General features: G+C 44.1%; 5 protein-coding genes and 2 pseudogenes across 7 annotated transcripts in view; 4 read left to right on the plus strand and 3 right to left on the minus strand.

Moving 5' to 3' along the window:
* LOC121169241 (NFKB activating protein) overlaps window positions 1-9,071 on the plus strand; it is an 18,797-nt gene extending 9,726 nt beyond the window's left edge. Inside the window, exons 5-9 of the mRNA XM_040999768.1 lie at window positions 1,096-1,159; window positions 3,997-4,109; window positions 4,206-4,281; window positions 4,972-5,121; window positions 7,715-9,071. Coding sequence (XP_040855702.1) covers window positions 1,096-1,159; window positions 3,997-4,109; window positions 4,206-4,281; window positions 4,972-5,121; window positions 7,715-7,889 — 578 coding nt within the window. The 3' untranslated portion in view covers window positions 7,890-9,071. The remainder of the gene's footprint in view (window positions 1-1,095; window positions 1,160-3,996; window positions 4,110-4,205; window positions 4,282-4,971; window positions 5,122-7,714) is intronic.
* A 3,692-nt stretch (window positions 9,072-12,763) lies between these two features.
* AKAP14 (A-kinase anchoring protein 14) lies at window positions 12,764-18,906 on the minus strand. Its single transcript, XM_041000073.1, has 5 exons — window positions 18,750-18,906; window positions 17,984-18,075; window positions 16,351-16,530; window positions 13,370-13,422; window positions 12,764-12,908 (listed from the first exon to the last, which is right to left on the minus strand). Exons 1-5 carry the CDS (start codon window positions 18,904-18,906, stop codon window positions 12,821-12,823), a joined length of 570 nt encoding a protein of 189 aa, XP_040856007.1. The 3' UTR covers window positions 12,764-12,820.
* A 1,202-nt stretch (window positions 18,907-20,108) lies between these two features.
* On the plus strand, window positions 20,109-25,172 carry LOC121169488 (annotated as a pseudogene).
* Window positions 25,173-26,998: 1,826 nt separating this feature from the next.
* On the minus strand, window positions 26,999-30,051 carry NDUFA1 (NADH:ubiquinone oxidoreductase subunit A1). The gene is made up of 3 exons (XM_040999668.1): window positions 29,794-30,051; window positions 28,108-28,197; window positions 26,999-27,043 (listed from the first exon to the last, which is right to left on the minus strand). Exons 1-3 carry the CDS (start codon window positions 29,893-29,895, stop codon window positions 27,023-27,025), a joined length of 213 nt encoding a protein of 70 aa, XP_040855602.1. The 5' UTR covers window positions 29,896-30,051; the 3' UTR covers window positions 26,999-27,022.
* A 93-nt stretch (window positions 30,052-30,144) lies between these two features.
* RNF113A (ring finger protein 113A) lies at window positions 30,145-31,260 on the plus strand. Its single transcript, XM_040999494.1, has one exon. It carries the CDS (start codon window positions 30,182-30,184, stop codon window positions 31,211-31,213), a length of 1,032 nt encoding a protein of 343 aa, XP_040855428.1. The 5' UTR covers window positions 30,145-30,181; the 3' UTR covers window positions 31,214-31,260.
* A 12,778-nt stretch (window positions 31,261-44,038) lies between these two features.
* On the minus strand, window positions 44,039-45,631 carry LOC121169402 (annotated as a pseudogene).
* Window positions 45,632-47,217: 1,586 nt separating this feature from the next.
* UPF3B (UPF3B regulator of nonsense mediated mRNA decay) lies at window positions 47,218-65,539 on the plus strand. 3 transcript variants are annotated; one of them, XM_040999666.1, is made up of 11 exons: window positions 47,218-47,486; window positions 48,353-48,459; window positions 48,622-48,728; window positions 50,325-50,423; window positions 54,140-54,250; window positions 55,284-55,327; window positions 55,735-55,917; window positions 56,332-56,370; window positions 58,599-58,759; window positions 59,079-59,373; window positions 64,556-65,539. In XM_040999666.1, exons 1-11 carry the CDS (start codon window positions 47,331-47,333, stop codon window positions 64,703-64,705), a joined length of 1,452 nt encoding a protein of 483 aa, XP_040855600.1. In that variant the 5' UTR covers window positions 47,218-47,330; the 3' UTR covers window positions 64,706-65,539. The 3 variants fall into 3 exon arrangements, with proteins under 3 accessions (XP_040855600.1, XP_040855599.1, XP_040855601.1); XM_040999665.1 differs by lacking the exon at window positions 56,332-56,370 and adding an exon at window positions 58,120-58,170; XM_040999667.1 differs by lacking the exon at window positions 56,332-56,370.
* The last annotated feature ends 4,279 nt before the right edge of the window (window positions 65,540-69,818 follow it).

Genomic DNA, 69,818 nt, shown 5'->3' on the forward strand with positions numbered 1-69,818 from the left:
CATGGCAGAGTTCCAGATACTTGAGCCATCATCTGCTGCCTCCCAGGATGTGCATTTTCAGGAAGTTGAATCAAACAGAGGAGCCAGGACTGGAACCGGGCACACCAGTAGGGGATGCAGTCATCCCAAACAGCATTTTAATTGCTGTGCCAAATGCCTACTACTTTGCATTGTCAGTCCCCTGCTCAAAATCTTTTCAGTGACTCTCAATAGGCTCCATGTTAAGGTTCAGACCCTCTAATGACAGTATACCCTGCCACTCCCTTACACCTTCCTCTGTAGACTAAAAACTGCTGTGTACCTCCTGGATATTCTGTGCTGTTTCTCTGCGCCCTGTTACGTGGTACAGAGAGTCCCTGTACCTGTAATGTTAATCTCCTTCCACCCAGCTCGGTTTGGTCACTGTAACATTGGACATGCATTGCTTTTGCAATAAACTGATTTTTTTAAAAATAAATAGCTTAAGATTCACCTTTTCCTGGTCAAGCATTATTCAATCTCTCCCTCCCTGAGTCTGTTTTTGTGCAGCCCCTGCTTCCCTACCGTCCTGGTTGTCATCACTGCACTGTCTCCTCTGGTAGACTTAACTCCTAGAAAGCATTCTTTCTCCCCCCTCAAGAACATAATTTTCCCCCTTTTTGTCATGAAAATCTTTAAATACTAACAAAAGCAAAGGGAGTGATATAATTAGTGTCATGGTTAAAGCCATGTATTTATCACCGAGATCTGATAGTAATATGTGTTTTAACATACTTTTGATTCAAGCACAGATTTTTTTGCTAATATAGTCAATTACAAGCCTCATCATACTTCCACCCTGAATATTTCAGTTTGCATCTATAAACCATTTTTCTATTTACCACCAGTGGTGTTACCTCATTGAATAAATTACTAATACCCAGTATTATGTAATATCTAGTGTGATGTTAAACGTTTTATGTCCTCAGTGCCTAGTCTGGTTCTTGACAGGTAGCAATAAATATTGGAATGAATTAATTTCTCTGTAACAACAAGTAAGTCAGCAATAGAATGTTTACTCAAACATTAGGGTTTTGGAGAGACTTTTTTATAATTATAATATGTTTGACTTTGCAGATGAAGATACAAAAAGGAAAGCAAAGAAAAACAAGAAAAAAGAAAAGAAGAAGAAACACAGATCGTCAGTTTTTTTTCTTTAATTTTTATTATGGAAAGTCCCAATGTATATAAAATTACAAAAAATAGTATAATGATCCCCATTTTCCCACCAGCCAGGGATTTTTTTGTTCTTTTATTTAAATGCTTATTGTTTCAAGCACCATTGAAAGTGCTGAGATATAAAATGGAACAAAGACAAAAGTTCCTGCGCTTGCGGTATTGGAAGCTAAGGGGAGACAAACAGTGTATATAGTTTCATGTTATTTATTTAGTTCTTCAGTTTATTTAGAAGAGGTATGGAAAAGTAATGTAAAATAAAGGATAATAAGTGAGGTGAGGAGGGGGCAGACAGCAACTTCAAATATAGTGGTTACTTTATGTTTTACCAAGAAGATGACATAAGCAAGGATGAACATGGTAAAACTAGAAATTCTATCACCATTTGTTTAATATATGTTCAGATTCTACAACTATATCCACTGGTAGGATCTAAATTTCAGATCCCAAAGGAAATTTCAGGTGACACCAAGCTAGGCCAGTACCAGTAACTATTGCAGTTTTACCTGGACCTACCTTTTTAGCCACATTTTTACGAAAAATATATTTATTTTTTATTAAGTTTATAGAGAGAAAGAGAGACAGAGAGAAAGATCTTCCATCCGCTGGTTCACTCCCCAAATGGCCATAATGGCCAGAGTTGAGCCGATCAGGAGCCAGGAGCTTTTTGTGTGTGTCCCACATGGGCACAGGGTTCCAGGGGTTTGGGCTGTCCTCAACTGGTTTCCCAGGCCACAAGCAGGGAGCTGGATGGGAAGCAGAGCATCCGGGACATGAACCAGGGTCCATATGGGATTCCAATGCCTACAACGCAGAGGATTTAGTCACTGAATCATTGCACTGGGCCCTTAGCTACAAGGTTAAACCTTGGTGACTTGGTAAAGGAAACTTTTAAAATGGTTCTTAAAGGGGGCCAGTGCTGTGCTGTAGTAAACTAAGTATCCACCTTTGGCACCAACATCCCATATGGTAACAGTTCAAGACCTGGCTGTTCCATTTACAGTCCAGCTTGCTGATTATTGTGTGGGAAAGCAACAGAGGATGGCCCAAATCCTTGGGCCCCAGTGCCCATGTGGAAGACCCAGAGGAAGTTTTTGGCTCCTGGATTTGCATCAGCTCAGCTCCAGCCATTGTGGTTATTTAGAGAATAAACCAGCAAATTTAAGATCTGGGTCTGGTACAGTAGCCTAGGAGCTAAAATCCTTGCCTTGTATGTGCCAGAATCTCATTTGGGCTCCAGTTCATATCCTGGCTGCTCCACTGCCCCTCCAGCTTCCTGCTTGTGACCTAGTTGTGACCGAGGAAAGTAGCAGAGGATGGCCCAAAGCCTTGGGACCCTGTACCTGTGTGGGAGACCTGGAAGCTCCTGGCTCCTGGCTTCAGATCAGCTCATGGCCGTTGCAGCCACTTGGGGAGTGAATCAGCAGATGGAACATCTTGTCCTGGCCTGCTTGTCTCTGTAAATCTAACTTTCAAATTAAAAAATTAAGATTTTATTTTCAAAAATAGTACTTAACTAATACATGTGTTTTTCAAAATAGTTCAGATATTTTTATGCCATCATAAATCTAAAGACATAGAAACTTTATTAAAGCTCAAACTGACAAGTTATTTTAGGCTGTTATTTCTGTTGTCTTCCTACAGTATGAAAACTGTTTATTAGGTTTTTTTTTTAAAGATTTATTTTTATTTTTATTATAAAGTCAGATATACAGAGAGGAGGAGGAGAGACAGAGAGGAAGATCTTCCGTCCAATGGTTCACTCCCCAAGTGAGCGTAATGGCCGGTGCTGCGCTGATCTGAAGCCAAGAACCAGGAACTTCCTCCAGGTCTCCCACGTGGGTGCAGGGTCCCAAGGCGTTGGGCTGTCCTCCACTGCTTTCCCAGGCCACAAACAGGGAGCTGGATGGGAAGTGGAGCTGCCAGGATTAGAATCATCACTCATATGGGATCCTGGCGCTTTCAAGGCGAGGACTTTAGCTGCTAGGCCAGCGCGCCGGGCCTGTTAGTTGTTTTTTGTTTGTTTGTTTTTATTACATTGCATTATGTGACACAGTTTTTTAGGCACTGGGATTCTCCCTACCTCTCCTATTAGTTGTTTGTGTTTTTTTTTTTTTTAAAGATTTACTTAATTTATTGGAAAGGCAGATTTACAGAGAGAAGGAGGGAAAAGAGAAAGATCCTCTGTTAACTAGTTCACTCCCCAAATGGCCACAATGGCTGGAGCAAAACTGATCAGGAGCCATGAGCTTCTTATGGGCCTCCCACATTTGTGCAGAGTCCCGAGGCTTTGGGCTGTCCTGTACTGCTTTCCTAGGCCACAGACAGGGAGCTGGATGGGGAGTAGAGCAGTCAGGACACAAACGGGTGCCCATATGGGATCCCAGTGCTTGCAAGGGGAGGATTAGCCAATTGAGTCATCATGTTTCACTCTCATTCTTTTTAGTCACTTTTATTTATTAATTTGAAAATTTGGGTTCCCATCCATTGGTTTAATCCCTAAATGCCCACATCAGCTGTGGTTGGACCAAATGGAAGCCTAGAGCATGCCAATGTGAAACAGGGATACTGACATTTTAACCAGCATATTAACTAGTAGGTGAAACACCCGTCTCTGGGGATCTCTTATAATGAAAAATGACTTTAAAAGGTACAAATCTTTTAACTAAAATTCTTCTCTAGCAAGCTTCCTCGGCCAAGAATTCAAATAATTTTAATCAGTCTTTTGTTGCCTTGAAAAATTAAGATGCCCTTTAACATGGGACTGTTAAGTGAATATGTATCAAATTATAATCCCTACAGGAAGAAATATAAGAAAAAGAAATCTAAAAAGAACAGAAAGGAGGAGTCCAGTGATTCAAGCTCTAAAGAGTCCCAAGAAGAGTTTCTGGAGAATCCCTGGAAGGATCGATCAAGTAGGTTGTTGTGATAGGCTAGAACTCAAAACAGTGGAGACATCAAAGCAATCAGTTAGTCAAAATGTCCCTGTGTTTTGAATACCTTTCATACAGAGGCTGAAGAACCGTCGGATTTGATTGGCCCCGAGGCTCCAAAAACACTTGCTTCTCAAGATGATAAACCCCTAAAGTAAGTAGCAGTGTGTTTATATTATTTAAGTACTTCCAAAAAGCATGGCTCTACCTTGCCAAGCTTATCTCCCGTTAGTTCTGTATTTATATCCCCTCTGGTAGCAACTGAGCTGGTCTACTAAAAGTTTTCTGAGCTTACTCCTTTTTTTCTCACTTTGGTCTTCATTTAGCTTCTTTCTTCCCCCAGTATGCCTTCTCTTCTTTTCCCTGCCCCATATCCTCTTCCCTACCCACCCCCAATTTCTCCGTGTTGATACACTTCCCATCCATGAAAGCTCTTTTTGGAAAGTGGGAGTACATATTGATTCGTAATACTTCTCCTACACGAGTAGATTGGCTAGCCATCCTCTTTCATTGTCACAGAATTTTCTTTCTTTTATACTGTGTATTAGATATTTTCCTTGTACTGCAGTTAGAGCCTCAGTAACCAAGTAAATTCTACAAGGACATGGGGAGTGGAACAACTGGAACTCAGAGCAGTGCTTATTTCCAATGTATCTGCATTTCTGTTAGTTATATAGGACATGGTGCAATGTTCGTTGATTAAAGTCATTCACATTGAGCTTTCCAGTGTATTATTTGCTCAATGCTCCCATTCCCCCTGTTTTCTAAGAGAAACAAATTTTGTGCTGTCTTCAGAGATGAGGTTTTTGTACTGAGATCATTTACTGGAGCTTTTCTGTTTTAGCTATGGTCATGCTCTGTTACCTGGTGAAGGTGCAGCTATGGCTGAATATGTAAAAGCTGGAAAACGTATTCCACGAAGAGGGGAAATCGGCTTGACAAGTGAAGAAATCGCATCATTTGAATGTTCAGGTTATGTAATGAGTGGTAGCAGGTATGTTGACATTAAAATTTCCACAATTATCTTTTTTTTTTCATACTACTAGGATCAAGTTTTGGTAATTGATTTTTATTAAGTGACTATTCCTGATATAAAGTAAAATATAAACATTGTTATATTAGCTTTATTATTTTTTAAACATGGTTGTCTAAAATTCCAGATACATATGTGCAACTCAACTATCTCTCCAACAGTAAAGAATCAGGTTTTCCAATATTCTTTCCTAATTCACATTTTACTGCAGATATCTACTAGAGGCCGTACTTAAATTCAACTATTTATCACAGCCACATGAGGAATGTGGCATTCTGATAATTATTAGGAAGGTATTTTCCCAAGGCAGTAGTTTCCTGGGTCTTAAGTTGGCCTGCAGTTCTCTGTGCACCCAGGTTTCTGAGAATGAATAGCAGAGAAGGCTTATGAAAAACATCAGGTTCAGCATGGAGAAATGAATGTAAAGATAGGGAAGAAAAAGCAAAATAGCAGGAATAAACAGGTGAGCGAGTTGAGAGATTAACTGTACAAAAATCAGATTGCATTTTGGATTCTTGTTATAAGATTTTTTTTTTTGGAAAAGCAGATTTATAGAGACAAGGAGACACAGAAAAATCTTCCTTCCATTGGTTCACTCCTCAAGTAGCCACAATAACCGGAGCTGAGCTGATCTGAAGCCAAGAGCCAGGAGCCTCTTCTGGGTCTCTCTCTCTCCTATAAGTTCAGAACTTCCTAGTGGTCTCTGGGCTGGCCTCTCCCCAACTTCAAGGGTCCAGAACAGTCCCTGCTGCCACTCTTCTGCCTATAGCCTTAGGGAAAATGGATGGCCTGCAGCCAAGGGGGCCTCACCAGAGTGGTGGTCTGGGCCCAATGTCAGATTCTTTAACTTAACTTTCTAACGTGGATGAATGAGAGGCAAACTCAGGAATGTGAAATGTCAGTATGAAGGTTTATTTTGAAGCTTACAGCACTTTAGAAGCATTAAACAGCAACCAAATTATCCAATGAAGTAAAATACAGAGTCCCAAGAACAGAGCTATACATGGTATGGAAAGTTTGCTTATGAAAGAGATGGCTTCTCAGATGAGGATGGGAAAAAGGAACCATTCAGTAAATGGAACTCGTACAGATCCATTTGGTAAAACCTGAAAGTAGAACCCTATATCGCCATATATAAAAACAAGTGAAGCCAAAGAAAGGACATTAAGAGCAGTTATCTTTTAGACTTCAGGGTAGAGAAGCAGTTTTTAAGGAAGACAAAAAATGTACTATCATAAAATAAAATATTGGTAAGTTTTCCTAGGTTAAAAATAAGAAATGTTACTCTTCAGAAGACACCTTAAAGTAGGTTAAAAAAAAAAGACAAGTTCCAAGCTGAGATAAAATCTTGATATATAATACAACTGATATAGTTGATATTGATAATATTAAAGAATATGTATAAACAACACAATGGGAAAATGACAACAGTTACTTGTCTGAAGAAATACATGTGCTCCACACATACACAAAAAGATGCTCATTGTCATTGAAAATGATGATCAAGAACTTAGTAAAATGTCACCTTACACCTATTTAATAGAAGTTCAAAGTTCTGACAATACACTTGATAGGATGTGGATCTACAGGATTCCCTAAACACTGCTAGTGGGTGTAAACATTTTGCAGAACAGCTTGGTATTATCTTGAAGAGTTGAGCTTTCATACACTTTATAAGCCAGCAACTTCATACCTGGGTGACTGAGAGAAAACGATTCCCAAGTCCTGGGAAACATGTACAGGGATGTTTTATAAAGCATCATTTGCGGAGCACTTCCACCCTATACTATCTTGATTCTCCCCTCTCGCTAGTGCCCTGCTTCACGCTAACCTGAAATTATTCTCTGCTCTCCTCCTTATGTAGTTTTTCTCCAGTTTTCTAGATAGCTCAACCTTCTTAAACTGATTGTATAGGATCGGATACATACATATCATAGAGCAGGCAGGTTTTCATGAAGTTTTCCCTGTGAACAAAAGGACCTTTTGAAAGCTGATGGCATAATTTCCCCCTGCCTCTGCCCCTGTTCTTCGCTGATTGGGCTCTAAAACTGAATCCTATCTTTTCTTTGGGCCATTGCTAGAGTATAACAAAATTAAATCGAACTCCTCTTCAATTACAGATTTTACTTGGTTCCTTTGGTTGTATTTCAAATTACAGCATTAAAGTTCCACCTTAGGACAACTAAAATCTGTCTTGCTATCAGTTGCCCTAAGATAAATATAAATATATATTTATATGCGTAAATATAAATATATATGTATATATCACCTAGAAATTTAATTATTTGCACCTTTCTGGTTGTTTCACTGAAAACAACTAGAATAAATGTAAGCCCTTAGTATTTGAAGTTAATGATTCTCAGTGTGCTGACAGAGCATCAGAAATCCTTAAATGAGTACTAGAGATGAATCAAAGGACATGCCAGGAAGATAAAATGATGTTTTTTTTTTTAAAAAAAAAAAACTTTAACCCATTTCACAAAGTTTTTATTCTGTATTGACATTAATGAGGACATGTTATGAGAAATTAAGCCAAAACTACAATTCTCTGCAGGCATCGCCGAATGGAGGCTGTGCGACTCCGGAAAGAGAACCAGATCTATAGTGCTGATGAGAAGAGAGCCCTTGCCTCCTTTAACCAAGAAGAGAGACGGAAGAGGGAGAACAAAATTCTGGCCAGTTTTCGAGAGATGGTATATAGAAAGACCAAAGGGAAGGATGATAAATAAAGGCTTTCTGATTATTCAGGAGACTTCTGAAACAAAAATGAAAATCTGGATATCACCCATACACACACAAAGATACTTATGCTCTGAAAAAGCTTTACAGTGCTACTGTGCCTTCTATTGAATTCTTTCAATCCTTCAATAAAAAGCCGTTCATTGATACAACTTAAGCAAGTACTTTTGGATTGACCATAATTTCTCTCTGGTCTAAAAATCCAAATTAGGAATGAAATCCTGCCGTACTGGGAGAGGTGGCATGGAGAGAAAGTATGTGATGCCATTGCACGGTGTTACCTCTAACTCTACGGGATGCCTGCCCTCCCCGCCCCATCTGAACTTGCCAGAAATGATCACTCCTCTGTGTTGAATGTGTTGTAAATAGTTGGTAGAAACAGCGGAGGACACTTTTGTGTAGACAAGATGAAGGCATTGGTGAATAAAAGCAAATCTAGAGTTTGAACTCACGTAATATGATATAATTCACCCTGGAAATAAAGTGTTTTGGTTTAAATCCCTACCTCCACCACAAAGCCAAAAGCAAAGCAAAAACACAACTAACCCACAGGCTTATTGAATTGGAAATGTGGACAATAGGTTTTTAAATTTTTTAACGAATTACTTTAAAAATTGTACTAAGTTACTTTAAAATGATTCAAATATACAAAAATAGGACATACGGTCATGCTAGTTTTTCAATCTAAGCTATACTTTCATGCTAAGATAACATCTAAAAGAATGGAAATCAAATATGGCCAAGAGTTGTGATAGGGAAAAATAATGAATCAGTATTTTAGTTGTTTCATAGGATAAAGTCTGTATTATATAATGAACAGATTTTACTTTAAACATTGTTAAAACTTTCAGTTATAAACTGTCATTTAGTATGTTAACCTTGTACAGAATGCCTTCATTATTTTTTATGTTGTTATTTATTTCTAAGTTTGGTAAAAATGGAACATTGTAGGATTGTGAGACCACAGTCCTTCCCTTATTTTGTTCAGTTTTTATTATTAAGTTTGAAGAGTAAAGTGGGAGGGGACAGTGGAAATTTTGACTGTTTTTATTAAAGTTATTTTATCTGCATTATTATTATATGCCTAAGATAAATTACCTGAGTAATAGGAAAATGTGACTATGCTGTTATAAAATGTCCTCTCCTTATAATAAACGTGTTTTTTTAAAGTCTTTAAGTCCAACATATTTCAAAGTACGGAGCAAAAGTTTTACTATTTAACATAAGGTCTAAGAAAATGTCTAATTTTTATTGTTGTTAAAGAAGCAGACAGAAACAGAGTTCCGACATGTTAGTTCACTCCTCAAATACAAGCAACAGCACGAGTTTAGGCATGGTTAAAGCCAGAAACCAGGAACTCAATCTGGGTCTCCCACGTGGGTGACAGGAACCCATCAGCTGCTGCCTCCCAAGGTCTACATAGGCAGGAAACTTGAACCAGGAATCAGAACTGGGTACTCTAATCTGGGGTACAGATATCTTAACCAATATTTTAATTGCTAAACCAAATCCATACCCCTATGTAGCTTTTGTTTGTTTTTAAGATTTATTTATGGGTTCCTAGCACTACGGCTCACTGGCTTAATCCTCACCTTGCAAGTGCTGGTTTGTGTCACAGCTGCTCTGCTTCCCACCCAGCTCCCTGCTTGTGGTCTGGGAAAGCAATTGAGGATGGCCCAAAGCCTTGGGATCCTATACCAGCATGGGAGACCTGGAAGTGGCTTCCTGACTTCGGATCAGCTCAGCCCCAGCCATTGTGACCACTTGAAAAGTGAAACAGTGGACAGATCTTTTTCTCTGTCTCTCCTTCTCTCTATAAGTCTGCTTTTTCAAAATACAAATAAAGAGTCAGAGATTTTGATCTTTCCTCCTCTGGTTTACTGCCTGAGTGGCCCATGATAGCCTGGACTGGGGCCAGGCCAAAGCCAGGATCCTGCACTTCATCCATATTTTCCATGTGAATGGTAGGAGCCCAAGCACTTGGACTATGTAGCCTTCCCAGGCACACTAGCAGGAAGCTGGATCAGAAGCTGAGACTCAAAATTGGCATTCATGTTGGGTGCTGGTGTCACAGGTGGCAGCTTAACGTTGAGCCACAGTGCTGGCCCTTTCCTTATCTGCTTTTTTTTTCCTTTTATTATTTTCATTTATTTATTTTGACTTACAGAAAGAGAGCTTCCATCTGCTGCTTCACCCTTCAAATGGCCAAAACAGCCAGTACAGGGCCAAGCCAAATCCAAGAACTGGGAGTTTCTTCCAGGGCTCCCTTAGGGGTTGTAGGTGCAGACCCAAACAGTAGGACCATCCTCTGCTGCTTTCCCCAGGTCAATAGCAAGGAGCTGGATTGGAAGTGGAACAGCTGGAATACACACCAGCACCCATACAAAGATGCAAGTGGTATAGGCGGATGTGTCGGCCACTACATCACAACGCTGACTTCCCCCATCTGCTTTTAACCTACAACTTCTGAACTGAACAATGTCTAACAACATTTGTGACCCCTGAATTTGAAGTGATTCCTATACCTACTCGTAGTTCTAAATCTAGTCGTAGTTTTTGTGTAGCCTAATAAATCTCCAATAATGAGAAGGAAACTATTTCCCAGGCTTCTAAATCATTTTTAAATTATATATTTGAAAGAATCACAGACAGATCTTCCATCTGCTGGTTCACTTCTCAAATGGTCACGAAACTAGAAATGGGCCAGGCGTAAGCCAGGAGCCAAGGATTTCATCCTGGCCTCCAACATGGGTGGCAGGATCTGAAACACATGGGTCTGCTGCTGCTTTCCCAAGCATGTTAGCTGGCTTGGAAGAGGAGCAGCCGTCACTCAAATTGACAACAGTTACAAGCAGCAGCCTAATTCTCCCCCAGGACAGCACTACCACCTCGCCCCCTGCCAACTTCCCTGTATAATAGAACCTGAGTTTCCTCATCTAAAATTCCACCCCCCTTGGGGCTGGCAACAGTAACTCAACAGGCTAATCCTCCCCCTCCAAGCACCAGGATCCCATAAAGACACCTGTTCATGTCCCACATGCTCCACTTCCCATCCAGCTCCCTGCTTATGTCCTGGGAAAGCAGCGGAGGACAGCCCAAGTCCTTAGGCCCCTGTACCCCTGTGGAAAGCCTTTAAGAAACTCCCGATTCCTGGCTTTTTAATTCGGCTCACTCTGGCCATTGCAGCCATTTGGGGCGTGAACCAACAGGTAGAAGATCTTTCTCTCTGTTTCTCCTCTCTAAATCTTCCTTTCTGATAAAAATAAATATTTTACTTTTTTTCTCCTTAAGCATTTTGTTACGGTTCTAAGAGACTGGTGAGTTATGTTCTCTTATTTTTTCAGTAGGGAAGGTAGTTTAAATATGGTAATTTTGTGACGTGAATATTACAATGTTTCATTTCTCTCTCCTCCCCATAGTAGGTATTGAGTAAATGAAACAAAAGATATTAGTTTATTTCAGAACCTTACCACTTCTTTCATAAAGGTCTGTTGGGAAAAAATGTGCCAGACAGCTTCATGAGCATATATTTTTGGGCAAACCAAGGTAAGAATAAAAGAACTGAGAGTGCTTTATTTTTCAGCTTATGAGGATTAGTGCTTCAAACTGTGTTTGGTTACTTTACCCACATGTCAAGTAATAGAACTACTAGATTTTAAATATATTTTGTATTCTCTGAGGAGACCTACCTACTTCTCACTTCTTGCCTGTTGCTCTGATAGGACTTCCTCTCTTATTTGTTGCAGAAATAGATACATTTTTTTTAAAAAAGAATGAAGAAAGAAAAATTGCAGTATACCACTTCAGTCGTCTTTAGTATTATGTTCCTTTCCGGTGCTTGTCCATGTAGATGCATAGTCTGACATACTTTTAGGCAGTCACCCAGAGTATAATATAATTTTATCTTTGGTGTTTTAAAATTGTGCACCCAGGCAAGGGAAGTCTCCCAGGAAAGGTAGGAACAAGGGCTGGCCTGGTATAAGGATTAAAAGACCAGAAATAAGGAAGGGTGGCAACAGACCCAAACCCAGATGATTATGTGTTGTGAAGGCAGCATGGCAATTTCAGAAAATCAAATGTGCTGTTTGACAGCAATGCCTGATTCACAGGAAATGAAGGGAGTCCATGAGTATGGGAAGTGTTCATGCCAGTTAAAAGCTGTTAGAACTGTTGTCATTTTGTTCTTCCCCCAGTTGTGCCCATAAAGAGACACTTTATGGGGTTGGAGACACTTAGGCTCTCATGAAGGGAATAAACAGCTAAATATTAATTTTATCTTAGTCTGACAGATGAATTTTGGCAACTCTCTAAACTTGCCTCTCTACCTGCAAGAATCTGAAGTGCTGCATAGAAATGGGGAAAATATATCAGAAAATGGAAAACAACTGGGATGAGCATTTGGTATGACAGTTAAAGATGCTGCTTAGAATGCTGGCATCCCATATCAGAGTGCATAGGTTCAAATCCTTTTCTGATCCAGTTTCCTTCTAGTGTGGGCACCCTGAGAGACAGCAACTGATGGCCAAAGTCCTTGCATCCTTACTACCTGCATGAGAGAACCAAACTGAATCCTAGGCAACTGGCTTCAGCATGGCCCAGCCCTGGCTCTTTCAGGAAATTCAACTAGCAGGTGGGAGAAGTTTGTCTCCCTCCCTCCTTCTTCCTTTCACCCATCCCTCTCCCCCCAAATAAATAACATTTTATACAACCAAATAGAAAACAACTTACTTGTCACTCAGCTAATATGATAAAAGTTGCAAAATGGAAAATGAATGAATGGCAAAAAACCACAGCTGGGTTGTACACCACAAGTTTATTAGTCAATCCGTATTCTGTGGTTCAATCTACGGTACTGCATCTTTAATATAGTCGATTGCGGAGACAGTCCTAAAACATTCTTTAGTAATCAGATGCAACTGCGTTACAATGTGGTGATCGACTTCAGTAAAGAATATTTGGCGTCAATGATATGATGCAGCCATTGTTCTCGAAATCGACTCATTCCTGGTCTATAGAGGAAATGAAAACAAAAACAAAAAAAAAGTTTATAAAATCAAACAAGCCCCTGAGCCATGAATTCCCTGTTTATTCTGCCATACTCCTGGTAAACAAAAAGTCTCCTAGAGTGGTGGCAGGGGGCACTACACCAAAGGGGATTCTCTTTTACCGCTATACAAATTAAAAAGGAACATTTGTGAATTAATTCTATGCAATTTTGAAGTTTTCGCAGAGACGATGAGCATGACCCACTTTGTCTCCATACTCTCACAACTGAAGAACCAGATGCTAAGAAAAAACAATTTTCCAAAGCAACGGCAGAATCCTGCTTTTTTGCCCATTCTAATAGGGCAGATGTTCCAAAAAGGAAATTGCTATTTGAATTGTCTGCGATTGTGAGCCTGCTGGATTCCTGGCATGGGGTGACCTCCCCCTTACCCTCACCCCTAAGAAAATCTCCCAATATTATTACCTATGAATCAGTTTACTCTCCTCGAAGTAATACAAGACATCAACAGGCATATGCTGAGAGAGAGAAGGAAAACAATCAGCCAGACCGACTCTTCATTTCCCATCCCCACATGTGTCCATATGTGCATTTTTTAATTTCCAGAGTTCATCTTCCTAATGAATTGGGGATTTGTGCGTGATGATTCTTTGTCACTTGAAACCTCTGTTCCTCAAAAGATTCTTTAGGCAGCAAATAAGAACCTCCACAAAACATGAAGCAGGTCACAAGAGCCTAACCCTCCTTTAGAGGAGCATGCATAAGACATTTACTTCTCTTACATGGTGCAGGTTGCTCAACTGACAATTAGAAGTGGCATAGGCATTAAATGGATAAACGAGGCTTGAAAATATTTTAAAGCAGGTTCAATGTCGTTGCATAGTAGGTGAAGCCACTGCCTGTGACACTGGCAACCAATATGAGTGCTGATTCATTTGCTAGCTGCTCTATCTTTTTGATGCAGCTCCCTGCCAATATCCTGGAAAAGCTGCAGAAGATGGCCCAAGTGTTTGCACCACTACCACACATGTGAGTGACCCAGATAAAGCTCCTGGCTTCAGCCTGTCCCAGCCCTAGCCATTGTGGCCACCTGGGAAATGAACCAATGGATAAAAGATTCTCTGACTTTCAAATAAATTAATTAAATTTTTTTAAATAGCATAAAGTATAATCCATAATACTGTCTCAGTGGTCCCCAGACATACTTACTTCCAAAATCATGGTCAAGGGCTCTTCTAAGTTCTCTGTATATATTGTCTCTGGTATGCTCTTGTTTATCTCCACCAGCCTTAGTTCCTGGTATCTCTAACCTTGCCAGTTAGTAAGATAGCTGGCGGAGGGATATATAATCACAAGTGAGATTGTACCTGGCTTATCTGAGGAATACCAAGATCAGTGTCTGGGGGCTGACTTTGTAGCGCAGCAGGTTAGGCTGGAGCACTGGTTCCTGTCTCAGCTTCTATGCTTCTGAACCAGCTCCCTGCTAATGCACGAGGGAAAGCAGTGGAGAGGGCTTGGTCCCCTCTCACCCACGGGGGAAACCCCAATGGAGTTCTAGGCTGCTAGCTTTGATCTGAATAGCCCTACTTGTTTGAGCTATTTGGGGAGTGATCCAGCAGATGAAGGACTCCTTTCTTGCTCTTGCGCTCTCTCGCTCTCTCTCCATATATATCTCTCTCTCCCTCTTTCTCACTCTCTCTCCCTTACCCTTTCTTCCCACATAGAAAACAGAGAGGGAGAAGAGACAGAAACCTTCCTGCTTTCCCTGGTGCATTAGCAGGGAACTAGATCAGAAGTTGAGCAGCTGGGGCACAAACCAGTACCTATTTGGGATGTCAGAGTCACAGGTTATAGCTTAACCCACTATGCCATAGCACAGGCCTATCAATCTTGTTTTTAAAATGTTTTTAAAGGGGCTGGCATGTTAGCTGAACTGACTGATCAATCCTGCACCTCCAAGTGCAGCATTTCATACTGGCACTAGTTCGTGTCCGGCTGTTCTGCTTCCCATCCAGCTCCCTGCTTGTGACCTGGGAAAGCAGTAGAGGATGGCCCAAAGCCTTAGGACACTACACTAGAGAAGAAGCTCCTGGCTCCTGGCTTTGGATTGGCTCAGCTCTGGCCACTGCAGCCATTTGGGGAGTGAACCAGCAGTTGAAGGATGTTTCTTTATGTCTCTCCTCTCTGTAAATCTGCCTTTCCAATAAAAGCCAATGATGAATTTTTACCCCCCCCCCCCAAAAAAAATGTTTTTGAAGATCGGAATGTAGAATTTCTCTAACTCTGCCTTTCAAATACATCTTGTTAAGAAATCAGAGTGTCTGGAGCAGAGTAAGAAGGAGAAGGATGATGGGAAAGTAGACATAGCAAGGGACACCAGATCACACAAGGTCTTCCAAGACCCTTGCAATTCAGATGTGGTCTGGCCCAGCAGTGTTAGCACTGACTGAGAACTTGTTAGCAATGCAGAATCCTGAGCCACAGTCCAGACCTGCTGAATCAAAACCTTCATTTTACCAAGATCCCTAAGTAATTTATGTATACTTCAAAGTTTGAGAAGCACTTCTAGAAAGTTTTAAACCAAGGAGTAATAGAAATTCATTTTACAGGTCTCACTCTGGCTGCTATATTGAGAAAGGACATGATATTGCAGGGTGGGAGATGGGTTTGGGTCGACAGTATGGCCTTTATCTTATAAAATAAAGCCCTGAGTTTCCTCTTTAAAAGAGAGAGAGAGAAAGGATATGATGAGGGCAAGGCAAGGAAGCAAATAAGCCAATTCATAAGCTGTGGAGGTAATCTTGGTGAAGAGAGGATGGTGTCTTGATCTAAGGTGGTCGAAGGGGAATGACAGAAACTTGATTCTGAACATATTTTAGAGCCAACAGGATTTCCTAAGGGATTGGATAAAGAATGTGAGTGAGAAGTGAAAAAGGAAGGAAGACGCCATGAATTTGGCCTTCTACTGAGGTAAAGGAACTGAATGTGTCAGGTTTGGAAATGTCAGGTCAAAATATTTAGATACTGTCAGTGAGATCTTTATTAAGCATCCAAATGGGAATGATAGGAATGTAGGGTAGGCAGCAAGTGACATTTCAAGCTATGGGACTGGACAAAATAACCAACCAAAGAAGTGAGTATAGAGAAAAGGTGCAAGGTCTGAATTTCAGAACATTTTCATACAGAGAGGCTGATATGGGGGCAGAAAAAAAGTAGACCCAATCCAAAAGGAGGGTGAGTGGGAAAGGTGGAAAACCAGAAAATCATGTAGTTCTAGAAGCCAAATGGAAACTCTGATAGAAGAGGGATTAGCAGTGGCAAGTGCTACAGAAAGGCCAAGGAGAAATATGACCACTACATTTTACAGTCAGTCATGCACTTGGCAAGAAATCTCCATTCTCATTGAAGCTTCACTTTAGAGAGCAGCAAAGATGGGCATAGCTTACCGGAGGTTTGCTTTTGTTGAACTTGATGATGAAGTAGGCAAGAGCACTGAATTTTGCCAGAGGTCTAGGAGGAGTTGTAAAACTCCAGTATACGTGGTAGATATAGTGGAAGGAGTGGATTAAATCTTTCTTCTCTGCAAATTCTGTGGCATGCACCCAGCTTCCTTCATGCTCCCAAGTCTGTTTTCATAGGAAAAAAGTACACAGAGTAAAGAAGGCTTATGTTTACATTCTGTAAATAAAGGCAGCATGCAACAGTGATATGGCTCTTTTGTACTCTACTCCTAACATTTTTATTTTAAAAATTTCTTTTTGGGTTCAGTGTGGTATCCCAATGGCTAATGGGCACCGGTTCATGCCCCAGCAGCCCCGCTTCCCATCCAGCTCCCTGCTTGTGGCCTGGGAAAGCAATCGAGAATGGCACAAGGCCTTGGGACCCTGCACCTTATGGGAGACCTGGGAGAAGCTCCTGGCTTCAGATCGGTGCAGCCCTGGCCATTGTGGCCACTTTGGGAGTGAATCAGTGGATGGAAGATCTTTCTGTCCCTCCTCTTCTCTGTATATCTGATTGTCCAATAAAAATAAATCTTTTTGGGCCTGGCATGGTAGCCTAGTGGCTAAAGTCCTTGCCTTGAATGCGCTGGGATCCCATATGGGCACCGGCTCTAATCCCGGCAGCCCCGCTTCCCATCCTGCTCCCTGCCTGTGGCCTGGGAAAGCAGTCAAGGATGGCCCAAAGCTTTGGGACCCTGCACCTGCATGAGAGACCTGGAAGAGGCTCCTGGCTCCTGGCTCCTGGCTTCAGATTGGCGCAGCACCAGCCGTTGCGGTCATTTGGGGAGTGAGTCAGCTGTTGCAGTCATTTGGGGAGTGAGTCAGTGGATGGAAGACCTTCCTCTGTATATCTGACTTTGCAATAAAAATTAAATAAATATTTACAAAAATAAATAAAATCTTTTTAAAAAGGATTTATTTTTATTGGAAAGGCAAATCGCATTTACAGAGAGAAGGAGAGACAGAGAAAAATTTTCCATCTGCTTGTTCACTCCCCAGTGGCTTCAACAACAACAACAAAGCAATCCAAAGCCAGGAGCCAGGAGCCTCTTCTAGCTCTCGCATACAGGTGCAGAGTCCCAAGGCTTTGGGCCGTCCTCTACTGCTTTCCCAGGCCACAGAAAGGGAGCTGAACAGAAGTTGAACAGCTGAGACATGAACTAGCACCCATATGGGATCCTGGCACTCGCAAGTGAGGATTTAGCTACTGAGCCATCATGATGGGTAGCACACTCAACACTTTTTAATCTGAATCCAAACTGCAGTCAGTTCCTCAATTACCCCCACATGTGGAAGAGAGAAAAGTGGAACTGAAACACAAACATCACTTGAGATTGAGACTTAGACTGGAAGGGCATGCCCTCAAATGTGTATGTCCACGGCACACCATGTTCTGCATCCTTACTTGGGAGGCAAATTGGTTAATTAGAAAATAATTAGAAAGGATTTAGAACATGGGTCCTAGTCACCCCATCTTAGGAGACCTAAATATGTGATTGCACTTCAAAGTTTTGATCAAACAGCCTTTTTACTGTTCCTTACCTTTGTGTACCAAAGTTGCAGTGGTCAACTAACTTACCGCTATGAATTGGTCAATTTGTTCACGGCCTTTTTCCACTGTGAATTCACCATGAGTGATCCAGTCGATGTTTTTATAGGGGTTTGTAGCCTCTGAAATCAAGATGTAAATGTATTAGCTATCCAGCTGAGACATGATGTGAGATGGTAACGGGTCCTGGCACAGTTAGGGTTTCTGATGAGATAACCTTTAAATGTTAATTGTGTTCCTCTGGTAAAATCTTTTAAAATGTAAAAGAACAGGGCTTCCTCCTATCCTAAATCCTTCTGAAAGCACTTTCTCCCACTGGAGAGGGAACAAAGGCACAGAAGCAACATATCAACCCCTTAGAAAAAGCGGACTGTCCCACTTTGGTCAATGTCAAAGAAGTGGCACCTCAGTTTATCAGCATGGAGGAAGGAAGCTACCAGTCTCACTTTTTGTTTTTGGGGCAAGGTGGTAGAAAATTTTGCCAATCGGAGTAAGTTTTTTGTTTTTCTTTCTGCCCTTGGGGTGATCCTTGTGCATGAAAGACCCCATCTCCACCATTCCTGGGATCTTTCCTCCCTTGGAGCCCCCTCCTGCCACTAGGACAGGAGTCTCTTTCTCTCTTCCCTTTAAATAAATCTTGCTTTGCCAACTAGAGTTTGTCCACATGAAAATTCTTCTTTTGTGTGAGATAAGAAACGAGGTTGCTGCCATGTTTTCGCACCGATCAGCCAACAGTCTCCCTGCAACAACATCCTACAACAAGACCATTGTCTGGGCACCCACACAGGACTGCTACCTTCCACATGCTGAACGGCATTTCTGATGGCACTGTCAACTACAGGTATGGCTGCTTCAGTCATAATGTGGTGGGCTTCATTCGCTTTCTTCTCCCTTGCAGGATCCACATTTACAGTCACCACCTTTCGACCTTTGCCCTTTTTAATCATATCCATGTTCTTTTGTCTGAAAAGAGAAACTCAATCGATTGCTCTTTGTATAAATATATAAATGCAAGTGGGCACACTCACACAACTACAGACTATCCTGTGAAGAATCACAATACACAAGAAACAACTGATTCGGGGGGCGGCATGGCCTAGCGGTGAAAGTCCTCACCTTCAACATGCCAGGATCCCATATGGGCGCCAGTTCTAATCCCGGCAGCTCCACTTCCCATCCAGCTCCCTGCTTGTGGCCTGGGAAAGCAGTCAAGGACGGCCCAAAGCTTTGGGACCCTGCACCAGCGTGGGAGACCTGGAAGAAGTTCCTGGCTCCTGGCTTCGGATCGGCACAGCACCGGCCGTTGCGGCTCACTTGGGGAGTGAATCATTGGACGGAGAATCTTCCTCTCTGTCTCTCCTCCTCTCTGTATATCTGACTTTGTAATAAAAATAAATAAATCTTTAAAAAAAAAACCTGATTTTAGAGAAAGACTATGGAGCTGGGGTGCACAGCATTGAGCCATCATGCCTGTGTGCCTAGGTGCTGAGGGTTACCTTTCCTGAAAATCAAGTGCTTTTCAGGTTTAAAACCATGAGGTCTTAAATCAAATGCAGTAGAATCATTCTTAGTTTTTTGGGAGTTCTAAAAATGCTGATTTCTAATTGAGCCTTTAGTGGAATCCAAGTCTCTGCTTTGAGAAGCTAAGGTTGTATGACTCTTAAAAGAGAGTGAGTTAGGGGGACTGATGTGGCGGCACAAAAGGTAGCCCTCTGACTTGCAGCACTGACATCCCCTACGGGTGCCAGTTTGTGTCCCACATGCTCCACTTCCCATCCAGCTCCCTGCGTGTGGCCTGGGAAAGCAGTTGAGGACAGCCCAAAGCCTTGGGATCCTGCACCCATGTGGGAGACCAGAAGAAGCTCCTGGCTCCTGGCTTCAGATCAACTCAGCTCCAGCCATTGTGGCCACTTGAGGAATGAACCAGCAGATGGAAGATCTTTCTGTCTCTCCTCTCTGTAAAAATCTGCCTTTCCAAATAAATAAATAAACAAACCATTACAGTTGGTTAGTACCACAACTTCTGCGAAACTTCCTCCTTCAGAGACCTGCCCATTGGGTGACTTGCTCATTCAGTGACTTGGCTTTCAGCACACTGCCTATTGCTGCACTGACCAGAAACCAAGCCTGTGGCCTTCAATAAAGTGGCGGCATCATGTATGAAGAACTGCCGAAGGCATTCCCTGGTGAACCCCGTGTCCCAGTATGAAGGGGAGATGGGGGGGCTGTGCCCAAAGTGAAGCTCAGCTTTCATCCTCACACATCTAAGACACACATTCTGAAGCCTCCCTCCCTCCTGCTGGCCTCTCCTGATTCTTTTTCTTCCCTTGTTAAAAAAGAAGCCAGATGGTTGATTCGATGGGAAGAGATCGCGGCAGGGTCGAGTTTAGGGAGTGGGCAATAACAGGGAAAACCACTGCAGGTCCTTTTTGTGAACTCCCCCAGCCCCTAGCAAACCCTGATACCTGAGAGAACAGATCCTTTTTTAAAGCAGTCTCTGCGGAGCTCTCAGTCTGAGAGCTCAGTAGGAGCTCTCAACTACCCAGCCCAGAATTCCCAGCTGGAATGTTTACAAGTGCTGCCAGGGCAACACAAGCTTCAACCAATCAGAAGCGAAGCCCACAAGGAGGAATGGAGGGGGAGAGGCAGACACAGAAACTGTCTGATCTCAATAGTAGGAACAGACTGAGAGCCATAAGCAGCTCCAGCCCAGCAGGAAATGAGCTTACAGGGTTTGGCCAGGAAGAACAGTTTTGACCAGTGCTTCAGCTGGCATTTACGGATCCCCTTGGCATGTGCCAGTCTCTATGCCTGGCACATGTTCAGTCATGTACACCGTGCAACAGCCCAGGGGGGAAACACTACTCTTTTCATATGACACTTGAAATACTGACTGCCAGCAGCACTCAGTAATCTGCCCAGAACTCAGAGCTGTTAAAGCTTCACTGAATTTTCGTTTCTTTTTTTCTGAAATTCCGAGATTAGGACCTCTCTGATGTGCCCAACAATTTTTTTCATCTATTTTCTTTTTTTCTTTAATCTATTCTCAAGGATGTCTTTTATGAATCAAGAATGAGAGTATAATATTATGGTGATAAGTGTATATGCAGGAATAACAATACTTTTCTTAGTTTATGCAATAAGGCCTTAGTATAGAGTAGAGCTTTTGGGGAAGACCAAACCAGATGATTCATGTGAAGGCTGAGAAGACTGTCTGGTAGCTCATAAACTCTGTGGTGGATAGATCCCATTCCTGATACCATTATTTCAGTATTTGCATCTACTTGATAGAGAGAGAGCTAGAGAGAGAAACTCCCATCATCTGGTTTATTCCCGCAAATGTCCACAACAGTTAGGGTTGCCCTATTTCACGTCAAATTCCCTGCAAAATTAATGCCAGCTCCCTACTACTATAATTAATAGTACTGTCATTAGAAATGATGTGATTTTTTAAAAGGTAGCTTTTTTAAGATTCATTTATTTTTATTGCAAAGTCAGATATAAAGAGAGGAGGAGAGACAGAGAGGAAGATCTTCCATCCGATGGTTCACTCCCCAAGTGACTGCAATGGCCGGTGCTGCGCCAATCTGAAGCCAGGAGCCAGGAATCTCCTCCAGGTCTCCCACGTGGGTGCAGGGTCCCAAGGCTTTGGGCCATCCTCGACTGTTTTCCCAGGCCACAAGCAGGGAGCTGGATGGGAAGTGGAGCTGCCGGGATTAGAACCGGTGCCCATATGGGATCCTGGCACGTGCAAGGTGAGGACTTCAGTTGCTAGGCCATGGCGCCAAGCCCAAATGATGTGATTTTTTTTAAGATTTTTTTTTTTTTTGTATTGAAAAGTCAGATATACAAAAAGGAAAAGAGACAGAGAGCAAGATCGTCCATCTGCTGATTCACTCCCCAAGTGGCCAAAATGGCTGCAGCTGTGCTGATCTGAAGCCAGGAGCCAGGAGCTAGGAGACCTAGCCAGGAGCTAGGTCTCGCTCATGGGTGCAGGGTCCCAAGGCTTTGGGCCGTCCTCAACTACTTTCCCAGGCCACAAGCAGGGAGCTGGAAGGGAAGCAGGGCCGCTGGCATTAGAACTGACATCCATATGGGATCCCAGCACTTGCAAGGTAAGGATTTAACAATTGAGCCATCACACGGGGCCCTCTAATTTATCTTCTTCAATTTTTTTCCTTTCTCCTTGCTCCTTCCTCCTCTCCCATATATGCCTAGCAAAGCTAATGGCACTCAACCATGAAGCCCGGGCCAGCTGCCGACATTCTCTTCATGTCAAGTGGACCCAGTAGCTGGCACACATGTTGTAAGTACCTATAAAGTACAAAGTGGCAAGAATTATGGAGAAAGCAAACCGCTAAGGTTTCCACCTTCCAGTCTAGTTGGGAAGATGCAGTGTGTTCCATGAGTAAATACTTAAGCAAGTCAAAGCAGCAGACAGCTAAATGCTTCTTGAATCAAAACAGAAAGCACGTTAAATGTGGGCAACCGTATAGCTGAGCAACACTGTTTCCAATCTAAAAGATCAAAGCACTATGCAAAGCTCTTCCTGGATGGCCACGTTTCTGATCAGGAGACCTTGACATCAAATCCAAAGTCACAAGTACACAGGACACATTGACAGATACTAGACAAAAAATTCAGGGCTACCCAGTGGACCTGAGCACTCCACCTCAAATACTAACTTCTCAGCTGTAAGAGAGAACAAAAAGCTTGTGGACGCTGGACTGTTCTAAGCGAATAACAATAATAATAATGAAAATTGAGCCCAGCACATTAACCTAGTGACTAATTCTCCCCTTGCAATTCCCGGGAATCCATATAGGCACTGGTTCATGTATCAGCTGCTCCACTTCCCATCCAGCTCCCTGCTTGTGGCCTGGGAAAGCAGTAGAGGATGGCCCAAAGCCTTGGGACCCTGCAGCCGTGTGGGAGACCTGGAGGAAGTTCCTGGTTCCTGGCTCCTGGCTTTGGATTGCCCAGGCTCTGGCCGTTGCAGACACTTGGGGAGTGAATCAGTGAACAGAAGATCTTCCTCTCTGTCTCTCCTTCTCTCTGTATATATCTGTCTTTCCAATAAAAATAAATAAATCTTTAAGAAATAACAAAAATGTATATAGGAGAGGGTGATAGGGGAAAACGCTGATGGTTCACTTCCCAAATGATAGCACAGGCCAGAGCTGAGCCAATCCAAAGTCAGGAGCCAGGAGCTTCTTGCAGCTCTCTTACATGGGTGCAGGGTCCCCAAGCTTAGGACCATTCTCTAATGCTTCCCAGGCCACAGTCAGGGAGCTGGAAGTGATGTAGAACAGCTGGGACACAAACCAGCACCCATACGGGATTCCAGTGCTTGCAATGTTATGATTTTTAAAAAATATTTACTTATTTTTTATTGGAAAGTCAGATATACAGAGAAGAGGAGAGTCAGAGAGGAAGATCTTTCATCTGTTGATTCACTCCCCAAGTGACTACAGTGGCTGGTGCTGTGCCAATCCAAAGCCAGGAGCCAGGAGCCAGGAGCTTCTTCCAGGTCTCCCACATGGGTGCAGGGTCCCAAGACTTTGGGCCATCCTTGGCTGCTTTCCCAGGTCACCAGCAGGGAGCTGTATGGGAAACGAGGCTGCAGGGATTAGAACCAGTGTCCAAATGGGATTGCAGTTCATACAAGGAGAGGACTTTAGCCACTAGGCTACCGTGCTGGTCCCAAAAATAAATAAATCATAACCCAAAAAACTCACCTTATTGTGTTCCTTTAGGATATCCTTTATCCTGTTTTCAGGGTTTCTCAACTTCAGCAATATTGTTCAGCTACCAGAAATTTTGTCATGGGGAGCTCTCTTATGCGTGTTTGCAAGCAGTACTGGCTTCTATCCACTAGGTGGCAGCAACAGTCTCCTCTCCCCTCCCCTCCTCTCCCCTCTCCTCTCCTCTCCTCCCCTGCCCTCCCTCCAGGGTGACAGGAAAAATAACCTTGACATTTTGATGTGCCCTGGAGTGGGGTTGAGGGCTGGCAGACGGGCACCACTGAGAAAAACACTGCTTAAAATGCACCCTGTGCAGCCCGGTGCTGTAGTCTAGTGGCTAAATTCTTGTCGTGCACCTGCTGGGATCCCATATGGATTTTGGTTCTAATCCCGGTGGCCCTGCTTCCCATCCAGCTCTCTGCTTGTGGCCTGGGAAGGCAGTGAAGGAAGGCCCAAAGTCTTGGGACCCTGCACCCGTGTGGGAGACCCGGAAGAGGTTTCTGGCTCCTGGCTTCAGATAGGCGCAGTTCCGGCCATTCAGTCATTGTGAATCAGGGAAGAGAAGCTCTTTCTCTCTGTCTCTCCTCTCTTTAAATCCAACTTTCCAATAAAAATATAAAAATCTTTCAATTTTTTAAAATTTAATATAAAGAGAGCAAATTTCATGTATGTCTGTCTTTGCAATGGAAACAATTTTTTTAAAGGGTGATTTTTCCCTTAACAATGGAGATATATGGCTCTGAGGCCAGTGGCCTGAGCACATCTATCGAAATAGGTGTAAAAAAACACTTCTAAAGGCAAGTGTTGGACTTAGCAGACAAGCCAGCATTGGGACATACACATCCCGCACTGAAGTGCCTGGCATTCCCCTGGCTGCTGCTGGCCCTGGCCCAGGCAACCGGTGCAGGACCTCCAGTGGGCAGGAGCCTCCACAGAGGTGCGGAGGCTGCTACCTACCGGTACGTGAACATGCACGAGCCCGAGATGGACGTGAAGTTGGTGACCCACCGGGCGCCACGCATCCTCATGTGGACTGAGCTCATCTGCAGGCTGGACATGACCTTCAGCTGCCTGTTCCACAAGCCCGCCACCATCAACTACGGGTGTGAGAAGCGCCTGCTGAGCCCACACTTCAGCAGGGAGCACATCCTGCACCACTACCTACCCAGGGAGCAGCGCTGCATTTCCTGCAAGCTCTGCGAGGCCCTGTGTCTGGCCTAGGCCAGCCCCATCTAGGCAGAGCCCAGGACCAATGGCAGCCACTGGACCATGCGCTACAACATCGACAACCAAACGCATTTACTGCAGCTCTTGCCACGAGGCCTGCACTGTGGACATCATTGTGGAGGGCCCCAACTTTTGAGTTGCCCAAGGAGACACACGAGGAGCTGCTGTAGAAGAAGCTGCTCAACAACGGTGACAAGTGAGAGGCAGAGATTGCAGCCAACATCCAGACCAACTACCTGTACAGGTGACCCTGCTGGCCTGAACTCTCGTGCAGAAAAAAAAATATCATTTGGCACGAAGGCTCAATTGGCTAAAATCCTCTCAAGTGCTGATGTCCAGTGCTCCACTTCCCACCCAGCTCCCTGCTTGTGGCTTGGGAAAACAGTCAAGGACAGCCCAAAGCCTTGGGACCCTACACCCACATAGGAGACCAGGAAGAAGCTCCAGGCTCCTGGCTTCAGATCAACTCAGCTCTGGCCATTGTGGCCACTTGTGGAGTAAACCAGCAGATGGAAGATCTCTCCTCCTTGTAAATTTGCCTTTCCAATAATGATGGACCAATCTTAAAAACAAAAATAAACAGACCAGGGCCCGGCGCTGTGGCACAGTGGTTAAGGTCCTCGCCTTGCACGCCCGGGATCCCATATGGGCGCTGGTTCTAATCCCGGCGGCCCCTCTTCCCTTCCAGCTCCCTGCTTGTGGCCCGGGAAGGCAGTCGAGGATGGCTCAAGGCTTTGGGACCCTGCACCCGTGTGGGAGACCCAGAAGAGGCTCCTGGCTTCGGATCGGCATAGCATCGGCCCTTGCGGTCACTTGGGGAATGAATCATTGGACGGAAGATCTTCCTTTCTGTCTCTCCTCTCTGTATATCCGCCTTTCCAATAAAAAATAAAATCTTTAAAAAAAAATAAAATAAACAGACCAAAAAAAAAAAAAAAAAAACCAACCCAGGTTTATTTATTTGGAAGGCAGAATTAAAGAGGAAAAGATTTTCCATCTGCTGTTTCAATACCCAAATGGTCACGGTGGCCAGGACTGGGCCAGGCTAAAGCCAGGAGCTTTGTGCCAGTCTCCTACATGGGTGCATGGGCCTAAGTACTTGGGCCATCTTCCACTGCTTGCTCAGGTGAGTTAGCAGGGAGCATGTTTAAAAATGTAACAGTCAAGGCTCAAATTGGTGTCAGGCAGGATACCAGAATCACAGGCAGTAGCTTAACACACAATGGTGGCCCCTGTAGTAAAATTTTTAAAAAGTGCTTTTGACTTTGTTTCATGGCTTCTTGGTTAAGGCAATGTATAATGACAGCGGAATACAAACTAGCATATTCAGATGTGAAGATACAATGCATGCATACTTCCAAATCAAAGATAGACTCTCAATGAAACTGTTGGACATACCTAGACAATGGGATGTTGGACTGTCTGACGCTGCCTATACCAACAATGTCAGGACACAAATAACAGAGTGATGGACTTATGACTGCTTATAAAGGACTATACTATTGTAAACATATTGGGAAAATCAGTCGGGGGGGGAGGTGGGAGTTGGGGGCGGAAATCCCAGACCCTATGGAATTGTATCATAAAGTTCAAAATAAATTATATTTCAAAAAACAAACAAATAAAAGAAGTACTTGAGTGGGCAGTTATGTGATGCAGGACGTAAACCATCACTTGTGATGCCTGCATCCGGTGTAGGTGCCAACTTGATTGCCAGCTGCTCCACTTTCAAAGCAGCTCCCTGCAAAAGCACCTGGGAAAACAGAGGAAGGAGGACCAAGTACCTGCACCTCTGCACCCACACTGGAGACCCGGATGAAGTTCCTGGCTCCTGGCTTTGGCCTGACGCAGCCCTAGTGGTTGTGGCCACCAGGGAAGTGAACCAGTGGGTGAATGTTCTTTCCCTCTCTCCCTGTCTCTGTAATTCCATAAGTACATGAATCTTTAGAAAAGAGATGCTCTTGATTTTTTTTTTCAATTTATCTTTATTAAGCACTATATAACACATTGCATGTTACATAATGCATTACACAGCCTTCTAACAGGGGTAGATGATCCTAATTGCATTTCTTCCCCCATCATTCAGGAAAATGCTTCTTTAATCAATGTTCTCCAAACCCTGAAAGAGAGTTTAAAAAAGAATGTGAGAATTCTGTTGATGGACCATGTGTCCTCACTTTGAAATGGCATTCTGTTACTGAAGGAAGTGCTTCCATGTCCCACACAGCTCTAGCTGCGATACATGGAACTGTATTTTATTATCACTAAAAAAAAGAACCTGTAATGATGTCTAGTGTGCGTATTCTGAGAGCAGCAAACATATACCTTTATATAACAAATCCCTTCCCCCAGTCAGAACAACCGGTTACCACTGAACTCCTGCTCACACACTGTGCCTCCAACGAATCAGAGAATACAATCCAGGGCTGGTGGTGAGGGACAGTAGGATAAGTCTGTCCCTGCAGTGCCAACATCCTATTTGGGTGCCAATTTGAGTCCTGGCTGCTATACTCCCAATCGAGCTCCAATGTGCCTAGGAAAGCACAGAAAGATGGTCCAAGCCCTTGGGACCCTGCACCCACGTGGGAAATCCAGAGGGAGACCCAGGCTCCTGGCTTTGCCCTCCCAGGCTGCTGTGGCCATTTGTGGAGAGAACCAAAAGACGGAACATCTTCTCTTTCTCCCTCTAATTCTGCTTTTCAAATAATTAAATCTTTTGTGTTTTTTTGATTTTTAAATGGGCAAAAGAATAGGCATAAGACATAGGCAAACAAATCTTTACATATAAAAGGCTGCTCAACCTCACAAGAAGAAAATACATTTAAAGTCTTTTAAAAAGATTAATTTTATTTTTATTGGATAATCAGATATGCAGAGAGGAGAGACAGGAAGAACTTCTATCTGCTGATTCACACCCCAAGTGACCGCAACCACCGGAGCTGTGCTGATCCGGAGCCAGGAGCCAGGAGCCAGGAGTCTCCTCTGGGTCTCCCACACAGGCGCAGGGTCCCAAGGCTCTGGGCTGTCCTCAACTGCTTTCCCAGGCCACAAGCAGGGAGCTGAACAGAAGTGGAGCAGCCGGGATACGAACTGGTGCCCATAGGGGATCCTGGCAGTTGCACAGTGAGGATTCAGCACTGGGCCCACAACTCTCGCACGTGGGTAGCATCACAGTCACCTTACCTTTGCCACATAGTGACGATTAACTCCAGAGATGCGTCTATCTCTTTCCAACAAACTCCAGTGATAACGCAAATGAGCAATCCTTTTTTCCTTCAAATAAAAGACAATTATTACTGCAATTGTTAAAGACAAGTGTCCCAAAACATAGACATTTGAACTTTTGAAAAGTGGCATTCTAAGGTTGGTGCAGTGGCATATACCAAGTCAAGCCTTTATCTATAGTGCCAACAACCCATAATAAGTGCCAGATCAAGTCCTGGCTGCTCCACTTCCCATCCAGCTCCCTGCTTGTGGCCTGGGAAAGCAGTAGAGGATGGTTCAAAGCTTTGGAACCCTGCACCCATGTAGACCTGGAAGGGGCTCCTGGCTCTGACCATTGTGGCCATTTGGAGAGTGAAACAGCAGGTGAAAGATGTGTCTTTCTCTTCCTGTAACCCTGCCTTTCAGATAAGAATAAATGAATATTTTATTAAAAGTGACTTTCTAAAAAATGGAATCATTACTAAAATAAAAGGGAAGTTAACAACGTACAACCATGGAGCCAAAGCCCATGGGCCCGAAGCCTTAGGACCCTGCACCCATATGGGAGACCTAAAAGAAGCTCCCGGCAGATGGAAAGCCACCACCTGTGACACCAGCATCCCATAAGAGCACTGGTTCAAATCCCAGTTCTCCCACCTCCGATCCAGGTTTCCAGTTGTTTGCCTGGCAGTGCAGCGGAAGATGGTCCAGGTAATTGGGTCCCAACAAGGGACATGAGAGCCTTAGGAGAAATGCCAGGACTCTGCTGTGGGTTGACCCACGCCTTGTGCAGTCATTTAGCATGTCAAGTGGATGGTATAGCTCTAACTGTCCCTCTCAACCTGTGACTCTATCTTTCCAAATAAATAAATAAATAAATGCATAAATAAAACTTGAAAAACGCAAAACCAGAATTGCTAAATAAAATCAGACCAATACATTTTAGGTCGGCAATCCTAAATTCTTACTTCCATTTTAACCAACATCATTGGGCTTTTGTTGTTCTTGTTGCACAGTAGTCACCCCCCTCTTTTATTTTATTTCATTTTTTAAATGCTTAACTGTTGCCCTTTGGAGCTGTAAGAAACAACGGTAGATTAGAAGCAAAAGGAGAATCATAAAACAAACAAACAAAAAAGCAAAGACATCTAAATCGTAAGTGTTCTCTAGACATGGTGTGAGGATTAGGAAGAGGGGAAATCAAAATTCTGATATAAGAAACGGGATCTCCCATTAGATTCCCAAAGGCTTGGAATGAAAAAGCCAAAGGAAAAATTACGCAACTCTAGGTACCAAAGGAGAAGCAGCCAAGATGTGTGTGAAAAGCAAAGCGGGGCAATTAGGATCAGAAGTACGGTGACACAGAGTCACGCCCCGAGCCTTCGCCTTCTCCTGCAAGTCTGGTGCCGACCTCTTTACGTCCTACCTTCCCAGTTTCCGAATGTCGACAGTTCTAAACCCTAACCTTTACTCAAGAGTTGGTTTTGCGACAGCACAATGCGGCTTAAACGGGGCACGTCGTTTCGCAAAGCGGTCTCTTTTAGGGCACGCGAAGGCAAAGGCTGACGGTGTTTCCCAGCCCGGACACCGGCTTCGTACCCTAACACCCGCCTCCAGCGAGCTCCGGCTGTGGCCGTCAGCAGCGCCCTGGGAAAGCCGCCCTACCTTGCGCCCGTTACTGAACTTGTGAATGTATGCAGTGGCCATTCCAGGGATGCTCAAGCACACGGCCATGATGGCGACTCCGGGCAGAATCTCGAACCACATCGCGGCACAGCTACCTAAGCCAAAACGCGGCTTGTAGGTCCCTAAAGGTGACCGGGATGCGGCGTTCCTCCCGCTAAGCCCCGGGGCAGCCCACAAGAGAGGCGGTGCCACGCGCGCCGACGGAAGCGACGGAAGCCGGCAAGGCTCAAAAGTGATCAACACCTGCGCTCCCGCCTTCGCTTTCCTCTTTTGCGACGATTTGCTGCACGACGCGCGACGCACTGTGACGTAAAGACCCTCGCGCGACGTGGGACGCCACGGCCGTCTCGCGGCTTTCGACACCGAAATGGCGGAGCAACTTTCTCCGGGAAAGAGTACAGAGCAGGTGTGCACCTTCCTCTTCAAAAAGCCTGGACGGAAAGGAGCTGCGGGCCGCAGAAAGCGCCCCGCCTGCAACCCGGAGTCCGGAGAAAGCGGCGGCAGTAGTGATGAAGGCAGCACTGTGGTGCGCCCGGAGAAGAAACGAGCGGTCCACAATCCAATGATCCAGAAGACTCGCGGCAGTGGTAAGCAGAAAGCGTCCTACGACTTGAGTAGTGAGGACGAGGACCAGGATAATGAGCCCGAGACTCTGGGAGTGGTCTACAAATCCACCCGCTCGGCGAAACCGGTGGGGCCAGAAGACATGGGGGCCACGGCCGTGTACGAGTTGGATACGGAGAAGGACCGCGATGCGCAGTCCATCTTCGAACGCAGTCAGAAGATTCAGGAAGAGCTGAGGGGCAAGGAGGATGACAAGATCTACCGGGGGATCAATAATTATCAGAAATATATGAAGCCCAAGGATACGTCTATGGGCAACGCCTCCTCCGGGATGGTGAGGAAGGGCCCCATCCGGGCCCCCGAGCATCTGCGGGCCACCGTGCGCTGGGATTACCAGCCAGACATCTGCAAGGACTACAAGGAGACTGGCTTCTGCGGCTTCGGGGACAGCTGCAAGTTCCTCCATGACCGTTCAGATTACAAGCACGGGTGGCAGATCGAACGTGAGCTCGATGAGGGTCGCTACGGCGTCTATGAGGATGAAAATTATGAAGTAGGAAGCGATGATGAGGAAATACCATTCAAGTGTTTCATCTGCCGCCAGACCTTCCAGAACCCAGTTGTGACCAAATGCAGGCATTATTTCTGCGAGAAGTGTGCGCTGCAGCATTTCCGCACCACTCCGCGCTGCTACATCTGCGACCAGCAGACCAACGGTGTCTTCAATCCAGCCAAAGACTTGATTGCCAAACTGGAGAAGCATCGAGCCCCAGCAGCCAGTGCTGCTGCCGATTGCCCAGAGGACTCTGATGAGGGCCCAACTCCCATTACTTAGGTCTTCCTCAAATTTCAAAAATAAATGTTCTGTTGTTCTTTTGGAAATCTTAACTGGTGTCCTTTCTTTTTTTTTTAGGGAAAGTGACAGAGAAAGCGGGTAGTGAAGTAGGGTTCTGTAGTAAAAGCTCCAAGGTAGGTACAATGTGGAATTAGCCCTGGGGTAACTACTTTGTGCATTTTTTTTTTCAGAACTTTTGACATACATTATGGGAATAGCAGAAACTTGAGCTAGAATTTACTTGAAGCAAGCGTAGTGATGCTGAAAGTAAGAACTGAATCTGGTATATTTGCATATCACTTAATGGTTTACAAAGTACTGTCATACAATTAGCTGTTTTGGGAACTTGTCCTACTTTAAAGTATGCCCAGCCCAAGATTATGGATGGAAGCGGAATTGGTTTGGGTAAGTAGCAGCCAGCAGCCGACACCACAGTGTGCTTGTCTGGGACAGGGCCCTTGCTCTCTTGGGAGCATCTCGTGCTCAGCCCCTCTATGGTGTGCTGTCAAACATGATCGGTACTGACCTGTGCCTGGGGCCCAACGCTGAACGGGAGAGTTCTGCTGAATGTAGGAACCTGCAGAGGGCAGAAACCTAACATTTTAGGAATCATTGCCTGAAAGTATCTGTGTTCTCACGGACTGACAGAGCTGAGCATTCCCTATTAAAGTTAGCCGGTATACCCGTAGGCTACTGCTTGGCAAAGAGTAAGCATGTGACGAATAAGCCTGGAGAGCTTTTAGGAGTGAGGATGGGGTCAGAACCTTACATCCAAGTGGAGGAAGTATGGTTCTATTTTGTAATGTAGTAGGGAGATGGCAGAGATGTGGGGAGGGGAACACAGACTTTAAAAATACATATTATTAAAGATTTGTTTTTATTGGAAAGGCAGATATACAGAGAGGAGGAGAGAGAGAGGAAGATCTTGCATCCGATGATTCACTCCCCAAGTGAGCGCAATGGCTGACCCGAAGCCAGGAGCCAGGAGCCTCTTCCGGGTCTCCCATGTGGGTGCAGGATCCCAAGGCTTTGGGCCGTCCTCCACTGCTTTCCCGGACTACAAGCAGGGAGCTGGGTGAGAAGTGAAGAGCCAGGATATGAACTGACGCCTGTATGGGATCCCGGCACATGCAAGGCAAGAACTTTAGCTTCTAGACTACCATGCCGGGCCCTAAAATTATTATTATTTTTTAAATGTGAACAGTTGGATTGATTGCCGGGAAATGGGTGCCAGACAAGGTGGTGAGTTAGGTCCACTAGGACTGGAATCTGATCCCAGGAAACAGATGCACAAATAAGTTGTGAGTTCAAATATTTTGTCTTTACATTGATTTATCCACTTAAATATATTCTTTGAGCAGCTACTGTATCAGACACGGCTGGAATAAGGAATATTGACAGCAAGCAAGATCAACACAGCCCTTGCCCCCACAGGACATTAAACTGTGACAAGTATGACAAATACTTTGGAAAGTGTACATGGAATTAAAAATTAAGATCTGGGTCTCAGAGGAGGAATGGGCATTTACCGTACTGGCTAATAAATCAGGACGCCCGGGCCCAACATGGTAGCCTAGTAGCTAAAGCTCTTGCCTTGCATGCACCAGAATCCCAAAGGTGCGCCAAATCTAATCCCAGCAGCTCTACTTCCCATCCACCTTCTTGCTTGTGGCCTGGGAAAGCAGTTGAAGACAGCCCAAAGCTTTGGGACCCTTCACCCATATGGGAGACCTAGAAGAAGCTCCAGGCTTCTGGTTTTGGCTCAGCTCAGCTCTAGCTGTCACGGCTGCATGAATCAACGGACAGAAGATTTTCCTCTCTGTCTTCCTTTCTGTATATCTGACTTTCCAATAAAAATAAAAATAAATCTTAAGGGCCCAGCGCAGTAGCCTGGCAGCTAAAGTCCTCCCATTGAACATGCCAGGATCTCATATGGGTGTGGGTTCTAATCCTGGCTGCTCAACTTCCCATCTAGCTCCCTGTCTGTGTCCTGGGAAAGCAGTCGAGGACGGCCAAAAGCCTTGGGACCCTGCACCCACCTGGGAGACCCATAAGAAGCTCCTGGCTTCAGATGGGTGCAACTCAGCCCACTTGGGGAGTGAATCAGGGGATGCAAGATCTCTGTCTCTCCTCCTCTCTATATCTGACTTTCCAATAAAAATAAATCTTTAAAAATTTTAAATTAAAAAACAAACAAATCAGGACACCCATATCCCATGTAGGCTTTCTGGCCTGCATCCAGCCTCTGACTGCAGCTTGCCTGCTGGTGCTGACCTGGAAGCAACAGTGATGGCTCAAGCAACTGGCTTCTTGCTAGACCATGTAAGAGACCCGGATTGAGTTACTGGCTCCTAACATGGCAGACATTTGGGGAGTGAACCAGGAAATGGGAACTCTGCTTTAGAGTTGGGGTGTGGGTGAGCACTCTGCTGCATACTGCAGTGCCAGCATCCTATACAGGGAGTTCCAATCCAAACTCCCTGCTAATGCCCCTGGGAAAGCAGCAGAGGATGGTCTAAGTGCTTGGACCCCCGCACCCACATGAGAGACCTGGAAGAGGCCTTTGGCTCCTGACTTCAACCTGCCTCAGCCCTGGCTGTCGTAACCATTTGAAACACCAGGTCTCTCCATCTATTTCTGCCCCCGTCTGTCTTTTTTTTTTTTTAAGATTTATTTATTTTTATTGAAAGACAGATTTACAGAGAGGAGGAGAGACAGGAAGATTTTCTGTCCGATGATTCACTCCCCAAGTGACCGCAAGAGCCAATGTTGCACCAATCCGAAGCCGGGAACCAGGAACCTCTTCCGGGTCTCCCACATGGGTGCAGGGTCCCAAGGCTTTGGGCCGTCCTTGTCTGCTTTCCCAGGCCACAAGCAGAGAGCTGGATGGGAAGTGGAACTGCTGGGATTAGACCTGGCGCCCATATGGGATCCTGGCGCGTTCAAGGCGAGGACTTTAGCCACTAGGCCACCGCACCGGGCCCCCCTTCTGTCTTGTACCTCTGAATTTGAAACAAATAAATCTTTTTTTTTTTTTAAATAAGCATGGGGCCAATGTGACACAGCAAACTAAGCTGCATACAATGCCAGCATTTGATATCAGAGCACTGATTCAAGTCCCAGCTGCTCCACTTCTGACCCAGCTCCCTGCCAAGAGAGAGAAAGGGAAGATATTCCATTTGCTGGTTTACTCCCCAGATGGGTACACTGGAACTCCGTACAGAATCTCAACATGATTGGCAGGGACTCAAGTGCTTGGACCATCTCCTGCTTTCCCAGGCACATTACCAGGGAGCTGGTCCAAAAGTCGAGGACCCAGAACTCGAAGCATCACTCTGATATGGGATGCTGGCTTTACAAGCAGCAACTTAACATGCTGTGCCACACTTAGAGCCACATCAAATTAGAGCTGAGGGCCTGGCACAATGGATCAGTGCCTAAATCCTTACCTTGCAAACATGGGGGTGCCCTGTTGGCTCCAGGTACTCCAAAATGGAAAACAGGCATTCTAACCAGTTTCTTAAATGCTAGGGCATTGACCTACTCTAGTAGAACAGTTTTTTTAAATAGTCATTTGAAAGCCGGAGTTAAATATTTCATTCACTGATTCACTCTCCACATGGTTGCAGGGGCCCAAGCACTGGCCACCTTCTACTGCTTTCCCAAGCACAGACCTGGATCGGAAGTGAAACAGCTGGGATTCAAACCCATACCCATAATAGGATTTCAGCACTGAAATTAGCAGCTTTATATACTATGCCACCACACTCGTCCTGCAAAAATTTTCGTTTTTTTAAGTCAGAATGATAGACATCTTTCAAATGCTGGCTCATTCCCCAAATGATTTCAAAAGCCATGGCTGGGGCCCGGTGGCATGGTCTAGTAGCTAAAGTCCTCGCTTTGAACGCGCCGGGATCCCATATGGGTGCCGGTTCTAATCCCAGCAGCTCCACTTCCCATCCAGCTCCCTGCTTGTCGTCTGGGAAAGCAGTTGAGGACGGCCCAAAGCTTTGGGACCCTGCACCCATGTGGGAGACCTGGAGGAAGTTCCTGGATCCTGGCTCCGGATCAGTGCAGCACCGGCCATTGCGCTCACTTGGGGAGTGAATTGGACAGAAGATCTTCCTCTCTGTCTCTCCTCTCTGTATATCTTACTTTTTAGTACAAATTTTAAAATCTTAACAAAAATAATAAATCTCTTAAAAAGGAAGTGCTGAATTTAAAATGCTAAATAAGATAAATCTAAGTAACTACAAGGAGGAAAATAATGAGCAAAAGCTAATAAAGACAAAATGATATAATATTAAGGCCATAATAAATTAGGCCAAATAAAATAATAAGGACACAATAAAATGTGGTCACTGGTCCATGTCTCAGTTGTCCCATTTCCAATGCAGATCTCTTCTTATGGCCTAGGAAAGCAATAGAGGATTGCCCAAGTCTTTGGGACCGTCTCTGTGTAGATATGACTTTCCAATGAAAATGAATAAATCTTCAAAAATGTATTTTTCTTATAAAGGCATATTTACGGAGAAAGAGACAGAAAGCTCCTCCATCTGCTGGTTCACTCTCCAATTGGCCACAACAGCCATAGCCAAAGCTGAAGCCAGGAGCTTCTTGCAGGTCTTCCACGCAGGTACAGGATCCCAAGGCTGAGGATCATCTTCAACTGCTTTCCCAGGCCACAAGCAGGGAGCTGGATGGAAAACGGAGCAGGCAGGACACAGCAGCACCCAGATGTGATGCCGGCACTGCAAGGCAGAGTTAGCCAATAGAGCTATTGTGCCAGACGCAGGAAGTTAGCCTTAATGACACCTTTATTTTAATTCAGTGGGACCTGTGTTAGACTTCTGATTTATAGAACAGCAATATAGCAAATTTGTTATTTAGGGCCCCACACAGTAGCCTAGTCACTAAAGTCCTTGCCTTGCACGCTCAGGATCCCATACAGGTGCTGGTTTGTATCCTAGCTACTCCATTTCCCATCCAGCTCTCTTCTTGTGGCCTGGGAAAGCAGTCGAGGACGGCCCAAAGCCTTCGGACCCTGCACCCACGTGGGGGAGAGCCAGAGGAAGCTCCTGGCTCCTGGCTTTGGACCAGCTCAGTAGCCAAATGTTGCGGCTACTTGGGAAGTGAGCCAGCAGATGGAAGATCTTTCTGTATCTCTTTCACTCTGTAAATCTTCCTTTCCAATCAAAAATAAATAAATAAATTTTTATAAAAAACAAATGTGTTATTTAAATCCTCTAAATTCAAGGCAATGTTACAGCAAGGACACGGATTCTGTTCTGAATGCATTGAAGCTTACAATAGTGATAGATATCTGTGTGAAGACGTCAAGTAGGTTCCTGGATATATGAATTTGGAATTCAGGACAGAAATGAGTACAGGCTGGACTACAAATTTTAAATTGTTAGCAAAGATAAAAACACAAGAATGCATGAGATTATAAAGAAGTGAGCCTAGGTAGAAAGGAGGCAGAAGGACTTGGACGTTGGGAATCCAACTCGAAAAACAGACATAATCTGCTGGTTTCAAACTAGCAGGTAGTTCTGTTTTGGTGGTGCTTGGTTGCAGCCAGGAAAAACAGGATAGGGTTTGGATAGGCCAAAGAGGATTTACAGCTCTTTGTTCTCACAGCAGTGGGTAAGAGTTAGAGAGGAAACACATCCATGGGCTGCTGATGGCAGGCAAGCTGCAGCAAAGAAAGCTACTCCCCCACTCTGCTCTCAATTTTATATATGCTTTGCAGACAACAGTGACAAGGAGCCAATGAGCTCTTAATAGGATTGTCTCAGACTACTGTTTGGCAGTAAATGTATCAGCTTTCATGTCTGTCAGTTTCCCAACAAGCACAACACAAGCAAATAGACCAAGATGTAAATGCAAACCTAAGCAGTATCGCAGATGCTGACACTTAACAGAAGGCTTATAACAAAGGCCAAGTTTGCTGTGAAGCTAATCATCGGGCCCTGCGGGATGCCTCAGTGGCTAAATCCTCACATTCAAGTGCTGGCATCCTATATGGGCACCAGTTTATGTCCCAGATGCTGTACTTCTCATCCATCTCCTTGCCAGTGGCCTGGAAAAGCGGTGGAAGATGCCCTGAAGTCTTGGGACCCTGCACCCACTTGTGAGACATGGAAGAAACTCCTGCTTCCTGGCTTTGGATTGACTTAGCTCTGGCCATTTTGGCAATTTCTGGAGTGAATTAGCTGATGGAAGGTTTTTCCGAATCTGTTTCTCTGTTTCTGTAAATCTGCATTTCCAATAAAAATAAACAAAGATTTTTAAAAGGGGGCCCAGTGGCATGGCCTAGTGGCTAAAGTGCTCGCCTTCAACATGCCAGGATCCCATATGGGCGCCGGTTCTAATCCCAGCAGCTCCAGTTCCCATCCAGCTCCCTGCTTGTGGCCTGGGAAAGCAGTCGAGGGTGGCCCAAAACCTTGGGACCCTGCACTCATGTGGGATACCTGGAACAAGCTCCTGGCTCCTGGCTTCGGATCAGCTCAGCACCGGCCATTGCAGTCACTTGGGGAGTGATTCAGTGGACAGAAGATCTTCCTCTCTGACTCTTCTCCTCTGTATGTCTGGCTTTCCAATAAATATTAATAATAAAAAATATTTTTAAAAGAGAAAGAATGAATGAATGATCAAGTTCTTTAGGCTGATGCACGGGCTTTATCAGGCGAAGTCTCCTCTGCCTGTAGGGCAGGCATCCCACATGGACAGCAGTCATAAGGGCAGCCGGTTAAGATCCTGGCTACTATGCTTTGGATTCAGCTCTGTGCTCATGACCTGGGAAAGCAGGAGAGACTGCCAAAATCCTTGGAGCCCTGCACCACATGAGAGCCACAGAAGTTCCCGGCTGCTGGCTTCAGACTGGCTTCACTCTGTCAGCTGTGGTCATTTGGGGAGTAAATCAGCAGATGAAAGATATCTCTCAGACTATTTCTCTCTGCTTCTCTCCTTGTAATTATGCTTTTCCAATAAAAACACATAAATTGTTTTGAAAGTCTTTGTTTTGTTTTTTTTAGTGGAAAGGCAGATTTGCAGACAAAAATACAAAGATATTCCATCCGCTGGTTCATTCTTCAAGTGGCCTCAATAGCTGGAGCTGAGCTGATCTGAAGCCAGGAGCCAGGAGCTTCTTCCAGCTGTTCCATATGGGCGCAGGGTCCCAAGGCTTTGGGCTGTCCTTGACTGCTTTCCCAGGCCACAAACAGGGAGCTGGGTGCAAAGTAGAGCAGCCAAGATTAGAACCGATGCCCATATGGGATCCCAGAGCATGGAAAGCAAGGATTTTAGCCACTAGGCTACTATGCTGGGCCCAAAAATACATAAATTTTAAAGAGAGAGATGGGCCCAGCGCAATAGCACAGCAGGTTAAGTCCTTACCTTGAACATGCCGGCTTTGGATTGCCTCAGTTCCAGCCACTGGTGCCACTTGCGTAGTGAACTAAGAGATGGAAGATCTTTCTGTCTCTCCTTGTTTCTGTAAATCTGTTTCCAATAAAAATAAATAAGTCTTTCGACCCAGAGCAGTAGCTTAATGGCTATAGTCCTCACCTTGCAAGTGCTGGGATCCCATATGGGCGTCGGTTCAAATCCTGGCTGCCTCACTTCTCATCTAACTCTCTCCGTGGCCTGGAAAAGCAGTGGAGGATGGTCCAACATCTTGGGACCCTATGCCCACATTGGTGACTTAGAGGAAGCTCCTGGCTTCTGGCTTCAGATCAGCTTAGCTCTGCCATTGCAGCCATTTAGGGAATGAACCAGTGGACAGAAGATCTTTCTCTCTGTATCTCCTTTTCTCTGTATATTTGACTTTCTAATTAAAAAAAAAACTTTTAAAAAATAAATCTTAAATTTTTTTATAAAAAGAAATCAATTGGCAACTGATGTTTACCCCGCATGGTTACAGGAAGTGGGTGGACACCACAGTGACCTCAGCCAGAGATCTGGCACGCCCCGAAGGCAGCCAAGGCCACATATGGGTCAGTGATGGACAAAGGCCAACATTCCCTGTCCTATCAGCACCCAAGCAGGGCTGATGCCAGCACCCATGTCAGAGGGGGTATAAAACCTTTGTCTCTGCTACCCAGCTTGTCTTTCCCTCTTGTGGTCCTCTCCTGTTCATTGTTCCACCGCCCAGGAACGGCCCAGGAATGGTCTTCTCCTTGCATAATAAAGGCCTGTTTGTACTTGGCTGGTATAGTCTTTCTCGGGTGGTCAGCAGATCTAACAGTTTGGTGCTGAAGACCCGAGATGTGGGTTGTAGATCCACTCCCACCTGTGGAGCCTGGGTCTCCCCCCTCCTCTCCAAGCCGCTGACCTCCTGGAACATTTGGCAGCCCCAGACTGACAGCCGTGAACCAGGTAAGCCCCTCCGCCTAGCCCCTTCTGTCCTGAAAGTCCTTTGCTGTGTGGTTGTTTGGTCTGGGGAAATCATGCACATCGGACCCCGTTTTGAGCTCTCAGTGTCTAGGGAGACAGCTCATTCACTGACGACTTGCTTGCTCTTTTGGGCACCTAACATGCTGACAGGGCCCCTAGAGTCCAGGAAGACGTTCCATTCGCTGGCCTGCCCTCCGTAGGGGAACCGGGATCCCTTTCTAGTTCACCTCTCGAGGTAAGGCTGCTTTCCTTGAGCCCAAACTAGCCGCAGGACAATCAGGACAGAATGGGCAACTCACAGTCTATAATCTCCAGACTCCAGTGGGATGTCTGTTGGCTAATTTCAAAAGCACAGCACTAGACCAAGACTTAGGCCACAAACATCTTACTCCTAAGACAATGATTCAAAATATCCTCACGAAATTGGACAATTTCTGTCACTGCAATGGCAAGTGGTCCAAGACGTCTTACTGCAGACCTTTTGGGACCTCCGCTCCTGCCCTAAGCTTTGCCCTTTTCTGCTCGGTGTCCCAGGTTCTCCTGGCTAAGGCCAAGCCTTCCCCTCACTGCGGACTTTTCAGACCCAAAGCGTGATCACACCTTCTCTGAGCCGCTTGAATTTCTAGGATTCTTTCCAACTCCATTTCTCCCTCCCCCACTTCCCTACAGCACCACCCCTGACTCAGGGACTACCTCCGACTTGCCAGCCAGATCTACATCCCTTGACTTCATCCACGTCTCCTCCTCCCACCCAGTCATCTCAGGGTTAAACTCTCTCTGACTCTCTCCCCCTTCCTCAGCAACAGCCCCTATCACTTTTCTGGTCCTCCTCCTTCTTTCTCTGATAAGCCACTCTGCCCACAGCTCAAGTTTTCTTTTTCCCAAGGACTTTATAACTTTTTGTTCCTTCTCTCTTTATCAAACTCCCTCCCCCCACCAGCCAGGAGAGGAGGGGTAAAAAATATAACTAAACAGGACAACAGCTTTTTAAAATACACATGTTGTAACATCTCCTTTAAAATGGATTTTAACTAATTAACGATTAAGTTTTCTGGTTACCGCCAGCAAAATCTAAATCTGATTCTATTAAGCTATACTACTTATCTGCAACTATTTTCATATTAAGATAATCCTTGTGTTCTCTGCCTTTCATTAGACTCTCATTGCTTAAGATCAATAAAATTATGTACTTATTTTAAAGGTATTTGAGTAATCACCTTATGTCAATAATTAATCTGATTTACATTGTGTCATGTAAGGAAATTTTATTTCAACTGAATATTTTAAGCCTTCTTGGCATCCTTGACAGGTATTCAGAAAAATCCAAAAAGTTTCAAACTTTGGCATTTTGACATTTGCAGAAAGGCCTCCTGCAAATGTCAAAGGATTTATGTCTCTTTTTGTAGAAACAACAACTAATTAGACTATTTGGACTATATTAAAAATACTGTCAAGGTGCTAAGTGATGCAAAATTTTGTTATGTTGAAGTGCTCCAGTTACACAGGTCTGATAATCTTTTATGTTGTCTGTCATGGTTGTTATCTCAAAGTAAAAGGATTTAAAAGTTACGTCTTTTTGTACAATCTTGTTGTGCTTCCTAAGATGAACAAATGCCTCTTGTCAATTATACATGTTATGGTTCCAGCTGTACTTGTTTAAATATTATTTAAAATCTGTTTAGTCATATTGACCAAGTTATTCATGTTATTCTCATTGTTTTCTCTAATGTACAATATAAGTTAATTGTGAGTCTGTACTCTTACCTCAAATTTATAGCAGGCATCCATGTCATCCTCAATTCCTCATTAACCTCTGAGGAATGGACCTGCATCCTACAGGTGGCCAGAGACCATACAGACCAACAGCGCTTAGCTGATCAATCTCTTACCAGGAGCGATTACAGGAAGTGGATGGACACCACAGTGACCTCAGCCAGAGATCTGGCACACCCCGAAGGCAGCCAAGGCCACATATGGGTCAGTGATGGACAAAGGCCAACATTCCCTGTCCTATCAGCGCCCAAGCAGGGCTGATGCCAGTACCCATGTCGGAGGGGGTATAAAACCTTTGTCTCTGCTACCGAGCTTGTCTTTCCCTCTTGTGGTCCTCTCCTCTCCTGTTCATTGCTCCACCGCCCAGGAACGGCCCAGGAACGGACTTCTCTTTGCATAATAAAGGCCTGTCCTGTTTGTACTTGGCTGGTATGTTCTTTTTCGGGTGGTCAGCAGATCTAACAGCAACATTTAAACATTTGCTTTTTAAAGATTTATTTATTTTTATTGAAAGGCAGATTTACAAAGAAATAAGGGCAGACACAGTGAGCAAAACAGATCTTCTATCCACTGGTTCACTCCCCAAATGATCACAATGGTGGGAGCTGGGCTAGGCAAAGCCAGCCAAATGCCAAGAGCTTCTTTTAGGTCCCTTATGTGGATCCAGGGACCCAAGCATTTGTTTATCTTTCACTATTTTCCAGACAGATCAACCGGGAGCTGTATGAGAAGTGGAGCAGCTGGGACTGTAACCAATGGACTTAAGGGATGGCAGCACTCCAGGCAAAGGCTTAACTTACTATGCCATGGTGTCAGTTCTATTCTATCTATCTATCTATCTATCTATCTATCTATCTATCTATCTATCTATCGAAAGGGCACTGCCACTTGCTGAATCACTCTGCAAATGCCAATAATGGTGAGGACTGTGCTGTGACTAAAGCCCGGACCTGGCTCTCAAGTCAGCTATCCCAGATAGGCTCAGGAGCCTAATTATTTTAGCATCATCACTGCCTTCTAGTTTCTGCATCCACAGGAAGCTGGAGACAGGAGTCAGGACCACATATCCAACCCAGGCACTCCGGTACAGAATACAGGCATACTAATCAACATTTTAACCACTGGGCCAAACTTCAAGCTTGGAAGCTGGTATTTTTTGTTTTGTTTTTAAAATTTTCTTTGTGTGCAAAATGCTGGTGGGGCCCAGTGCAATGGCTCAGTGGCTAAATCCTGGACTTGGTGGCATCCCATATGGCCACTACTTTGTGTCCTGGCTGCTCCACTTCCCATTCAGCTCCATGCTGGTGGCCTGGGAAAGCAGTGAAGGACAGTCCGAAGCTTTGGGACCCAGAACCTGGATGGAAAACCTGGAAGAAGCTCCTGGCTTCAGATTGGCTCAGTTCCAGCTGTTGTGGTCACTTGGAGAGTGAACCAGCAGACAGAAGATCTTCTTTGTATTCTCTTCTCTGTAAATCCACGTTTACAACAACAACAAAAAAAACTATTTAAAAAATAAAGTGCTGGTGTTCTTACATTCAATGTCATATAATACAAATATTGTCTAATTTTAGAGTGATCTTTTAAAATAATTTATAAAATGTTTTTGAAAATCTCTTATGTATTTGAAGGTTAGAGCTACAGAAAGACAGGGAGATGCTGCATCCAGTGGCTCACATCCCAAATAGCTTCAATGGCCGGGGATGGGACATTCCAAAGCCAGGAACCTGGAGCTCCATCTGGTTCTCCCAAGTGGGTGGTGGGGGCCCAAGGACTTAAGCCATCCTTCACTGCTTTCCCAGAGGCATTACCAAGGAGCTAGATCGGAAGTGGAGCAGCTGAGTCTTGAACTGGCCCCCTTTGAAAAAATGTTTATTTATTTAAAAAATACTTATTTTAAATAGTAAAATCATTTTTATTGTTAAAATTGCAAATAATTTTTGTTTTACATTACATAAATTTTTCAATGTTCAGGCCAAAGCTTTTAGAGGATAGTTCTCCAACATGAAGGTGGGTTTTGTTTATTTGTTGTTGTTTTTTCATTAACAACGGGATAGAGTTCAACCTGGGGACATACTAGCAGAGTCCATTTTCCCCAACAAGCCTCCCTTCAGAACCCTGGCATCAGTTTTCACAAGCAAGCACTTCACACAGCTGTTCTGGAAGGAAAATCTGCTAGTGGCTTTCTGCACTTGCTCTCCTGGGTCACATGAAACCACAGTCCACGGCGATTCAGTGACGCTGCTGTGATGGCTTGTACCACTCAGGGCAAACTACACTGAGAACAGTGTCGGCTGGGGTCTCAGCAGAACTCCCACTCGAAACATCCATGGAGTCACCTGTTGTCTCACTTTGGCAGTTGCTATCAGTGGCGCCTGTCCAGAGCTGTGGTCAGCTTTCCTAGGCTGTCCATCACCCAGGTCAGGCAGGGTGAGTGGGTTTTCACAGATGCCCATCTCATTAAACAAACATGACAGAGAGGTCGTGCTGAGCAGAGAGGATGTGGAGACACAGTGCAGAGTAGCTGCCCTCCTCCCCGAAGCATGACAGGAGCAATGCTGTGGCCACCCTTCCTGTAAGGAGCCACATGACATGAAGGATGCCCCCTACACTGCTACAGCTGCTCCTTCGGCTGCTGCCACACAGGGAAAGCCTCCATTATGCAGACACCTTAAGCTTCTTGGCCTTGAGCATGGGATGCAGAGACATCTAGAAGGCTGTTTTGCATGTGATGCAGATGGGGCTGAAACTGCAGAATATGGACAGGCACACAGAACATATGTAGCTAATCTTTTTTTGAAAAAAAGACATTTATTTTTGTTGGAAAGGCAGATATACAGAGAGGAGAGACAGAGAGGAAGATCTTTCGTCCACTGAATCACTTCCCAAGTGGCCGCAACTGCCAAAGCTGATTCGATCTGAAGCCAGGCACCAGGAGCTTCTTTCGGGTCTCCCAAGCCAGGGTAGGGTCCCAAGACTTTGGGCCATCCTTGACTGCTTTCCCAGGCCACAAGCAGGGAGCTGGATGGGAAGCAGGGCCGCCGGGATTACAACCGGCAACCATACGGGATCCTAGCATGTGCAAGGCAAGGACTTTACCACTACGCTATCACGCTGGGCCCACATAGCTAATCTTGATGTGGTTTCAATGAAAGAAGCAAACAGCCCTATAATCAACCTGGACAGGGGTGACAGGATTAACTGTGATCTATGATCATGATCCAGAAGAAAAACCCTCAGGAGGTACTGCAGGAGGGAGGGCATCTGAGACACCTTGAGGTACAGTCCCTGGTGATGTCACAAGCCTGTTGGAGGAGTCCCGAGTCGGTGTCTAAACTGCAGGCGTCCATCTGTGCTGCAAAGATGACATTCATGAAGATCCTGTGCTGCAGCACGCTCTCTTCTGCAGCCTGAATCACCAGCATCCTGGACTTCATCTCCTGATTATCATTCACCTCCTTGTTCATTCTGTGAGTATAGCAAAGGGCTTTGGCCAGGAATCGTGCCTGTAGGGTTTCTGCATGCTGCCCCTTCAAGTAATTTTTGCTAATGAGATCATTTTTAGTATTTATTTATTTTTATTGGAAACTCGGATATACAGAGAGAAGAGACAGAGAGGAAGATCTTCCACTCGATGATTCACTCCCCAAGCAGCCCCCAGTGGGCAGAGCTGTGCCAATCCGAAGCCAGGAGCTTCTTTTGGGTCTCCCATGTGGATGTAAGGTCCCAAGGCTTTGGGTCATCCATGATGGCTCGTGATGGCTTTCCCAGACCACAACCAGGGCCCTGGAAGGGAAGCAGGGCAGCTGGGATTAGAACTGGTGCCCATATGGGATCCTGGTGCTGTGCACAATGAGGACTTTAGCTGCTAGGCTACTACACCAGGCCCAGTCATTAGGTCTTTATTCTCTTCTGCAATAACTTCATTCGCTATCGTTAACAGTTCATTTTTTCCATCTTTACTTCCAGAAGGGTTAAATTCAGCAGGTGGTTTGCCAGGCTCTCCAATAAAGTCTCCAGCTCTGCCATTCTTCTCGAGATATAAGAATCGGCTTTCCTGAATGTGACTAGCAATCACAACAAGCTTGGTGGAGTGGTTCATGAACAGAGAGGAATTTCCTAGCACCATCACAGCATCTATGCATTTGACAAGGTAAACTGAGACTCCTTCAATGTTTGCTTCCCCCACCATGTTGGGTTCATATCAATGATGATAACCAAAAAATTCACTTCATTTTCATCCCATACCATGGCTGCCCTTCACTTCCTAAAAATATTTTAAAGATTTACTTATTTTTCTGGGCAAGACAGACTTACAGAAAAAAAGGAGAGGCAGAGAGAAAGATCTACTGCCCTCTGATTTACTCCCCAATTGGGCACCACGGCAGGAGCTGAGCCGATCTAAAGTCAGGAGTCAGGAACTTCTGGATCTCCAACATGGGCACAGGATCCCAAAGCCTTGGGCCATCCTTGAGTGCTTTCCCAGGACACAAGATAGGAGCTGAATGTGAAGTGGAACAGCTGAAACAGGAACTGGCACCCATATGGGATCCAGGCGCTTGCAAAGTGAGGTTTTAGCTATTGAACCACATCACCATACCCAAGCAGATCCTTTTTAAAGTTAAAAGTGGGCAGCAGGAAGAGCCTAATTAAAAGAAATTGAGTCTTACTTTCCCCCTCCCTGTGGGAACACTGATTCCAGGATCTACTCTTTAAAAAAACTACTTGAAAGTCACAGAGATAGAGATGATTCACTCCTGGCAAATGTCCCTAGTGACTCTGGGCAGTGTCCGGCAGGACCAGGGGCCCGGCACTCCGCAGAGGTCTTCCATGTGGGAGGCCGGGATTGAAATCCCTGAAGTCAGCTGTTGTCCCCCGCCCTCCCCAAAGTGTGATTGCCAGGCAGCTGGAATCTGGGGCACGAACTCATTTGGCATGCGGTCCCAAGAGAGGGCCATTTTTACTAAAAACGGGTGTCAATAAAACTCATGCATACTGATTTTATTTGTTGTAAAGTATCGTTATGTTGTGCTTGTCTCTGGGTTTCCCAATCAAGATTTGGAAAGAGATTCTAAATCCTCGGAAACCAGAAAGTTTGTGTTTTTTTTTTTTTTGTAAAGACTTATCTGTTTATTTTTATTCAAAGTTGTCTTGACAGAGAGAGAGGGAGAGAGATACCCCTTCTGTAAGTTCACACACCCAAGATGAGCTCAAAGGCGGCGGGGGGAGGGAATGGAGGGATGGGACGGTCCTCTGGACTGGGAGAGCTAGGGCGGGGCCAAGCCATAGCTAGGACCCAGAAGTTCCATCTGAGTTTCCCACGTGAGTGGTAGGGGACTCCAGCACCTGGGCTAAGTATCTCCCCTGCTTTTGCAGTCCATTAGAATGGGGGTGGATAGGAAGTGGAGCAGAAGGGATTCAGTCAGTTGCGCATAATGAAAGCTGGTCATGCAGGCGGCGCTAAGCCACAACACCAGCTTCACAAGAATCACAATTTAAACTCAGTGATAGAAAGTGTTACCTAAGGTAAAGTAAGCGAAATGTCGTCCTCAAAACCCGTCTTTCGAGCTGAGAAACACTGGCAGCTACTTTGTATGCCGGGATTTGTAGTCCCCAAAACAGTCATTTCTAGTCAAGATGGCGGAGTGCCAATGACGCGCACGGGGCGGGTCCCGAGGGAGTCTGAGTCACGAGGGGATTGGGCAACGCTGGGGTTCGGCAGTCAGGAAGTAAAGACCAGGTGTTAAAAACCTTTCCACTGAAGGAAGCCGCGGGTCCTAAAATCTCGCGATATCCCGGAGGGACCCAATTGGAACGCGGGTCCTGGCTTATCACTAGGGGCGTTTATTGGGGGGGCGGAGTCATGATGGGAAGCTGCCCGGGAGTCGTAGGTACCCGGCGTAGCGGCATTTGAGATTCGACGGAGGTTCTTCTGGGCATAACCGTGGCCATGAAGGAAGAGAAGGACTATAGGCCTAAGGAGAAGCGAGTAACCCTGTTGACCCCCCAAGGAGCTACAAGCAGCGGCGGCGGGACTTCGGGGGACTACGGCAAAGGGGACGACAAGCAAGATCGCAATAAAGAGAAGAAAGAGGCGCTCAGCAAGGTGTCGGCCGGCTCTTGGCCCGGGAGAGGGCGGGACGGGTCCGTTGCTTGTGGAGTAGGGCCGGGAATGGGGCTGCCCTGTGGCTCTCACTGGTTCCTCTCTGTCTTGAACCTGAATGAAAATCACCTCTCGGTCTGCTCGCCCGAGATGGGGAGGGGGCGGGCTGGGAAGTCTAGAAAGCAAAGACTCCCACGACGTGAAGGGGTTAGGTCAGCGCAGCGATGTAATAGTGGAAACGGGTTACCGAAATAAAGAAAATGAGGAATTAAAAGATGGGTTGGAGTGTATTAGCAAATAGTGAAGAGGGAACCGCAGCGGTTCTGGTTACAATGTTAATGGAAGTAACTTGGAGGGAGGGCGGGGGTTTCGGAATACAAGGAAGATCAAGAGCATCCTATTTGGAGAGCCATGGTTGATTTTCTTTTTTCCAGTGGGGGTCCTCATTAGCGCTTTGAATTTAAGCCGATGCAGCAATGATTCTGTTTTAGGATGTGTTTGGCGGGAGAGAAATGTTACTAAATCGAGATTTGGTGCGTTCCGAAAGACTAGAGTTGGCTTACTAACGTTTGGCCACTCAAACTCTGGCTACGTGGGGGATAGAAAATGATGCGCAAACCTGGGAAATGTCGGGAATGCAGGCTGAGAGCGTAAGGTGGGATTTTCTTTGCTGCAAATTATTCTTATTTCCCAGAGTTTTAAAAAATCATGAGACTATCATGATAATTCGGGCACTGAACTGCTGAGTTTTCAGAGTTTTCCTATGTGCTTTGATATTCTACGGACCAGTTTTCTTCACGGATGATGATTCTTTCAGGTCTGATGAAAATTTTACGCACTGATTTTATTTTCCTTATTTATTCCCTAAGGTGGTAATTCGAAGATTACCTCCCACTTTGACCAAGGAACAGCTTCAGGAACATCTTCAGCCTATGCCTGAGCATGATTATTTTGAATTTTTTTCTAATGATACTAGGTAAAACGAAAGAGGGAGGGGTAAATGGCAAAGATTTCTTCAATTCTTTTTTATCCTGATCTTTTCTATTTGAGTTTTGAATCGGTCTCTTTAATATGTACCTGCTTGTAATTCAGCTAGACACCTGCAAGCCTATTTACATAATTGCTTTCCTCTCTGCAGTCTGTATCCTCATATGTATGCCAGAGCATACATCAACTTTAAAAACCAAGAGGACATTATTTTGTTCAGGGATCGGTTTGATGGTTATGTATTCCTTGACAATAAAGGTGAGTGCTCATAAGGGAAGTAGAGGGTGGCTGGCTGTGTTACTTTTATGTTTAAGATGACATGCGCATCACCATGTTGTCTCTGTGGCTTCCTCCTGGGTGGCTTCTGTAAATCGTGAGTGAAAAATTGTGCAATATTTAGAGTTTTACAAATCGGATAAGGTCATTGCAGTCTTAGAGACATGTGACTTTTCACAGCTTTTAGGTATTTTTATTAAACCGGGTTTTAGTTTGATCAACTGAATGAAGGTGCCACTGTTTTCTCCTCGCGTAACCAGTGTCTTTGCCTTGGTTTAGATCTGTTGTTTTGACTATTTCGTTTCAGCAACAATAGTGATAAGTGACTTTAAACTTGTGTGAAAGTTTTAAGTATTTACTTCTCTTCTTGCTTCAAGGACCAACATTTGTTTAATTATTTAATTTGGATTGTGTAGGTCAGTAGTTCCAATGGCATACTGTTTAATTTTCTCACAAAGTTTTATAGGAGAGAATTAAAACCTCAGACTTGATCTCTTACTTTGTGGCCAGGTTGGTCATAGGGGAACGCTGCCTCAAGGCTTTCTGTTTTGTATCTGCTGCATACAGTCTTCATCCAGAGAATCTAAGCAGCTGCCATTTGCTTTTGTTTTGTTTTTGACTTTTTAATCGTAAGCGAATGACCTGATTGTGTTGGTTTGTATTTTCAGTGTTACTTTGGTAAAAATTAAATCCTTGTCAGGGAACATACCTGTAAAAAATGAGAACACAGCTGTTTTTCCACTTCTACTTTCTTTGGTAGAGAGCAATGATTTCCTACTTATTTACCCTAGAGATATGAATCATGTTGAACTTTTGTATTTATTTTTATAGTCTTTGCACTTAAAACAAGTGATGACTTGTCAATTTCGTCTCTATTCATTTGAACTTATGTACTTTCACTTTATGGGCTTTGTCACCAAATACTTGGACAACTGCTTTCTCTAAACTTACAGGATTTTTTCCTTCTGAATAATTTATTAATTTAGTCTGCTGTTATAAAAATTATTCTTTTTGAACATAGTGATTTTTGTTAACAATTGTCATTAAAAAAAAAAGATCTGACTCCTTAGCCTGGTAGTCATAGTCCTCCATAGTCTGCCTTTAGTTCTGTCTTGCCAAGCCTATCTTACACCACCCCTGTTTCAGCCTGATTTATCTATTCTATCCTTTCTCCAAGGTCTCATGGCTGTGAAGCTTTTGTAATTCTGGATTTACTGGGATACCTAAAATCAGAATTACTTTGGGATTCATTCTGATCAGCTGGAGTTATTTTATTGTGCTTTACATCTACAATGAAAATTAGGCTTCATTTTGCATATCAAAAACAATCACACTTTAGAAGTTGAATCTTAAGTGAATATTTCACTTCCCTCCCAAGTCTTCACTATGTTATCAGTGTGAATTTTGAGCTTCTTTTGTAGCATTATTGATTGTAATTGTGGCCATGTGCTGCAAGCCATTTGGGAGATCCAATTCAGATAGCAGCTGTGAAAGGAGACCTAGGAGGCAGTGAGTGGATTACGTTGTATCCATTTTTGACCTTTCCTTTTTCATAAAAGTAATTCTTTTTCTAAACAGGTCAGGAATATCCTGCTATAGTAGAATTTGCACCTTTTCAAAAGGCTGCCAAAAAGAAGACTAAGAAAAGAGATACGAAAGTTGGAACTATTGATGATGGTATGTTACAATTCTAGTTACAGTATGCTATTGCTATGACCTTTTTAAAAAACATTGATTTTTATTAGAAAGGAGAGACAAAGATCTTCTACCTGCTGGTTTACTCCCCAAATGGCCACAGTGCTTGGAGCTGAACCAGTCCAAAGCCAGTGGCCAGAAGCTTTTTCCGGGTCTCCCACATGGGCACAGGGTCCCAAGGGTTTGGGCCAGCTTCCACTGCCTTCCCTGGCCTCAGGCAGGGAGCTGGATCAGAAGTGAGGCAACCGGGACACAAAGTGATGCCCAATATGGTATCTTGGCACTTACAAGAGGAGAAATAGCCAATTTGAGCCATTATGCCAGGCCTGCTATGAGCTTTTTAAAAATAATACCTTGGCTGGGGGCCAGTGCTGTAGCTTCGCAAGTAAGGTAAGTGCCAGCAGTGCCTGCAGTTCTGGGAACCCATATGAGCGCTGGTTAGAATCCTGGCTGCTCCACTTCCGATCCAGCTCCCTGCTAATGGCTTGGGAAAGCAGTGGAGCATGACCCATGTGCTTGGGTCCCTATACCCACGTAGGAAACTCTGAAGAAGCCCCTGGCTTTGGCCCAGAGTAAACCTGCAGATGAAAGATCTTTGTCTCTGTGTCTCCTTCTCTTTTGGTATCTCCACTTTTCACATAAAAATAAATAAATCTTTTAAAATAACAACGATAATACTTTGGAATAGGTGACGTGGCCCAGTGGGTTAAGCTGCTATTTGGGTTGACCTCATCCAGCTTCCTCCAAATGCATCCTGATGTTTCAAGTACTTGGACCCCTGCTACCCAGAGTGGTAGACCAGCCTGAGTTCCTGGCTCCTGGCTCAAGTGTGGTTTGACCCTAGCTGTTGTGGGTGCATGGGAAATGAACCAGTAGATAAAAGATTCTTGCTCTCACTCTCTTTTATTCTTTCAAGTAGATGAAAATAAATAAAGTACTTTAAATAGGGCACAATATTTTGCTGTTGTTTTAAAAAATTATTTACTTGACAAGTAGAGTTAGTTTCAGAGAGCTCTTCCATCTGCTGGTCACTCCTCACATGGCTGTAATGGCCAGGACTAGACCAGGACAAAGCCAGGAGGTTCATGTGGGTCTCCCAAGTCTGAAGGTTTCTGCTATTTGAGAAAATGCCCATACCTAAATAGTGTCATACAAAGTAAAGTGACCACTCCTATTTTCTAGGCTTTCAGTATTCAGTTAATTATAGACATAGTAATTCAATTGAACATAAACATAAGAAGTGAAAAGCTGAAATGATTGACACTGAAAATAAACTACCTTCAGATTTTGAGCTATTTAACATTATGCCGTCAGACAACTGTTGCTTAACTCTTGTTATCTTGGGTGAGAACTTAACTCGAATATTTTTTTAAAGATTTATTTATTTTCATTGGAAAGGATATTTACACAGTGAAGGGGAGACAGAAATAATTAAAAAAATGTTCTGCTGGTTCACTCCCCAAATGATTGCAACAGCTAGAGCTAAGGTGATCTGAAGCAAGAGCCAGGGTGCCCATAAAGCAGGGAGCTGGCTCAGAATTGGAGCAGCCAGGACTTGAGCTGGTGGCCAAAACTGATGCCAGCATCACATAATAGAGGATTAGCTCACTGAGCCACTGTACTGGCCCCTGAATCTTGGCTGTTGTGCTTTGATCTGGCTGTTTGCTAATGTGCCTGGGCAAGCAACAAAGGATGCTCCAAGTACTTGGGTCAGGGCCACCCATGTGGGAAATCCAGATGGAGCTCCTGATTTTGGAATTCAGCCTGGCCCAGACCTAACCTTTGTGGCCATTTGGGCAGTGAACCCATGGATGAAAGATCTCTATTTCTCTGTCTCCTCTCTATAATTCTGTCTTTCCAACAAAAATAAATCTTTAAAAAGAGCAGTATATTGGGCCCAGCACAATGGCCTAGCAGCTAAAGTCCTTGCCCTGAATGCCCCGGGGTTCCTTATTGGTGCCAGTTCTAATCCCAGCGGCTCCACTTCCCATCCAGCTCCCTGCTTGTGGCCTGGGAAAGCAGTCAAGGATGGCCCAAGGCCTTGGGACCCTGCACCCACGTGTGGGAGACCTGGAGGAGATTCCTGGCTCCTGGTTTCAAATCGATTCAGTGCTGGCCGTTGAGTTTACTTGCGGAATGAATCATCGGATGGAAAATCCCCTCTGTCTCTCCTCCTCTCTGTATATCTGCCTTTCCAATAAAAATAATTTTTTTTAAAGAGCAGTATATTGATTCGGATTTGTAACCTTTCTGATGGCAGAGGTATCCAGGAGAAAACTTCAGGAATTACTCTCACTTCCAGTGCCACATATAGGATTTCTCCCCTGATTTATCTTTTTGGAACATATTTTTTGTTAATCTAAAGTAAAGTATATTCATACAGGGATTGTTAAATACTTTACCTAATACTCTCAGAAGGTTCCATAGTTGTCCCCGAGATTAGCTAGGGGCCTACGACTGTGTACCAGCCACTTCAGCCACTGTACCGTGGGCATGCCATATGCCTGCCAGTTCTATTACCAATTCCTTTGCTTCCTGTCCAGCTACCTCCTTTTCCTTGTGGAAAGTAGCACAAAATAACCCAGTTACTTGGGCCCTTGCTACCCACATTAGAGACCCCCATGAAGTGTTTGGCCCTCAGCTGGCACAGCCCTGGCTGTTGTTGGCATTTGGGAAGTGAACCAGTAGATGAAAGATAACTCTGTATAGCTCTTTAAGATTTGTATGTTTTTGTTTTTTTTTTTTATTGGAAAGGCAGATTTACAGAGAAAAGGAAAGACAGAAAGCTCTTCCATCCGCTGGTTCACTCTCCAAGTGGGCACAACTGCCAGAGTTGAGTCAATCTGAAGCCAGTAGCCGGGAGCTTCTTCTAGATTTCTCACATGGATGCAGGGTCCCAAGGCTTTGGGCTGTCCTTGACTGCTTTCCCAGGCCACAAGCAGGGAGCTGGAAGGGAAGTAGAGCAGCCAGGACAGGAACTACTGCCTGTATGGGATCCCGGCGCATGCAAGGCGAGGACTTTAGCCACTAGGCTACTACTGTGCCAGGCCCAAGATTGATTTATTTTTATTAGAAAGGCAGATTTGTAGAGAGAAGGAGAGACAGCAAAAGATCTTCCGTTATCTGGTTCACTCTCCAGTTTGCTACAATGGCTGGAGCTGTGCTGATCTGAAGCCAGGCACTTCTTTCCTGTCTCCCACGTGGGTGCAGGGTCCCAAGGCTTAGAGCCACCCTTAACTGCTTTCCCAGGCCACAAGCAAGGAGCTGATTCAGAAGTGGAACAGCTGAGACACAATCTGGCACTCATATGGGATGCTGGCACTTGCGAGGGGAGGATTAACTAATTGAGCCATTGTGCCAGGCCCTCTATATAGCTATTGCCCTTTTTCTGTCTCCCTCTCTCTCTCTCCCTCTTATTTGCCCTTCAAATAAATAAAACCCAAAAAGTAAAATAAGTAAACTGTAATACCATTGGTGGTTCTGTAATGATGTATGGTGTTTCATTTTTTCTGACCTCTGTGGATACTGGCAGCAGCATTTCTATATGTGATCATTTAAGGCCTAAATAATCTATCTTACAATTATGCCATGATTCATTTTTAAGTCTTCTATGAAATACACAATTAAGTATCCTATATACTATTTGTCCTTTTTTAAAAAGTCTACTATACTTTCTGGTTCCTTGAACACTTTTTTAGATCCAGAATATAGAAAATTTTTAGAAAGTTATGCCACAGACAATGAGAAAATGACATCCACTCCAGAGACACTGCTAGAAGAAATAGAAGCAAAAAACAGAGAATTAATAGGTAAGTAGACAAAAGGAATTAGGGGACTGGTATTTCATCGTTTTTTGAGAGTTAAATCTGTCTCATGCTCGCAGCACTTGCTAGCTGTGTGATCTTGGACAAGTCACAAAATTTGTTGTAGATTGTTCTTCTGCTGGAAAATGCAGCTGATAATCTCACAGAGTTTTGTCACAAGATTATGAGAATGCCTTGCTAGGATGGGACAAATTCTCCATGACCTCTTTCGAGTCACGCAAATGTAATTAGAAGTGTAAAAGCTTTGAAGAGTGATAGGAGGTGTAAGCCTTTTGAAGATTAATTGATATTTCGTAGTAATGAAAGTTAATAGTTATAAAAAAGCTTTTGACCTGATAATACAAAACAAAAAAGGAATTCACACACACACACAAAAAAGGAATTTCACAAAAGTGAAAACCTCTTGAGAAATTCTAGCTTGGACATGAATAAAAGTGCTAGGTGTTACAACCTGTAGTATTAGTAACTAAACACTAATAAAGTCTGACCCAAGATTTCCACTCCTAGGATATCAAAAACAAGTATGTACTCAGAATGATAGTTTTTAGAATTAATAGCATTGTTTACAATGTTGAAAATGAAATATTATTCTCTAATATTTGATTTTTAAATTGTAGATACAATAGTTAAGTTCATTTCTGGTAACTTTCTTAGAATGAACCCCCAGAAGCAGAATTATATGATCAAAAGGGTTTGATCATCTTGGTCTCTTCCCCCAATTTCCTTCCAATAAGTAAAACAAGTGAATGTTCTTTGTACTTAATTCTTACTAACTGGAATTACTCTTTTAAACATTGTTTCATTGTCTTAATTTTGATTTCTTCGCTTTCTAAGAAGCTTTTAAACCTGTGTTACTAAAATGGGATACAGTAAAAACTACTTCCCAATAATACAGTTGTTACTTTCTTGTTACGGGGTATAGTTTTCCCACCTTGGGTGGATGGCAGGGAATGTCAGAAAATGGAATCCTTGATACAGGATGATGAGTATTATTAATAATCTGTTTACATTTATGTAGCTAAAAAGACAACCCCACTTTTGAGCTTCCTGAAAAACAAGCAGGTAAACCTTTTGTTTTTATGGTTCTTTGAATACTTTCATTGGTTCACATTCTATAAATACCCCACCATTATTCATTAAGCATTGGGCTCATAAGTCTCACTCTCTGATCCTCTATTTCACCGTAGTTATTGGACTTGGAGTTCACTCTGCAAACCTGGACAGGCTTTAGCTTATCCCAGAGACCTTGCCTTGATATTCTGAAAGCCCCTGGAAATAATCTCAGGGCAGCAGGAGAAGGCTGACCTTAGCAGGTCCTTGTCTTCATTCTCTGTCCCTTTCTGGTGGGGTGGAGATTAAGGAGGACGTAGATGATCTAGTTTAATGGGAGTCCACTCCACCTTTGGGATTGATGGGGTTTTTCATGAAGATTATCTTATTTGAAGGCTTGTGTTACTGTTTGTTTTTAGAGAATGAGAGAAGAAAAGAGAGAAGAAAGAAGACGGCGAGAAATAGAAAGAAAACGGCAAAGGGAAGAAGAGAGAAGAAAGTGGAAGGAAGAAGAGAAACGAAAAAGGAAAGATATAGAAAAGCTGAAGAAGATAGACAGAGTTCCCGAAAGGGATAAATTAAGGGATGAACCAAAGATAAAGGTATGAAAAAGAATTTAAATTGACTGCATGCTGCTGCAAATTGCATGTATCCACATCTTTAAATACGCATGCATCTTGTGTTGATGTAAATGAGGTATTTGCTTTGTTTTCATACTTTATTGGGGGAGGAATAAACTCATAGAAATCTTTCTTGTGATCTAATTAATATTTTTTGAAATTTAAGATCACTTCGATCACTTAAAAGGAGTAAGTAGTTTACATGAGGTTATTGTTTCTTTAGTGCCAATCTTTGTTCTTTTTATCATTGACCATGTTCGATTTTTAGATTATTCTTTCAGTTCATACTAAATGAGGGCTTAGGACTGGCTGGCATGAATTATGGGTTTTATTCAGCTTTTCCTTCATAATTGATACATGAAGTTGCCTCATCTGTTTGTTTTCCACTGTCTTCAGGTACACAGGTTTCTGTTACAAGCTGTGAATCAGAAAAATGTAAGGACCAAGTACATGATACAGATCACCTAGTATCATGTCACACACGCAGGTCTTAGCTAATAAGTCCTTTCGGTGGTGGTGGTGGTAGTGTTATTTATTGAAATCTCTTTTCAAATTGACTTAAGTCTTCCTAAAAGCTGAGCTACTTAAAATTCCTACTTGAAGAGGAAGCCCAGGTGACTTCCTGATGCTCTGCTGTGAACCTAGAAGCTTCAATGACATTCAGCCAGAGGATAACCATGCCTGTATAGCTTGTTCTCTTCTTTGCATATGCCTCTCCTATCTGGCTGCCTTGCAGGAGGCCCAGGGATAGATACAGTCCACGTAATGTGCTTTTCCTTGTTCCCCACTTGCATCTAGCCATAAGTCTGAGCCAAAGAGTCGGATTAATACATTGCATGTAGGCAGAGGAAAACTTGTAGAAAGTTCTCAACCTTGCTGCTTCCCTTCTGAGGGCATGGCTTGAGCGGCCCTTGCTCCCAATGGACTACTAAGGAAGTACTAGTACCTAGTATGAGGGCTCTTCAAAAAAGTTTATGGAACATGCATATTATGAAACAAAAACTAAATGCATTTCAAAAATTTGTTTGCACTCAAGTTTTCTCTCTCTCTCTTTTTTTTTTTAATTGGAAAGGCAGATTTATAGAGAAGGAGAGGAAGCTCTTCCATCTGTTGGTTCACTCCAAATGGCCATAAAGACTGGAGCTGAGCCAATTTGAAGCCAGGATCCAGGAGCTTCTTCTGGGTCTCCCACACAGGTGCAGGGTCCCAAGGCTTTGGGCCATCCCCTACTGCTTTCCCAGACCATAAGCAGGGAGCTGGATGAGAAGTAGATTAGCTGGGACACAAACTGGTGCCCAAATGGGGTGGGGTGCTGGTACTTGCATGTGGAGGATTAGCCTTTTGAGACACTGTGCCAGCCCCTCAGACACTTTTTAATTCTACTTTTCCACCAACTTTTCCAAGTGCCTTTGACTTTAGTGAAAATCAGAGAAAATCTCACAGAGATAATGGTGGAATCTTTTACCCCCTGAAACCTCAGCTGTTTATTTCGCTAGGGTCCCTGGGTCTCCATAGAACTCATTATTGGTGATAACTGCCTTGGTGGGGCATGAGGGATTCCTTCCTCAATTTGTAGAATTATCTCCACCATGCCCAAAGTGACTTCACTTTCTAACAATCAGCAAGGCAAAAGGTAGAGCCAGCCATGCTAGAGACTCTCATTCAAGTTCTTATTGTGTTAATGAACATCTTTGCTTCCAATCTGGATGTTCATTAGAAAAATAAGAACACTTCCAATGAAACCTGCACATGGTATCCTCACTTTACACTGATGCCTTCTTAGTGTCCAGTTTGGACTTGCCATTTGCAGTTACTGCCTGTGTGTCAAAATACTCCATGCTCAAATCTTGTGCTTTCTCTTTTGCTTGGTGACTTGTATGCTGCCTTCACCCTGAGATGAACCTTGAATAACACTTCATTCTGAGACTTCAAATGCTTTTACTTTGCCTAAGAATCTCTCTGACTACTCAGCACTTAAAAGTATTCTAGAGAGATGTGCAGCTTTAATTGAAGAAAGAATGACATTTTAATATACAGCTATATATGGCATTGAGTTTAGTGTTCCTATTCAGTAGAGATGGAGCTTCACCATTCTGTTAAGACATTTGGACTTTTCGATCAAATGCCAAATAATTCATCTGTAATGGTAATGCAATTGGCCCATCATGAGTGTGTTATTCTCAGGCTCAAGGCAAAATTCTTCCTGCAATGGATCTCTCCTTTGGTGACCACAAGGTATGTGCCACTCCAAATCCATACTTTATAAAAACAGTTCAACAGTAATGATAGCATTTTAAATCTCTGGGATATTTCCCAATCATGTCATATTAGCTTGCTGGTTTGTTACAAAAGCATACCTGGAAATATATAATGTTTCACTTAACAGCTGCTTCATTTAAAGCCAAAGGAGTCTTGATCCTATTGCCACAAAGTGATTAAACCACTTCCTTTGAGTGGATAACACTTTCACATTAATAGCATCCTTTTAGTAAATTACTACTCTTCACGCACTAGTTGTTCACCTGTAAGTTTGAGTTCCTACAGAGATAGGGGGCTTTCTATAATCTAAATGTTAAGTATTTAGGATGTTGTTTTCTTTAGTAGAATCAGAAGACAAGTTCTTATCCTTCAACAAAATAGAAATAATCGTATTTTCTTTAAAGCTGCTGAAGAAACCAGAGAAGGGAGATGAAAAAGAATTGGACAAAAGAGATAAACCTAAGAAATTGGACAAAGAGAATCTGAATGATGAGCGAGCCAGTGGGCAAAGCTGTACATTACCCAAGCGTTCTGATATTGAATATAAAGATGAAAAGCCAAAGAGGTCAGTAGTTGAGGGCGCTTTGCGTGTGCTTCATTTCTGAATGGTGCACCTCTCGCTTTGTCCTCGATTCGTACTGAATGAGGGTGAGCTATTTGAGTAGGAGAGAAGGGGGAAAGGAGGGTTTCAGATATTTTAATATCTTAATCTAGGTGGAATGATTTTTAGTTTCTGTCTTTTTTTTTTTTTAAGAGCACTAGTATTTTCTACTCTGCTCTAAATGTGTAGCATCGTTGCAGTGGTCAAGTCCCACTCCCAGGGTTCCTGCACGTACGATTACGAGAGTTCTGAGGGTACATTCTCAGATTTGTTTTTCATGTAGACCTGAAGATGAGAGCTGCAGAGACTACAGAGACAGGGATCGGGATTATGAACGTGATCAAGAGCGCATCCTGAGAGAGAGGGAGAGACTGAAGCGGCAAGAAGAAGAGCGCCGTAGGCAAAAAGAGCGTTATGAGAAAGAGAAGGCTTTTAAAAGGAAGGAAGAAGAGATGAAGAAAGAGAAAGAAGCACTGCGGGATAAAGGAAAGAAGATTGAAAGCACAGAATCAATAAGCAACTCGGAAAAAACTGAAAAGAAAGAGGAAGTGGTTAAGAGGGATCGCATAAGAAACAAGGTGCTGCTTTTCATTAAACTTGCTTTTTTTCATGAGGAATTTTTCCCTTTTCTTGCAGATATAAAGAGCTAGCTCATTGTCCATTGTAGAATATTTAAAGGGAAACTTTCACCTGTAACTTCCTATTTTCTTAGACTAGGTCTTTTATTAACTTGTCATGGAAATGACACACCTACATAAGAACGGAGGGAATATAGACTAGTATCTTCACCCAGGTTCAGCAATTATCAACTCTACTCCTACCCCGACTGGAAGCAAGTCTTAGACAGTTAGGTAGCTTCTTTCTTTTCTTCCTTCCTTCATTTTTAAAGACTTTTACTTTTATTGCAAGGTCAGATTTATAGAGAGAAGGAGACACAGAAAGATCTTCCATCTGCTGGTTCACTCCCCAAGTGGCCAAAACAGCCAGAGCTGAGCCGATCCAAAGCCAGGGCCTTCCTCTGGGTCCTCTGGGACCTTCCTCTGGGTCCTCTGGGTCTTCCATGTGGGTGCAGGGTTCCAGGCTTTGGGTCATCTCCTCTCATTTCCCAGGCCACAAAACAGAGAGCTGGAAGGGAAGTGAAGCCTCTGAGACACGAACTGGTGCCCATATGGGAGCCTGGCACGTGCAAGCCGAGGACTTTAGGTACTTGCCTACTGTGCCAGGCCCAAAAGTAACAGTTCTTTAACATCCTGTCTACTTAGTGTTCAAATTGCCCTGAATACTTTATTAATTTATTTTAGAGGATTTAAACAAGGCTCCAAATTGTATTTGCTTGAAATGTCTCATTAAATTTTCTTTGAATCTAAACAAGTCCTTCTATTTTAAAAGATTTAATTGTTTATCTGAAAGTCAGAGCAACAAAGAACGATCACTCACATCTCTCTTACAGTTCAGTGCCCAAATGCCTGTAACAACCAGGTCTGGGTTAGGCCTAAGCCAGGGACCAGAAATTCCATCTTGGTCTCCCTTAAAGGACCAGAGTCCCAAGTAGCTGGGCCATCTTCCCAAGTGCCTGCTTTCCTAGGCACATTAGCAGGAAGTGAGATGGGAAGCAGAACAGCGAGGACTCTAACACTCTGACACAGGACTCTGGTACTACAAGAGTGCCTTCTACCACTGTCACAACACCAGCCTGACGCTCCTTTTGAAATTTTATTTATTTGAAAGGCCAAGAAAGGGACAGAGATCTCCCCCCCCCCCCCATTGATTCACTCCCACAAATACCCCCACAAGAGCCAGGGGGTGGGTCAGGCAAAGCTAGGAGCCAGGAACACCATTCAGGTATCCCGCAGAAGTAATAGCAACCCAAATACTTGAGCTGTCATCTACTGCCTGCCACAGTGCAGTGAAATTAGCAGGAATCTTTTTTTTTTAAGATTTATTTATTTCTATTGGAAAGTCATATATACATAGAGGAGGAGGAGAGGCAGAGAGGAAGATCCTCTGTCCGATGATTCACTCCCCAAGTTGCCACAACTACCAGAGATAAACTGATCTGAAGCTAGGAGTCAGGAGCTTCTTCCAGGTCTCCCACACGGGTGCAGGTCCCAAAGCTTTGGGCCATCCTCAACTGCTTTCCCAGGCCACAAGCAGGGAGCTGGATGGGAACTGGAGCTGCTGGGATTAGAACCAGCACCCCTATGGGATCCTGGTGTGTTCAAGGCGAGGACTTTAGCCACTAGGCCACGCCACCAGGCCCCAGGAGTCTTAATCATAAGCAAAGGAGAGACTGTCTTCCAGGTACTCTGATACTGGATGAAATAGATTTATCCTGTCAAGGTTGTCACCAAGATTGGCAGACACATCCTGTGTTATCATGTAACATTTATCTCCTGAGTTTACTTTAACAAGTAGTTATATTTTGGTCAGGGAATCAGCAAACAAGCTCTGTAAAAGATCAGATGTTAAGTATCTTATGCTTTGGGGGCCACAGTGTGTGTAGGACCATCAAGGTTACAAAAACAGGCAGCTCCTGATCTAGGGACTTGAGTATATTCACGTTTCATCTTGGGGAAGTTCCTGAGGGATCTTCAAAAATTTCATGGAAAATGCATATCACTTGAACATTATAAATTACATCAAAATAAGCTTCTTTTATAAGATTCATTTTATTTTTACTAGAAAATCAGATATACAGAAAGGAAGAGAGACAGATGAAGATCTTTCATCTGATGATTCACTCCCCAAGTGGCCACAAAGGCCAGAGCTATGCTGATCTGTAGCCAAGAATGTCTTCTGGGTCTCTGATGTGGGTGCAGGGTCCCAAGGCTTTGGGCCGTCCTCGACTGCTTTCCTGGGCCACAGGCAGGGAGCTGGATGGGAAGTGGGCCCCAGGATTAGAACAGGTGCCCATATGGGATCCAGGAGTGTGCAGCATGGCGAGGAAGGACATTAACCACTAGGCTACTGTGCTGAGCCCAATCTAATTCCATGTTCCATGAACATTTTGAAGTACTTTAAGTCCTTGTACTGCCATATGTGGTGTCATACACTTCTAATTGTATCACACCAGGAAGTATGTGATGTCTGGGTGTCCTTTTCTTTGTGATGTCATGATTAGTCAGCAGCCATTGTATTGGGATTATGTAATAGAATGTCCTTGTTCTTGGAAATTCAAGTTGAAATATTACTCTCAGAGATGGGTCTGCAAAATAATACATGAGCAAATGTGACAAAATGTTAGCAGTTGATGAATATGGGTATTCACTGTACAAATTTTACAAACCACTACTTTAGATTGAAATTTTGGGTCCAGCATGATACCTCAACTGCCTAATCCTCAGTCTTGTGAGCTTGCATCCCACCTGGGCACTGGTTTCTGTCCCAGCTGCTCCTTCCCATTTAGCTCCCTGCTGATAGCCTGGGAAAGCAACAGAGGACAGCCCAAGTCCTTGGGCCCCTGCACCTGTGCGGGAGACCTGGAAGAGGCTCCTGAATTGGATTGGCGTGGCCCTGGCCATTACAGCCATTTGGCGAGTGAAACAGTGGATGGAAAATCTTTCTCTGTCTTTCTCTCCATAAGTCTTTCTTTCCACTGAAAATAAATAAATCTTTAAAAATACTTACGGGCCCGGCGCAGTGCCGCAGTGGTTAAGGTCCTCGCCTTGCACGCCCAGGATCCCATATGGGCGCTGGTTGTAATCCCGGCAGCCCCACTTCCCATCCAGCTCCCTGCCTGTGGCCCGGGAAAGCAGTCGAGGATGGCCCAAAGCTTTGGGAACCTGCGCCCGTGTGGGAGACCCGGAAGAGGCTCCTGGCTTTGGATCGGCATAGCATCATCCGTTGCGCTCACTTAGGGAGTGAATCATCGGACGGAAGATCTTCCTCTCTGTCTCTCCTCTCTGTATATCCGCCTTTCCAATAAAAATAAAATAAATCTTAAAAAAAAATGTATATACTTACTTAAAAAACTTTTTGCAGGTAAGTTGAAAGCAACAAATGCGTAGGCTTATGTATTTTGTCAGTCTTTCTTAATTTTTGCTCAGTTTCGTTATTTCATTGGGAGGGAATAAAAAACCGTGATGTACAAACTCAGTTCATTTGAAAGCAGTTTACACAAGGAGAAGATGAATCCTTGCTCCTTTCCCTTTCTTCACCAATCCTAACAGTGATGATTTTTGCCCCAGCACCTTCTTGAGGTTATGGCTGAATTCTGTTTTTGTCTTTAATAAGGATTTAGAAATCTTTTTGTATGTTGCACTGTGTTACTCGTTTCTCCTAGTTGGTGTTACATTGTCTCTTTGCATAGTGGCAGCCCCATCACTTGTTTCTTTGTATATAGGGAGGATTCTCGGCTGTTTTAATATTATTTCTGGTGAAAACAGTGAAATATTTTGTTGGAATTAGGTTAGTCTAGTGCTTTTAGGGATTTTCATAAATCAGGGAAAAGGGGAAGGTTAGGCACATGGAATTTTTGGTTGAATAATTTTTTCTTTTTTAAAGATTTATTTTTATTGCAAAGTCAGAAATATATAGAGAAGAGGAGAGACAGAAATATCTTCCGTCTGGTGATTCACTCCCCAAGTGACCACAACGGCCAGGAGCTCTTCTGGGTCTCCCACACGGGTGCAGGGTTCCAAGGCTTTGGGCCGTCCTCAACTGCTTTCCCAGGTCACAAGCAGGGAGCTGGATGGGAAGTGGAGCTGCTGGGATTAGAACCAGAGCCCATATGGGATCCTGGCTCATTCAAGGTGAGGACTTTAGCTGCTAGCTGCTAGGCCATGACACCGGGCCCTTTTTTTGTTGTTTTAAAGATTGATTTATTTAAAGATTTTTATTATTTATTATTTTTATTGGAAAGGAGATATACAAAGAGAAGGATCTTCATGTTCTAGTTCATTACCCAAGCGGCTGCAACTGCAGGAGCTGAGCTGATCCAAACCCAGGAGCTTTTTCTGGGTCTCCCATTCGGGTGCAGGGTCCCAAGGCTTTGGGCAGTCCTCGACTGCTTTCCCAGGCCACAAGCAGGGAGCTGGATGGGAAACAGGGCTGGCAGGATTAGAACTGGTGTCCATATGGGATTCCAGCATGTGCAAGGCAAGGTACTTTAGCTGCTAGGCTACGGTGCCAGGCCCTGGTTGAATTCTTAAATAGGATTATATATCTAAATTTTCCAGGATCATATTGTTAAACCAAGTATTATTTTTAGCTAAGAGATACATGATGACTTTCTAGATGCTTTTTTGGGAATCTGAGCTCTAACTTGCCATCTTCTGGGGTGTTATGTTGTACCTGAATCAGAAACAAATGTTTGTAGCAAGTTACCAAGTGTCTGAGTTGAAACTTTCAGTGATGCAGCCACTGAAGTCTTCACTTTTACTTTTGGCATTCCTTGATTTTACAGCCAGTTTACTTATAGGAAGGGGGGATGGGTGACAGTTAAGATTTTTAAATGTTATTTTAAAAAAAACCTCATTGCTTCAACTTGACATAGTTAAGAAAATTAGGTGGTATAGATCTCAAAAATTTACTCTAAGCATATAAAATGCCACTTATGAAATGGTCGTTTTTCTCTGCAGACAAGAGGACAGAAGTGGGCAGCTGTTACGTACCATGCCCTCATTTTGGGGGTTTTGTCCTTTTTTTGGTGCTGAAAATGCCATGTAAAAAATTATTAGCACTGTTGTAATATTATTATTATTACTGTTCTAATTCGGTATTATTATTATTAATTATATTAACATTGCATTTCTACTTCAGGATCGCCCTGCGATGCAGCTTTACCAACCAGGAGCTCGAAGCCGAAATCGACTTTGTCCCCCCGATGACAGTACCAAGTCTGGAGATTCAGCAATAGACAAAAAGCAGGAAAGTGGTATTAGCCATAGAAAAGAAGGGGGAGAGGAGTGATAAGTGTAAAGGGCCCTAGCTATCCTGACTGTCCAGGCAGCCAAAGAGCACGTATTAAGGAAGGCAGAAGTGCCCTCAGGGCAAAGGAATAGAGAAAGAGAAGGGTGTCGCTGTGCTGGTGGGGTACACTGCAGAGGAGTATGTTTAGAGGTAAAGCAGGAACCCGATTGCAGGCTCAGAATTGGAAGTACAGTTTCACTGTTTTTGCATTTTCTTCAAATTCATTGTAAAGTGTCAAACGTAACAATGAGGACACATGTTGTGATTTGCAGGCAGGAAGTGTCAAGTAAGAACTTGATTGTGTGCAACGCAAGAAAAAAAAAAACAAAAGAGCTGGCTCTAAAAAGGTTAATCCTGCCTTAATTTTTCTTAGCTTGAGTGGAGCAGAGTCACTTTGAACTCTTGTTCAAATCTTGCTATCTTGCATTGTTGGTGGTAACTGTTGACTTTGTATAGTGTAGAAGCAGCAAGCATGTAATTGTAGTTCAAGTACAGTGAAGGACTTAACAAATTCTCACTGCAAAAATCTAGCTAGTCATGTTGTATCTATATCCTTTGTCGTAAAACTTTATGATGACTTTTCTGTTTGCTTACCTGAGCTTGACATGAGGAATATTCTGAAACATCTCAGTCTGTCTTCAGCAGTTTTTCTTTTAATAGGTAAAGCATAGCCTGTGTTTGGTTCTTGACAGTTCAGTCTTTGTTTTACCTTAGGTCTGGTTCTAAAAGCATACCCTCTCCAGGAAGGAAACTGCACAAATATCTGTTCCTGTTAAAGTAACAGCTTCACGTCTTAACTTATTTTGTGTTGATGTTAATAAATATCAGCAGCATACAAATATGATACTGTGTGTTTATTACCATTATTAAATCGCCGTTAGTGTTGAGGAAATAAACTTTTAATATGGATTAACTTCTTCAGAATTTTGAAAGTGGATGAATGATCATAGTTACGCACTCGGTAGCATTCTGCTTTTGTTTTGTCCACCAGGAAGTGGATCAAATCATGCTTAACTAGAGTTGTTCTGTATAAAGCAAGATGTTGATGATATCCTTAAACTTCTAAATTGTCTCATGCCATTCAAGGTAGATTTACAAAGATAGAACAAAATAGAGGTCTTCTGTCTACTGGTTCACTCTCCACCTGGTATAATGGCCAACCAGCTTGTCCACACTAAGAAGCCTGGAGCTTCTTCAAAGTCTACCACATGGTTGCAGGACCCCAAGTACTTACGACATCTTTTGCTGCTTTCTCAGGCACATTAACAGGGAACTGGGTCACAAGTGGAACAACTGGGATTCTTACTGGCACCCATATGGGATATTGACACCACAGAGACGCTTCACCTACTATGCTATGGTATAGGCCCTATGTTCCCTAAGCTTTTAGATAGTATCCTGGGGCCCAGTATGGTAGCGTAGTGGCTGAATGCCTTGCACACACTGGGATCCCAGATGCACACTGGTTTGTGTCCTGGCTGCTCCATTTCCCACCCAGCTCCCTGCTTGTAGTCTCAGAAGGCAATAGAGGATGAACCACAGCCTTGGGACCTTGTATTTGCATGGGAGACCCAGAAGAAGCTCCTGGCTCTGACTTTGTGTTGGTTCAGCTCCAGCCATTGGGCCACTTGGGGAGTGAAGCAGTGGACGGAAGATGGTATTGTTTTTCCTTTTATCTGTATATCTTTCCAATAAAAAATTTTTAAAGATTTTTTTTTTTATTATAAAGTCAGATATACAGAGAGGAGGAGAGATAGGAAGATATTCCATCCAATGATTCACTCCCCAAGTGACTGCAACGGCCAGTGCTACGCCGATTTGAAGCCAGGAGCCAGGAACCTCCTCCAGGTCTCCCATGCAGGTGCAGGGTCCCAAAGCCTTGGGCCGTCCTCGACTGTTTTCCCAGGCCACAAGCAAGGAGCTGGATGGGAAGTGGAGGTACCGGGACTAGAACTGGCAGCCATATGGGATCTCGGTGCGTTGAAGGTGAGGACTTGAGGTGCTGGGCCCCCAATAAAAATTTTTTTTAAGATTTATTTTTATTGGGAAGGCAGATATACAGAGAAGATCTTCCATCCAATGAATTCACGCCCCAAGTGGCCGCAGTGGCTGGTGCTGCGCTGATCCGAAGCCAGGAGCCAAGATCTTCCAGGTCTCCCATGTGAGAGTAGGGTCCCAACTCTGGGCCATCCTCCACTGCTTTCCCAGGCCACAAGTAGGGAGCTGGATGGGAAGTGGGCCCCCAGGATTAGAACAGGTGCCCATATGGGATCCCGGAGCATTCACAGTCAGGACTTTAGCCACTAGGCCACGCCGCTGGGCTCTCCAACAAGAATATTTTAAAGATTTATTTATCTAATTTTTTTTTTTTTACAAAGTCAGATGTACAGAGAGGAGGAGGAGAGACAGAGAGGAAGATCTTCCATCCGATGAATCACTCCCAAAGTGACTGCAACAGCCAGTGCTGCACCGATCCGAAGCCAGGATCCAGGAACTTCTTCCAGGTCTCCCACACGGGCGCAGGTCCCAAAGCTTTGGGCCATCCTCAACTGCTGTCCCAGGCCACAAGCAGGGAGCTGGATTGGAAGTGGAGCTGCTGGGATTAGAACCAGCACCCCTATGGGATCCTGGTGCATTTAAGGTGAGGACTTTGGCTGCTAGGCCACAATGCTGGGCCCAAGAATTTTTTAAAAAAATTTAAAGACATATCCAAAGAGTCAGGAAACAGAATAGTCACAAAAGACGACTGAAAGAGAATGATCTTGGGGTCAGTGCAGTAGCACAACTGGCTGATCCTCTCCCTTGTAGTACCAGCAATGCATATGGGTACCAGTTTGTGTTCCAGCTGCTTCAATTCCCATCCAGTTCTCTGCTTGTGGCCTGGGAAGGCAGTGGAAGACTGCTCAAATCCTTGGACCCCTGCACTCACATGAAACCAGAGGAAGCTTCTGGCTCCCAGCCTCACTCTGGATGTTGCAGCTGTTTGTGGGATGAACCAGCAGATAGACAAAAGACTTACTGCTCTATCTCCCTGTCTCTATCTGAAAAACTGCCTTTTCAATAACAATAAATAAATCTTTTTAAAAACTCATTTATTTATTGTTATTGGAAAGGCAGATCAGATTTATGGTGAGTAGGAGAGAAAAAAAAATTTCCACCCACTATTTCACACCCCAAATGGCTGCAATGGTCAGAGCTGAGCTGATCAGGAGCAAGGAGCTTCTTCCGGGTCTCCCACATGGGTGCAGGGTTCCAAGACTTAGGGTATACTCCACTGCTTTCCCAGGCCACAAGGAGGAAGCTGGATGGGAAGTGGGGCAGCTGAGACACGAATTGGCACCGATAAGGGATTGATAATGCTTGCAAGGTAAGGCTTGAGCCAAAAAGGAATAACTTAAAAAAAAAACTGTAACATTTAGGGTTTTTTGTATTTATTTTTATTACAAAGTTAGATATACAGAGAGGAGGAGAGTCAGAGAGGAAGATCTTCCATCTGATGATTCACTCCCCAAGTGAGCGCAACGGCCAGAGCCTGGGCAATCTGAAGCCAGGAGCCAGGAACCTTTTCCGGGTTTTCCCTGCAGGCGCAGGGCCCCAAGGCTTAGGTTGTCCTCAACTGCTTTCCCAGGCCACAAGCAGGGAGCTGGATGGGAAGTGGAGCTGCCGGGGTTAGAACCAGTGCCCATGTGGGATCCTGGCGTGTTCAAGGTGAGGACTTTAGCCACTAGGCCATGCTGCTGGGCCCCAAAAAAACTGTAATATTTTAAAAAGAAAAGCAAATGGTCCTCAACTGGGAAAGAGTAATAAAATTTGGAAAAGAAAATTATTTTGAGAAGATGACAGGACCTCCAAGTACTTAGGATATGTTTTGCTGCTTTCTCAGGCACACTAGCAGGGAACTAGATCACAAGTGGAACAAATGGGATTCTGCCATAGAGAAATAAAGGTATGGAAGGCCAGAAATGGATTTGGCAGTATTGGAGTCATCAGTGAACTGGTAAGATAGAAATGGTAGTAAGGGTAAGCAGCAGGTGGGAACTGGAGTAGTTGGACAAATGGGTCTTAGCAAGCAGAAATATAATTGGACAGAGATACATCAGGGAATGTATTTTTTAAGATTTTTTTTATTGGATAGGCAGATTTATTGAGAGGAGAGACAGGAAGATCTGTATACTGGTTCACTCCCCAAGTAGCTGCAATGGCTGGAGCTGAGCTGAGCTGAGGCCAGGAGCAAAGGGCTTGTTCCAGGTCTCCCACGCAGGTGCAGGGTCTCAAAGCCTTGGGCCATCCTCTTCTGCTTTCCCAGGCCACAGACAGCAGCCATGATACAAACAGGTACCCATATGGGATCCCTGTGCATGCAAGACAAGGACTTTAGCCACTAGGCTACTATGCCGGACTCAGCCCATCCATTTTTACATGATCATTGAAGCTATGGGCAGTATTTCACCACTTAGGGAGGGAGAGTAAAGTAAGGACCAATGCAAACCTAAGGCACAGCCCTGAATTACACACTGCTGTACAGACAAGGAAATGTAGCCACAGAGACATAGGCTGCCAGAGAGTAAGAGAAAAACCAGAAGACTGGTGTTATGTAAAAGTTACTTAACAGAGTATTGCAGGAAGGAGAGGGAATGGTCAGCAGGGTTGGAAGCTGCTCAGAAGTCAACTGTGATACCCAAGAGTGGCCCTGGAATTCAGTGACTGAGAAATCACCGAGGTTCTAAAATTACGGGAAATGGAAGGCACTGGAGTGAGAGTGGCAAAAGCATATGCAACTTTTTAGAGAAGCTTGTAAAAAAAAAATGGAGATCGAGAAATGATATTCATGAGCAATTAAGTTATATATAAGAAATATTCTTTGTGTTTAATGACCAAAAACAAAGTTGTAAGAGGAAGAATGACTACCCAAGGAAAGTGATAACCAACAATTTAGGTATCCTGCAAAGGCACGTAGAAATGGAAGCCAAATAGAGGTCAGAGCAGTTGACCTTCGCAGGATAAATGCCCCTCAGCTACCAGGCCTGAATTGGCATTGCATTTGTGCCAACTTGCTCAGCCTGTTGGCAGGCATCTCAAGGCTGTTTTCATGTTGGCACCTCCCTCTTTTCTA

Source organism: Ochotona curzoniae, unplaced genomic scaffold, assembly GCF_017591425.1.
Source record: "Ochotona curzoniae isolate NIBS_2020 unplaced genomic scaffold, NIBS_Ocur_1.0 scaffold_1852, whole genome shotgun sequence".
Lineage (NCBI taxonomy): Eukaryota > Metazoa > Chordata > Mammalia > Lagomorpha > Ochotonidae > Ochotona > Ochotona curzoniae.

Coding starts and splice junctions, on each gene's coding strand:
- RNF113A (XM_040999494.1), top strand. CDS start 30,182: ATGGCGGAGCAACTTTCTCCGGGAAAGAGTACAGAGCAGGTGTGCACC.
- AKAP14 (XM_041000073.1), bottom strand. CDS start 18,906: ATGGATATGATTAAAAAGGGCAAAGGTCGAAAGGTGGTGACTGTAAAT. Junction 13,423..16,350: donor TCAACAAAAGCAAACCTCCG/GTAAGCTATGCC, acceptor TCTCTCTCTCAG/CATATGCCTGTTGATGTCTT. Junction 12,909..13,369: donor GAGAGTAAACTGATTCATAG/GTAATAATATTG, acceptor TTTCCTCTATAG/ACCAGGAATGAGTCGATTTC.
- UPF3B (XM_040999665.1), top strand. CDS start 47,331: ATGAAGGAAGAGAAGGACTATAGGCCTAAGGAGAAGCGAGTAACCCTG. Junction 55,328..55,734: donor GCTTCCTGAAAAACAAGCAG/GTAAACCTTTTG, acceptor GTTTGTTTTTAG/AGAATGAGAGAAGAAAAGAG. Junction 55,918..58,119: donor GGGATGAACCAAAGATAAAG/GTATGAAAAAGA, acceptor TGTTATTCTCAG/GCTCAAGGCAAAATTCTTCC.
- NDUFA1 (XM_040999668.1), bottom strand. CDS start 29,895: ATGTGGTTCGAGATTCTGCCCGGAGTCGCCATCATGGCCGTGTGCTTG. Junction 28,198..29,793: donor AGTTCAGTAACGGGCGCAAG/GTAGGGCGGCTT, acceptor TTTTATTTGAAG/GAAAAAAGGATTGCTCATTT. Junction 27,044..28,107: donor ATCGTCACTATGTGGCAAAG/GTAAGGTGACTG, acceptor ACTCTCTTTCAG/GGTTTGGAGAACATTGATTA.